The sequence below is a fragment of the Rutilus rutilus genome, assembly GCF_951802725.1.
Source record: "Rutilus rutilus genome assembly, chromosome: 23".
NCBI lineage: Eukaryota > Metazoa > Chordata > Actinopteri > Cypriniformes > Leuciscidae > Rutilus > Rutilus rutilus.
In genome coordinates this window covers 13287484-13359572 of record NC_140233.1, presented here as the reverse complement: position 1 = coordinate 13359572, position 72089 = coordinate 13287484, and the positions used below count along the sequence as shown (strand labels likewise).

The following is a 72089-nucleotide window of genomic DNA, read 5'->3' as shown; positions in this document are numbered from 1 at the left end:
TTTGGGATGTGGTGGAACGGGAGCTTCGTGCCCTGGATGTGCATCCCACAAATCTCCATCAACTGCAAGATGCTATCCTATCAATATGGGCCAACATTTCTAAAGAATGCTTTCAGCACCTTGTTGAATCAATGCCACGTAGAATTAAGGCAGTTCTGAAGGCGAAAGGGGGTCAAACACAGTATTAGTATGGTGTTCCTAATAATCCTTTAGGTGCGTGTATATATATATATAGCCTCTATCCATTCATTTACATGTGCACTGTTCAAACACTTTCATCGGTGACGTATTTGTACCTTAAAAAGTTATGAGATCCAGTAAAGATGAAATAATCCTAAATCAGTGTGGCAAAGTTGTTTCTTATGTATTCTGAGATCCAACTGTTTTTGTTGTTATTTTTGATCATTTTCTTATGATGAGACTGATTCCTGAGGCATAAATGGGCATTAGAATCTCATCACAGTCAGAGCCGAAGCAACGGAGATTAAGATGTGGTGTTTTGTATCTTATTACCTGATTTCACAGCTGCTTGTGGCCTCAGACACACGAAACACAGGGCAACGAGTCCTCAGGATGGATTAACTCAGTTCTGCCTCTCTCATTAACTCCATCCCAGACAGCAAGGCACTGCTTCAGAAAAGGGCTCCGAGCTCTATGAAGCCATAATTATCATCTCTACAAAGAGATTATGTGCTGCATGCAGAGATGGGAGGCAATGGGCTGTAAACTCAAATCATTAGGCAGGCAGAGAGAACCTGAGGAGTAATTCAGAGACCCAGGGAGAGGGTGAGCTGTCTCCAGAGCCCACACTACACGTACACACTGAACTACATGCACTTACATGCAATTCCCTCCCTCTGAGAGGTACACACACAATACATTATGCTGAGAAAAAAAGAAATTGGAAAAATAGGGTTCTTGCACATGTCGCCTCCACCCACCAAATGCTACATCACAGGAACTTGATTAATTGTTCTCACAGCCACTTTTGCTGTATTGCAGATTGATTGATTGACCACATGTGGAGAGCTTCATCTAAATCCACTCCACTTCTTCTCCATAGCAAAGACATTAACCCACTCCAATCACTACGGAGACCTACGACCGGCCACCCGCAGGTACTGGAAAGTGCTTCAACGGTGTAGAAAAATGTCTGGCCATCTCTTGATGCATAACTAACTCTATTATTACAAGCTTTCTAAAATCTTTTCAATTTGAAGTCCGAAACCCTGGAATGGATTTTTACAATGGTGGATTTCTAGCACTAATACAATGTAAGTTTACATGTTTACATTGAAGTGTTAGCATTGTTAGAATGTTAACAACTTTTATGCTGTAGAACTTAACTGGAAAGTTTCTTCTCTACAAATCAGACAGACCAGCTTGTTAGCAATTTTAAGCAATGTTTTTATGTAAAAAATGGTACAAACTGTGTGTCGTTAAAAAGGTTGTACCTACAGGCCATTGGAGTCCTTCTGTATAGCATTGTTAGCTTGTTAGCAACGTTTTTAGAGTGCAAATTGATATGTGTCCCACTGTATGGTTTTATGCTGTAGAACAAAACTGGAAAGTTTCTTTTTGACAAATAGGACAGGCCAACAGTGTTTTTAAAGTGCAAATTCACATTTGAGGTATGACTGTGCATCATTTATGCTGTAAAACAAAACTGAAAAGTATCCTCAAGTAAAACCCTTATTTTACTTATAAAACGAGAATCGCTAGTCTAAAAACACATTTGAAATCCTTGAGTCAGGTGAGTTCATAGCCTTCAGGTTGGACAAGAAATCGAGCGGCTCTTTTTGAATACAAACAATGATTGTATACTGTAACTTCACAGGTCCAATATTAAATGTTCTGAACACGTATCAGTTTGATGTGGAAGCTCATTGAAGCTCCTAATACTGAGGACATCAGTACGCTTGTTTGAAAAGCAAATGTCAGAGGAAAACATGTTTTAATGACAATACTGGCCAAATGGAAAAAGGTCACCGCAAAAGGTCAAGAGACAGGGATGTGGGATGAAAGGAAGCTTTGAAGTATTGTTTTCATGCCTAAATAAAGCATAAGAAAGCCAAATTGGCCAAAAGGCAGCTGAGGAGAAATAAAGCAGCCCCTCCTCAACAATATTTCACAAGCAAATGTTATTTAAATTCAGACTGATGATTAAGGAAATGTGTTCACTCATAACATTTGCAATGACGCTAATACATTCTCTGAGCAGTTTTAAATGGCAAGCCTGTGTCAACTCTTATAAATGACCTGAAAGCTTTAAAAAAATAAATATATTACCCCATGCATGCTCCATGAATGATATGCTTGCTTTGATCTTTAGTCATTACTTATGCCATACCATGTTTTCAGCATTGCATGGGATCATTAAAAACAAATTAAATTACTGAGGCTTTACTTTTACCTGGTACAGAGACTGTATCCGCATATAACCATGTGTGTGTGCGTGTGTAGCGTTTGAAGTTCATCCTCTGACATGATGGATAATTGCTATAGAACGAGTGTTTATAGAAAGAGGTGATACACGTCCTGAGAGAGAATGAGAGAAAGAGAAAAGGATGGCAGAGTGATAAATTAGGCTTATGTGAATGCATAAATATGTTCAGTATGCTCTTCCCATCCATTAATGACGGTCAATAAATTCAGGTAACGACGCCAAGTCAAGACTTCGGCAAAGGTCATCTTGACTTTAGAACTTTGGAGCCTTATAAAGCACAAACAGAACACATTGTGGAGGTTTTTGTGAGCTGTTTATTTTCTTTAGCAACATTTTCTTAGGTCAATGATCATTTCATCCCTTAGATTTACATGGTATGGCGACCAGATCCATATCTAGAGACCAAAATATAATGGACTTGGGACGGCATCCAATTGGACATGAGCACCTTGTAAACCAGCATCATGGCAGCAAGTTTTCTATAAGCACCATTCACATCTTAGAAGATATAAAAATAGTTTTTATTATTCAGTAATTTCCTCCATAATGTCTTTAGTAAGAACAAATGAACACATGTATTAATATTTATCATATTCAAATAAAATATGTCCTTACAGTCATTATTAAGTTCACATTACAGGCATGTGAATCACTGACTTGTTTTGCCAATTTCGGACCATGATTTAAACTGCACAGGACGGTTGCCTCACTAAGTGTCTCTTGCTGTAATGCAGATCTTCTTATGGATCTGAAGAATTGTGACAAATTGTCTGAATAATTATTCTGCATAGAAGCACCATAAAGCCATTCTGATGTATCTGTGGGCTTTGCTCGCTGCCCCCGTCATCCGTATGGCAATGCTTTCCCGGCGTAATGGTTGCAAATATATCAAATATTTATTCAAGCTCTGTTATATCAACAAGACAGCGTGGATCACTGCAGTCCTGTCGACCCTCAAGATGAATGGTTTCATATGAGCAGGTAAAACTCACACATCAACAGAACAACAACAAGAGACTAGGCCATTGTTTTTAGAAATTCGCATAACATCAAATTCTGCATGAAATAGTGATATTTCATTCTTGACATTTTTCCTGAATATTAAAGAAATTTTATATCATGATCCAATTTACAAAGAGCAAAGCTAACCAAACCCTGTCAAGCGCATTTCCTTGAAATGGAAATTGTCAGATAACTTTTTTTTTTTATCCTGCTGTGTATACAGTGAAACATCCTCCATTTCAAATGAGTGAGGAATAAATGACTGAAGTTCATTGAAAGAGTGTCTTTTTAATTTCACTTTTTTAAGTTAAGTTGATGTAATATACTGTTTGTATATATATAATGTACTTAAAGTTGTTTATTTCTTATCATGTTTAAAGGTGTACAAAAATGCTCTTTTAAAAGGCACCTGTTTAAGAGAACAATCCATTTCTTTTTTCTTCTTTTTTTGTGCTGTTGGAAGCCCAGGGCCTGATTACTTATGGTGCAGTTCAGCTGACTCATATTTATTATTCATGAGCTTTGGGCATTTCTTAATACTTCTGTTTGTGATGCTTTATATTCACACAGGAAATATGAAACAAGATATTGATTCAGACGCATTGCATGGGACAGTATGCAAATTAAACAAGCATCAGTCAGAAGACAGCAACATATTTTGTCAGTAAGGAAGGAGCCACAGTAGCATGTGAGATGCCTTAAAATGTAGCATAGTAAATATATCAGATTTGTAAATAATTGTAGTGCACCAGAATTTTAGTACGAAGTCAATGGGGTCATGTGGGTTGTGGGCAATAGACAGGTTGTTTACATTCAGTAGATATAATAGTGTTATTTAATATTTTTATTTATGTAGGGTGACCATATTCCAGGTCATGTCCGGCCGGGATTTCGAGATCGCCCAAAATATCCGCGATTCGGCTTTTGCTTTCTCGTCGCCATTCATTTTGTTTACATGTACACCTTTTGATTCAGTAGTACTGAATTAATTCCGATTGGTTAATCTGAATGTAGTGTTTACATGAACGCTAAAGTGATCGGCTGATGTGCGTGTAAGCATTGCTAAGAAAATTCCTGTGTTTTCGTCTCGATCGGGATCCGTGTGAATCAGAATGCATGACCTGCAAAGCTGGCACGTACTTGTCAGTGTCAAATAACGTAATAATGTAAACATAATGAATGGTGACTGTAGAAAGCAAAAGACGAATCCCGGGCAATTTGGGCGATCTCGAAATCCTGGCCAGATATGTCCTGGTTAAACAGGACGTATGGTCACCCTAATTTATGTATTCATTTTGTGAAGGTGACTTACAATAACACTATACAGTTTTATAGTGGAAACTATTATTAAAGAACTACCTATATAAAGCCTGCTCCCAGCGATGTTATTTATAATGAGAACAGAAAGAGTCTGAGTACCAAACCTTGAGGTACCCCAGCAACAAGTTGATGTGATTTTCACAAAGCTCTTCCTCAAGACAGCTTGAAAGATCTACGGGTAAGGTAGGACTCAAGCCAGCTTAGTGAAGTTCCTGTGATGCTAATTGTCAAGAGGATGTAGAGAAAAGACATGTTAATGCCACTGAACAATCAACTAACAATGTTTATGTCATGATATCCAGTCACCTCACCATTACCTGTCTCCTTCGCACTACATTTCTCATGATGACTCCCACCTGCACACACTCCTCAATCATCCACACCTGCCATCAATTCACCTTCATCAACTTCACTCCATTTAAGCCTGCTCCACATACTCATCAGGATCTGGTCACTGACTACTGTCAAACTGTGTATGGTCTACTTACCTGTAGTTTCCTCTGTGTTGTTTCTTCATCTCTGCTGTATTATCTCCTGTCTCCAGTTCATCCAAGGGTATCACCAAAAACTTGTAATGGAAAGTGTAAGACTGTCATTCAAACTATTCAGTGACAATCATTTCAAAGCGTGTGTGTGGTGAAACTTATCTGGACTGTTTGCAACCTCCTCCTCTGCTGCCTGCAAAACCCTTTACTCACCTTGTGCATGTTTGCTCATCAATAAACCACATTTGTACTTCACCTTATATCTATGAGTCTGTGTTTCCTGACAGTTTATAGTCACAAGAACAATAGTATACTGATATCAGGTACAAAAATGTTTTTGTTCAAAATAATTTAGAGTTGTAAGCCATAAATTGCTATTCAAAAAGCACACTCTATATAATTAAATATTCATAATACATCTGTGCATGAGTGATTTAATTGGCTCACAAAAAGAATAAACAGTTTTAATGAGGAAAAGATGGCCAGAGGCAAACTACATCCAAGAAAAAAACAACACTACTATATGCTGGACATCTATGGGCAGATATCCGTACAGATGTCCGGCTCTTGTCTGCCAGAAGAGATATTCCTGCATGTTTTTAAAACATAAGTCACAAGAAGTTCTAATAGTGAGTAAATATGGATTTGGATTTCAAGGTGAATGTATTTCAATGTTTTATCCACATTTACAGGATTGTAAACAATGTGTAATGACTTAGTTCAAGAACATTCAACTAATGTACCAAATAAAGTCTTCATACATGCAAGATTCAAATTCTACTTGCAGAACAATTGCTCTGATTTTCCAGTGTGGTGTATGTCAATACAGTGTGTGTGCCTACAACTGTCAAACTATATAACCGCCTGGTTGACACCGTATGCTTTAAATATGCCAACAGCTATTAAAAAAAAGTGTTATTGTTGCTTAGATCAAATATCTATTGCTAATTAAACCATGTTAGCCTCCACTTTCAGCAATCAATAATGTGCTGCCTGTGAATGATTTTAGTATTGTAATATACACTGTTATCTCGCTGCTCCTCTGTTCCACTCTTGTAGCTGCGCTAAAAAGCAATGAAGTGAAATGCCTGTGCACTAAATCATTTTTGACTAGTCAATTTCCTTTAATTCACCTCTTTAATGAAGATAAACAACTTTCGTGTTGTTTGGAATTCGTATAGCTTAAGTAAACCGAGCTGAAACAGATCTGCATAACATTATGCAAACTGAAAATGTCCTCTGTTCTTTTCGGAGCTAAGCTTGTCAGTGGCACTAATGTGTGGGAGTGAATGGATGAGCGATATAGAGACAGAGAAATACTCTATTTGAGGTCTGGAGGATCTAAATCCAATCTCTCATGGAAGAAGTCTTTTCACAGATCAGGGCTTTTTGACTTAGGAGCAAAAGTTCAGAGCCCATCTTTCTGAATTGTGCTGATTGCAGGCAGAGCTTTTATTTGAATGAGCTCTGTCTGTTTGCACTCAGCTGACCATGGATATGATTTCTCAAGCAAACCACTCAAAGGCAGTTTGCTGAGTCTATAGAATTTTTTATTTGAATAGAGAATGTTCTGAGAAATAGACGTATCAAACAGGCTGTGCAAATCATAATTAAGACGATTAGCCTACATTTATGCCCAACTGTTATTTAAAAATTGCAATAAATGTATTATTGTTTTGCTATACTCAATCCTACTGCTCAAAATACCTTTTTATTAAATAAATAATAAATATAATAAATTGTTAGTCAAGATACTCAAGCTCAGAGGATCATATCGCTCTCATTTCTAAGATTTCTGACAACATATGTTTTTACATTGCTTTAACTCATCAAAATAAGTTGAGTTATACAAGATTCAACTCATTTTTTTAAAGTCAGTTTAAAGTCATCGCTTGGAGCACGTCTCAGATTCTTTATCAATAAAACGTTTTTAGTTTGTATTTCCAACAATTTCAGTCTGTGCACGTCTACGTTATTTTCTCTTAACTGAGTTCTTTTGTGATTCGTTTTCATGTCAACAAGACTAAACCTTTGAGAGAACATTGCTGAGTAAGTCTCTAAAGATCAGGTGACAAAGAAGCTGAGACTGGGGAAAGCGAGCGGTTCTCTTGCACCTGGTTGATCCAGAGCCAGAGTTTTGTTCTAGGAACAGTCATCCTCTTAAACTGGAGAGGTGGCGAGACGTGTCTGTTTACAGAGAACAAATGCAGTCTTTTTCCTCAGATTTCCTCAGAAGCACCTCAGATGTGCCACGAATTCAAAATGAATGAAGCAAAGGGTTACTTAGCCACATATAGCGATATAAAGCAGAACAATTTATGTTGTGACATTATTTGACCATATTTGATTGTTGTGTTTTTGCTTCCTCTTTGCTGAATAGTTTTTAGTAAACAAGTTTCTGTGATGAAAAGTACTCTTGACCTTCTTCTTCAGTTTAAGTTGATGGCATGATTAGGTTTCTAAACCAATCAAGCCCTGAAATATATTCAGTTTCTTTGACAAATAGATATAAATGTCCTGTCCTCCAGTAATACTGAAGTGAAGCTCATGAATACACAAGGAACAAAAGTTTTTTTTCCTTTCTTTTTTTCATAATCTGTTTTCAAGAGCATTCACTCCATTTCATTACCTAGTGCATCATCACTAGGGAATCATGTCAGTATTCCTATTTGCATATCTCTGTAGGGAACACCACAATGTGGAGATTGAATGTGGTTGCAGGGGTGAATTGTGGAAATGAAACTCCTCGAAATCTATTGACTTGCCTCAGCATGGGGCTTTGAATATTTTGTAATCGCAACTTGGTGGCACAGGGGCCAGGATCCGCTCTTGTGTCTATGAGACCCAACTGATTCTGATTCACATATAAGTGAACCTCAAGGAACATAAAAAAATAAAAAATCCATGTCCCATTCCTTTAAGAGGGCATTTCACGTCGTATTTTGCAGTAGTTTCAATTGTTACCCTTGATATCTTTTTAAATTATTAATAACTTATTAACAAATGATGCCAATAGCTATGTTTCCATCCACCTATTTGTATGTACATTTTGGGATATTGCATAAAAACACGGTGAATGGAAACGCCATGATGCGCATACATTCTAAAAATGCGCATAAAAAACGAACACGCTCAATTAAGGCTTATAAATGTTTTATCCGATAACGATAAAAAGACGTGCATAACCTATGTGTTACGCAGGAGTTTCCTGCGTCACCTCCTCCGCCCTCACAGAGGGATCCGTCTCCAGAGTATTGACTGTTGCCAGTGCAAACTACATTTCCCATAATGCAGCTCTCCTGGACTGATCACACACCTGCTCTTCACTGATTACACTCACACCTGCACTTCATTCCCACATGGGTACTATACGGTTATCCGGACCACACGTGACCACAACCGCTCTTGGTTGGTCGTAACCCCAGTGACGGGTAGGTTTAGGGGCGGGGTTGGGGTAGGTCATCACATGTGGTCCGGATAACCGTATAGTACCCCCACATGTATAAAATCACGCTCTCACAATCATTCAGTGTGAAGTCTTGTTTTGCCCTGGCTAACATTCTGAGCAATTATCAACTTATTCTGTTTATACTGGCTTAGATCTTGGACTGTTTACGGATATCTTCGACCACTCTCTGGCTACCTCGACCTTGGACTGTTTCCTGGCTATCTGATCATTCTCTGGCTCCCACGACCCTGGACTGTTACCTGTGCTTTGAAACCTCTCTGCCTGCCCCGACCATCTGCGCTTGATTACCTGAGTATTCTTTGCCTTGGCCATACCATTCCTGTCTGCCGAGCTATACCCTGCCTGTCTGACTCTGAATCTCTATGACTCCGATTCATTACACTATGATGGAAACACATTTACCAAATAGAGTGGTGCAGGTATGATGTCACTTTGTAAACCAATCGGCAGTTAACATCATAGTTCCCTCGACAAAACCCAATAGGGTTAACCCTAACCCTTTTCCCATAGGCTTTTGGATTATGGCACAAAAAAAAAAAAGCTCTGCGATCAACAAAAGTTTATGATATTTACACATTTTGTCCAAGATCATTTTCACAGATGAAATGTAAGCTTAGCGTTAAGTTCTGCCAGGAAGACTCAATCAGCACGTCATGAATTAACTCACTTCTAACCAATCATGTGTTAACACTCTCAGTATAAAAGAATGGTACTTACATCCGTCTGAGTTCGCAGATACTGACGGCGCCAATTACCTCCATCCTCCCCAACCACCTCCAAGATGGTCCTTTCCCTCCATCCTCCCCACCACCACCAGGATGGTCCCTTCCTTCCATCCTCCCCACCACCACCAGGATGGTCCCTTCCTTTACCTCCAGGGGGTCGGCTGCGCGCCGCCCCTGCCTTCATCTTCAGGCGGGATTTGCAGATTCCGTTACCCTCGCATTGCTTGCTAAGGACGGGGCCTACGCCAAAGACTATGCTTGCTGAGCTATTAATACATTTACTCTTGTTATATCATTTTATCTCCCGAGTCTTTCTGGTAGAACAACTTTTATTAATTGTGAAGCCTAAATGCAGTTGCCAGAATATGTAAAAATCTATGGGCTATAAACAAACTACACCACAGTCCCTCGAATTCAGCGTCACCAAGCTTCCGACAACTCTTTCAGTTTTACATTTTCCCAGAAAGTTTGAGTTAGAATAGTTTATAAGAGCACAATTATAAAAAGACCTTATTTCAGCCATTTAACCAAAATCCCATTCAAAAAAACCCATTGACTTCAGGACGATGGAACCGGACGTGCTAAAATGCTAACTCGCTTTTTGGCCAACAAAGTGATTTCATAGCTGCACCACTATAAATCCCTCGATGCGCGGCAAAAAACTCACGTGACTTTGCCTCAACTGTGGATGTGATTGGATAACTGGACTAACCAGCGGACCAATTTCATCACACAGTTTCTCAAATGATGGTTTGATCATTCTGAAATGCCTGAAAAAAGAGCTACAGTAGCTTTCCCGATTGCAGCAACTTCCATTTTATTACAGATATTTTTCACCAATTTCCCAGGAAGTGACGATTTTGTTCTCTTGAACACATGGGGTGGAAACACTGCTTTACTCGCAAATGTTTAATGCGATATACCAATTTTAACCAAGTTAAATTTGCATCTTTGGATGGAAACATAGCTAATGTGTCCGTCCATTTACCACCCAGTAGCCAACATTCATCAAACCTTCTCGTTTTATGTTGCACAGAAGAAACTCATACAGATTTGAAACGATATGATGGTGAGTAAATAAACAGATTTTAATTTTGTCAAACTTCATTATCATTCAACACGCTACAAGAGTTCTGTTTGAATTTCACTTCTAATCTTTATTTGGCAATGTTTATCTTGTGCTAAGTGATTTTTAGACTTTAAAAACAACTTTTTTTAAATGGTGAAAAGACTACAGTAGCTGAATTAGGTCTGCAAGGCACTGCAGATTTTTACCCGGAAAACCTTGTGCGTCTAAAACGAGCTGAGACGTAACAAAATGAAGTATTGACTGCTTGTCAGAAAAAAGAACACAATCATTTGTCTCCACTGAGAGGCAGGAACCAATCTTGAGAATAGAGGCCAAACAAATGATGGTGTGTTTGTCTGAAATAACGGAGTTTCTGTCACAGCAAGGTGAATACTGCAAACAGTGAGGAGAAAAACTGTCTGCAAACCCTCTCTGGCACGAGATTCTTCTATTGGATCATCAGGAAGCAACAGAACTATACGCAGTTTGCCGTGCCACATCTCTATAAATAATTATTTATTGATCATTGAAGGAACTATGGTTTATGAAACTGCTAGCCTAGACAAAACCCTCCATCACTGAGTCATTATGATTAGTATTTCAGAGCAGGGTGAAAATGCAGTACCAGGCCTGGCAAGAAATATAATCATTTTCTGTCATTTATTCGGCACATGATTTAAGAGACTGCTGCAAGAGGATCCTTGACTGCTTAATGTAGGGACCGTATTAGGGAAGTCAAAAGTCATCCATGTTTGAAACAACATTAGGTTGAGTAAACATTTACTTACCCTCATATTTTTTTCCCTTATCAAGAAAGATGTTTTATGAGGCAGAAATTTCATATAACTTGTATTGATGTGACTCAAATGTGGTTATTTCAATTTCCAAGACTTCTCAACTGTGAAAGGAAGCAGAGATAAAGCAGTCGTGGTCATGTCGACTCTGATCTGCTATAAATAAAAGAGCAGTTTTTGATTATTTCTGCATCAGTGCACAATTATTGAACGCAATATACAAAGGTTCAGAACTATTCGTGTTACCTTTAATAGTTGATCTTCCGAATCTATTAAAATACTTCTGTGCAAATAGAGCATAAAAAACATGCTAAGTGTTTTTACAGGTTTTACCGTTTTCTGTCCTTTATTTTTGAAACCATGGTATATCAAAGGGCTCTTTCTTTATTTTTTCCTTTTTATTCTTTATTTATTTATTTATTTTAAAATAGCCTGTAGATACATTACCGGGGGTGGGGGTCGGTGGGAGCATTCTCATTTTATAGCATTTCATTGGACAAAATATTGTGTAGTGCAGGATGAGTCATCAATATTTTTGATCCAGTTTCCCAGAAGTTACAAACATTTTTAAATGTGTCTATCTCCTAGAACGTAATGTTTAGGCGTACACTAGCATATTTATGGCTTCATTTAGATTTTATTAGCTCTGTGAAAGTTCCGATTTATTTAACCTTGATTGTTTTATTGTGTAGCCTAGGCCTACTCTCAAACTATGCATGAAATAAAAAAAGACACGATACAAACCGTATTAATTAAAATTATGCACGGCACAGTATTTTCAGACAGTTTTATTCATCTGGAAATAAACAAACAATGCATAACTCTGAGCAGAAAAAAAACTAACCGTTTGCCTGAGGGCAGCAAGGAAAGTGGGAACTGGCTACAGGGTCATTTGTCATCTCTGTACAAAGCAAAAGCCCCCAGGACCTTCATACTGAGACACACTCATATATAAGGACTTGCTCACAGTGAGAGGATCCTGGAAAGCAATATACAACAATTCTCATTCAGACAAAGCAAGATATTGCCGCCTATTAATCATCTTAGGCCTGGACAGAGAACAGCAGCTTTTCTTTGAGCATGTCTCCTATTGTCAAGTCAACCTCTTTATGGGATTTGGAGGAAATGGGTAATGACTTCCTGCGCTCATTTTATAGTTGAACGATCTCACCTCCAAAGGTGAGGTTTAACAAGAACTTATGAGCCTGTGTGTGGGGAACATAAAGTTTGAAGGGAAAATTCTCCAAGAGGCTGGTATAGGGCCATTCCAACCTGATCTCACGGGAAAACGTACAAATTCTACGAGGTGGCTAATTCGTACGAATTCATACGACCTCACTCGTACGAATTAGTACGATTTTTGTAAAATCGTACATATTTTACGAATTGCCCAATTCGTATGAATTCATACGAATGACCTACCCCTGACCCCGCCCCTAAACCTACCCATCACGTGGGTTTAGACAAATCGTACAAATTCGTACGAGTGAGGTCGTACGAATTCGTACGAATTAGCCAACTTTTTATCATTCATACGAATTGGTCGTGAGATAGTGTTGGCCATTCAGGGTGCTGGGGTGGGCTACGCCTCCAAAATTTCTCAAAATTAAATTCATTTAAATTATTATTGTTAGCGAAAGTGACACAGGATTGTGTTATTCATATTCATTCAGGAGTGAGTATGCATCTTTTCTAACTACTGATTTTATGTCATGTCTAAATTCGTTTGAGTTCGGCATGAAGAGTCTTGCCATTTTTCATAGAAAATGAGAATTGTCCATTTTATTTCATGGTAACTTGATTTTAATTATAATGAACTGATGTTATTATCATCTCAGTCATAAACAAAACATTTGGCCTCATTCACTAGCAGTTTAATAGGCTATGCATATTTATGTAAGCAGAAAAAAGTTGTCACACAGATTTGAAACATACAGTATGAACATTTGTTTTTACCTTTGTTCTAATGTTGATGATTTTAAATAAATGACGCATGTCCGGAGCTAACACGTCCATATAAGGGTTTTCCGTACAACCTCACTTTTCATCTCCTGCTCGCTCGTGCTCGGCAAGCTCTTTAAGTTGGTTTAAGTCTAAATGTGCCATTCACAAAACCAGTTCAAACATGATAAACAATTTTCATCTATGTAGACTTTATCATCTATATCATCTATGTCTTGGCAATCATGTTTCGGATCACCCATTTCCCAGCCGCATTTTGTCATGTAGCCTATTTTTATACTTATATTTTATGTATTGTTATTTTGAAATAATTCATACTTTTGTAGAGCCACCTAGCTATTCCATTTTAATTAAAATATGTTTTTAAAAATTATAATTTTGTCAGAATTCAGGGCTACTTTTGAATAGAGGAATGAATTGGAGGAAGATTTGGGTTTTTGTTCCATTATCTTACCAGTAGGGTTAAGCAGATAAACCCACCTTGTTCACATCAGTCTACATCTAGATTTCATTCATCTTCAATACCAGTCTTTTTACCATAAGATCAGATTAAATGCAGTCTGAGAGTGTTGCTGAAACTCAACAAGATGCACCTGACAGCCTGAGGAGTGGGAAATGATGAATATCTGAAGTTTTCTGCTCCGCTAGAACAGCAACACTGGAGGCAGTCTGAACCGAGCAAAGGCACAGACAAAGAACAGTTGCACACGGCATATCAAAGATCATCTCCTGCAATCTATTATTAATCCAATATCACTGATGATAGGCCACTGGAGAACGGCAGTTTTCTCATGTCTTATCTCCACAGTTTCATCAAGGCACATGCACTGCCAAAATGAGTCAAAGTTTTGCTAAAAATCAGTCAAGTGAAGCTTTCGTTCACTCCAAATTTTTGCATTTCCCTTTTCCTTTTTGAAGTTTTTAATGGAGTGCATTCTACAATGTCCCTAGAGACAGTGTGTGATAAAAAGCCCTAGTGAGTCAATTAAACCTTACAGAGCAAATAACAAACATAACATAGCATGCGTAACAATCTCCACATGGAGTGCATGACTTCAGTTAACTAATAAATGTTTTATCAAACCATTTACACTGTCATTCTCTATAGAGACTTTCTCTCTGCACTAGCCTACTACTGGACTTTTCATTGTTTTTCTATTTACTATTCTGTCTGTGTAGACTGCAAATATTGCTCTGAACATCTGAGCCATGCACTAATCTTGAAGTTGATCTGTGAATGGTGATACATGGTTTCTTATCTTATATATTAAGTCTAGAATGGTGTTTTTACCTTTATCTTTCAGCAGCCTACTCTTAAGCAGAATATTAAAGAAAAAGTCAACTTGACCTTGTTTTATTCCATGCTCGTAAAGTAGAAAAACAATTCATTGACCATTGGAAGGCAGAGAATGTTACAGCCACTTGCCCTAAGTTTTAATTGTTGGTTCATAAATCAGTGGTAGCTGACGTACAGGTAGGCTAGTTAAACCTTCATTTGTGTGCTGCCTGATTGGACTAGTTTTGATAGAATTGTTGGGTGGGAGGACCATGTTTTTGTGTCCAGTTACCTATACGCTGTAACTTTTTCTGTAGTTAAAAATTAACAAAATTTAAATGATGAGATAGGCTACATCATCAGTTCTTCTTCCAACACGTGTTTTGATTCACTATGCTAAGCTTATTATTTATAAGTGTTTATATTTTGGATGGTTTTCGAAAGGAAATCGCATACAAACGTCACTCGCCCATGCATGGGGTCTCTGCGTGCCTCGTCATATCCGTAAATGGAGAAAAGTTCCGGCTACTTTGCCGCATGATTGGTGTGGGAGTGGCACAGGTTAGTTGTCACAACGAGCGAGAAGGGTTGACATGGATCAGAGGGTTGTTCCATAAAACAAGATTAGAATACAAGCCAGGCTTATTTTGGTTAGTCAGGCTTATTGTCGGTTGACTCTGTTTCATAAAGCAAACTTAAAATAGTTCCAACTCAGTTACTCTGGCAACTTATGCTGGGAAACTAGCCTGGTCCAGGGCAGGCTAACTGTCAGGCTAATGCCTCAGTTGTTACACAGATCCTCTAACACTGACCAATAGGAACACAATGACTGACACTCTCTCATACCATTATTTGACTTTATTAACCATTATCAGTCCAAAAATAAATATACAGTAAAGAAAATCAACTTAAATAAGGCTACAATGATAAATGAGACAATATAGACCTACAAACGTGTTAAATTGTATATGAAATGTTTGTTAATGTTGTTATATATATATATATACAGTGGGTATGGAAAGTATTCAGACCCCCTTACATTTTTCACTCTTTGTTATATTGCAGCCCTTTGCTAAAATCATTTAAGTTCATTTTTTTCCCCTCATTATTGTACACACAGCATGAATCTGAGCTTAGTAATTGGCTATATTAGCCTACACTTGATTTACCCCATTACAATAGTCCCTTTACAGTTATTTCTATCATAAAAATAAATGTATAGGTTTAAAATTCTAAATAAGAAACATCTAATGTCCAACAACAAATATTTTATAATATATATATATATATATATATATATATATGATGTACTTTATTATGTCTTTCAATTCAAACACATTTGACACTATTATACAAATAGTTTTTTTAGGTAATGTAGGCTAATATGTATTCCTTTATTTTATGGAATATTCTTTAATTTTAGAGTTGCACTTATCTTTTCAAAATGTATACTTTTGCTCTTAATTTCACGTTATCCTCTCCATAATGTGCTGTATAAACTAAATCCAACCAAACATTCTTGCTTTCTCCAAAAAAACAATTATTGCTTTGAAAGCTGTAATTCTCAGCATTCTAAATAAGCATAAGTCATCTTTGTTAAGTAGCTTAGGTCCTAAACCCAAAACTATATTTTGTATCTTTATTATATTTGGTTTCTTAAAAAATTCTTACCTGAATTATTTCTGTTAATTTTTTTTTTTTTTTAAGTATAAAATATATGAGTGTAATGAGCTATAAGTTCACTGCAACTTATCCTAAAGATAAATTATTATAATTAGAAAATATTTCTGGTGTTATAAAATATCGCATAGCCTATTAATTTTCCAAGCAAAATGTATTATTGGTCAGAATTATTGCGCTCCTATTTGGCGCGCATGCGCGCAGCAGCGCTCGTTCAATGTGAAGTTTAGCAGCAAAATGGAAATATTTGCACGACTTTCTAAGATTTACAGATGGAGAATATTCCTGTGAAATGTAAGTTTTGCAAACACCATGTCTCAAACGCATAAAACAGCACGAAATATACGCTGTTTGATGGGGGATCGATTTGATCTATGATCGACCTCTAGGGCGTGCACACGCAGTTATCTAGCCCTTTCATGCATGAATTATGATAACCTCAGTCAGGGTTTTTTTCCTATGTGTTTTTATTGCTCTTAGGGCATGAAAAACAAGATTTTATATTAATTTAATCTTTTTACAAATTTTTCAAAGAGATCTTCAGATGTCCACTTGAGTGGACAGCATATATGGTTTAAACTGAAGATACAATTATATCAAATCATGTGAAAACGATAAAATATATACAAAAAATATAAATGCGAAATATTGCAAAGGCTTCATACAACTTCATACAAGTTGCACTTCGCGTATCTTTGATATCAGAACATGAGGATGTGATTCCATCAGAATTTTCTACAGCCTGTCAAGGTACAACTGTGGAAACCACTCAGATGCTCCCTCCAGTGCACCAGAGTATGGAGATTTACCCTTATTAGCTCATAATTCTGATTATGTTCGAATGGACATGCACATTTCTAACATAGCCCTCTGAGAAAACCTAGCGATACGTTTTTTCAATCTCATCTGAAATGATCAGTGTTGGGGGTAATGCATTACAAGTATGCATAACCCTTTCAGATTACTTTTTTGATGTTACAAGTAAAGTTATGTGTTACAAGTAGCATGCATTACGTAATCAGATTTGTTGTAATGCGAGTAATATATTGTAACATGCATTACCTAATCAGATTACTTTTTGATCTAACAAGTAATTAACTACAAGTAATGTGCATTACCTAATCAGATTACTTTTTGATGTAACGAGTAAAGAAACGCATTACAAGTAACATGCATTACGTAATCAGATTACTTTTTGATGTTATGAGTAAAGAAACGCATTACAAGTAAAATGCATTACATAATCAGATTACTTGTTGATGTTGAGTAAAGAAACGCATTAATGCGTTTCTCTACTCAACATCAAAAAGTAATCTGATTACGTAATGCACGTTATTGTAATAACGTGCATTACGTAATCAGATTACTTTTTGATGTTATGAGTAAAGAAACGCATTACAATAACGTGCATTACGTAATCAGATTACTTTTTGATGTTATGAGTAAGGAAACGCATTACAAGTAACATGCATTACGTAATCAGATTACTTTTCTGATGTTATGAGTAAAGAAACGCATTATAAGTAACAGGCATTACGTAATCAGATTACTTTTTGATGTTATGAGTAAAAAAATGCATTACAATAACGTGCATTACGAAATCAGATTACTTTTTGATCTAACAAGTAATGCATTACAAGTGTCATACATTATGTAATCACATGACTTTTTTCGATGTCAATGAAAATTACATTCTAATAATACAAATACATTTATTTACAGTAAAAAAAGTCACTGCAGATTAAGTTTTTAAGTTTTAAATTTCAAAAACAATATTCACATTATAATTATGAATTGTAGCTGAAATATAGCCATTGATGCATGACGTCCACTACAGTGGACATGTGATTAATCAGAGTTTTCTCTCAATCTAAAATCAAAACTTGGAAAATTTAACTGTGATATGACTCATTAGATATTGCCTGATGCTGCAATATTTTTTTTACCTACAAGAGTCTCCTAGGATAGAAGGAATGGGTGGATATTCAGGAGCAACTTTGCATGTCTGACTGACCCTTGGCCATCTTGGTTTGGAGGGGGAAAAAATCGAAACACAACAGCTTGCCACTTGGTTGCAATTTATAGGACGATGCACCAGGGTCCAATGAAGAGGTTGATGTGCAACTTTGCCATAAAAACCCGTGCAAATTCAAGAAAATGCTTTTTTAATAGCTGTCCACTGTAGTGACCACTATGTGTGAAAGGGCTAGACTAGATAAACCTGGATCAAATTAGTGGGATTGCATGAACTTGAATTACCTTTTATGAAACCGCTTTAGCCCCAACTTATTTGTTAGGTTTATTCAAGTCGGGTTTTGGAGTTTAATCCCCGCTTTTCTTAGCATCTTTTATGGAACAACCCTCAGCTATCGCTCACCTCCGTGGAATCGCACATTTAAAAAACAACAACACACCAAACAAAGGAAAGTCTGCAGGCAAAAAGAGAACGCGACAGAGTAATAAGAGGAGAATCAACATAGAGAGCCTAAGTCCCTCCCCTCCGCTTCCGGCTCATGGGACCTTATTTCGGAAAAAATATGTATGGTAGTCTAGAGAGCCTAAGTCCCTCCCCTCTGCTTCTGGCTAATGGGACCTTATTTTGGAAAAAATATGTATGGTAGTCAATGGCGAGAGACAATTTATCTTTTTATTCCGTCTGAACTGTGCCCTGAATTACACATATGATGTTTGTCAATTTAAAAGATAATTATGAAAGTCAAGAAAGTCGCAGTTTGTCATAAAACAGAAGAGTAACATTTAGTTTTATGTGAAAATCGATCAATGAACTACATCTCTCGTCTCGCACTATATACGTCACCATCCGTTGCTCGTATGTGTGCAGTCTGGTACAAAACACTCAGGCATGACGGCGTAACGTTACGATTATAACGTAAGACTATAGAAAAAATGACAGACGTTAGCTTCAGTAAAGTTAGCTTCATTCATTGAGAGAAAAGGTATGACGTCACATGTGCGCCTTTTGGGTTTGTAGTCTTTGTAATTACGTATTTTCACAGTCTTATACCTCAACAGTTTTACATCAAACTGCGACTTTCTTGACTTTAAAATGTATCTTTTAAATTGACAAACATCATATGTGTAATCAGGGCACAATTCAAACGAGATCAAAATATTTGTTGTCTCTCGCCATTGACTACCATACAATATTTTTTCCAAATTAAGGTCCCATGGTGTTCCACTGGAAGGGGAGGGACTTAGGCTCTCTATTGGCTTGGCTTTTCGGAGATGGCGGGAACTGAGGGATTTGAAATGTGGTAAAAGCGACACGGTGAGTATAAAGTATTTTATTGAACAGCTATATGTACTGTTGCTGTTTCTAACAGAGTTATAAAGCATTATCTACTGTGAAGAAACACTTCATTATGGGTTGTTATAGCGCTGTGCTTGAATTTATTTTCAAGGACGTAACTGTCTATTAATGTGCTAGTAGTCATCTTGAGATCCTTTCCATTTAAACTCCTTATATCTCTTAAACCTATAGTAGTGAATGTTATATGAGCATGTAGGATAATCTCTCTTTCTTTTTGTTGTTATGAAAAAAAAAACATATTCATCTGTACAGTCATGCAGAGCTTAACCACAACCAAAACAATGTTCTTCCGCAAAATGCATGCAGTTTTGTTTTTTAACCGTCAGAGGGCCAAAAGTTCCTCAAAAGCAAACATAAGAAACCCTACTGTAGCAAAAAAATTATACTTTGAATGTCCTTGTAAGTTATAGATACACTCACCTAAAGGATTATTAGGAACACCATACTAATACTGTGTTTGACCCCCTTTCGCCTTCAGAACTGCCTTAATTCTACGTGGCATTGATTCAACAAGGTGCTGAAAGCATTCTTTAGAAATGTTGGCCCATATTGATAGGATAGCATCTTGCAGTTGATGGAGATTTGTGGGATGCACATCCAGGGCACGAAGCTCCCGTTCCACCACATCCCAAAGATGCTCTATTGGGTTGAGATCTGGTGACTGTGGGGGCCATTTTAGTACAGTGAACTCATTGTCATGTTCAAGAAACCAATTTGAAATGATTCGAGCTTTGTGACATGGTGCATTATCCTGCTGGAAGTAGCCATCAGAGGATGGGTACATGGTGGTCATAAAGGGATGGACATGGTCAGAAACAATGCTCAGGTAGGCCGTGGCATTTAAACGATGCCCAATTGGCACTAAGGGGCCTAAAGTGTGCCGAGAAAACATCCCCCACACCATTACACCACCACCACCAGCCTGCACAGTGGTAACAAGGCATGATGGATCCATGTTCTCATTCTGTTTACGCCAAATTCTGACTCTACCATCTGAACGTCTCAACAGAAATCGAGACTCATCAGACCAGGCAACATTTTTCCAGTCTTCAACTGTCCAATTTTGGTGAGCTTGTGCAAATTGTAGCCTCTTTTTCCTATTTGTAGTGGAGATGAGTGGTACCCGGTGGGGTCTTCTGCTGTTGTAGCCCATCCGCCTCAAGGTTGTGCGTGTTGTGGCTTCACAAATGCTTTGCTGCACACCTCGGTTGTAACGAGTGGTTATTTCAGTCAAAGTTGCTCTTCTATCAGCTTGAATCAGTCGGCCCATTCTCCTCTGACCTCTAGCATCAACAAGGCATTTTCGCCCACAGGACTGCCGCATACTGGATGTTTTTCCATTTTCACACCATTCTTTGTAAACCCTAGAAATGGTTGTGCGTGAAAATCCCAGTAACTGAGCAGATTGTGAAATACTCAGACCGGCCCGTCTGGCACCAACAACCATGCCACGCTCAAAATTGCTTAAATCACCTTTCTTTCCCATTCTGACATTCAGTTTGGAGTTCAGGAGATTGTCTTGACCAGGACCACACCCCTAAATGCATTGAAGCAACTGCCATGTGATTGGTTGATTAGATAATTGCATTAATGAGAAATTGAACCGGTGTTCCTAATAATCCTTTAGGTGAGTGTAATTCAAAGACTCTCAGTGTGATCACATTGCTCATTCCACCCATATTTAATGTTCATGTGGAGAGTGAATCACCAGAAATCACACTGAACTTCTCTCCGGTATGCCCATAGGGCTACACTGTGAGGGGATATTTTGGTTAAAAATATTGAAATTCATTTGATCATGGAGCATAGAAGCATATAGGGTGAAAAAACTCAAATAACTATTCTGGGCCAAATTGTTGTTCAGTGGGTGGATGAATCTGCAATAAGAGGACTTGAGAGAAGTGTTATGTTTAATGTGAAGTTAGATTTTTTTGTGCGGAATGGAGAATGTTCAAAAGAATCCATGATCAAAGGGCAAGAGGAAAAAGAGAAGTTTCAAAAGCAGATCTTGTCTACTTCAGACAAACAGGGCAGTTTCGTGTTCTTGTGTTAATATAGTGCAAGCATGTAGGCCTATTCGTTTTAAAAGCTAAAAAAAAGATTGTAAATAGCCTACTAGCTACTAAATAGACTAAATGCATTTATAACATTAGCCTTAGGCTTAGTCTACCTTATAAAATTACAATGGTATTAAAAAAAACCGAATTAATGCATTTTAAATAAAATCACCCCGAAACCCTTTTTTTACAGTGTGAAAGAGGTAAGGAGTTGAATTATTAGGAAAAAAATCCGCTTCGCGTCGTGACCGCATTACCACCTCGGGTATGCATTATTTTTCTAATAATTCAACGGCCCGGAGTCAATTATTCCGCTTATACTACAGTTACCACACCTCGAAACATTGTTCAGATGATGTATTTCTATACGTTTGTCAAGTTTTTGTCATTAAAACGCTTTTGTATGTAGGACTAATTTCTTACGCATCTAATCCCATGCCTCCGTTGCTAATTCCAAAACGTAATTTTAGAGTTAGTAACAGAGGTTAATTGAGCCACTGATAGCAGACTAATGCTGGGGACACACTTAACGACTAGCTTCAGACTGACTCCATCGACTGAAGCCGATTTTAAACACCGACTGTGAACACAGACTGAACGCGCTGAACACGCGTTTGGCCATGATCAGTCATCATAAGTATCAAATTACATTCATAACCGGCCTTACAGTAAAGTGTGTCCCCGACTTTATGCAGTTATTAATGCAGTTATTAGAGAGAGAGAGAGAGAGAGAGAGAGAGAGAGAGAGCGAGAGAGAGAGAGAGAGAGAGAGAGAGAAGCATGTGCGTCAGTATTATTTCTTTATTTATGAATTCAATTCGTTTTAATTCATTTATTCATTTTTTTTCTATTAATGGCAGTAGACTAGCCTAATAAATGAAACAAAAAGAAAGCCCTTTTAACAAGTAGGCCTATCAATAATTATTTGTTATTATCTGCAATAATTACAAAAACCCGTGCAGCAGGACTATCAATTTTTATATATTCAGTTCAATTTTCTTTTGATTATAGATAGGACTATATACTTTATTTATTAAAATTAAACTGCATGTTTCCATTGATTGTGAAGTTAGACATCGAAAATTGCAGATCAAGTTTCTGTGAAACTATTATATAGATCAGTGATTGTATCCTATTTTCCGTTATTACAGTTAACTACGCGAAGTGATATGGAACTTTATTACACATGGCTTGGTTGAATTCCAATGTAGAATGCGGTCTGTTATTTCTTGATAACAGACCGCTGCGAAGTATAACACACCGTTGCCATGAAAAACAGAGTGTTGCTATGGACGCGGAACGGACTGTTTTCTTTAGCGGAAGCAATATAATCGTTTTTAAATCAATAAACTCCTTTTTAGATCAATATTTTGTACCAAATTAACCTATTGTGATCTGCAGTAAGTATTTTGGTGGAATCTAGTAACCATGGTAACTCTTTGTATATTCTTGTGTAAAATTTAAATATACTATGAAACAGTGAGACACTTTTAGTAATTTTAAACATCACAGTTCTGAATACTATGCTTAACAAATTCTATTCTTTTAAATGTTCTCCGTCTGGGAGTCGAACCTCGGTCTGGGATTTGAAAACAGATTCTTTTAAATGCTTATCTTCCCTAAACGTATCCCATTCATTCCCTATGGTAGTGCTAATCACTACCGATGCGATATATTTTTGGCCACAAGTGATTTTCATGGCGCTGTTGGTTGGTTTTCCTGCGTCCTGTTTTACTGCAGCGCATAAATCATCTTCCGCCCTGCACACTGAAAGAGCTGTTCTCGTTTTAATAAAATAATAAATAATAAAATTACTATGTATGTGTTTTATTTCAAAATTAAAAAAAGTGTTTAAACTATAAACAAGCTTAGTCATACCCATTGATTTCCATAGTAGGAAAAAAAAATTCTATGGAAGTCAATGGGTGCCGGTAACTGTCTGGTTACCAACATTCTTTGAAATATCTTTTGTTTTCAACAGAAGAGAGAAACTCAAGAGGTTTGGAACAACTTGGGGGTGAGTAAATGGCTAAATAATTTTTTTTGGGTGAACCATCCCTTAAAAAAACAAAAACAAAAAAACAATCTCTCTCCCCGTCGGGGAATCGAACCCCGGTCTCCCGCGTGACAGGCGGGGATACTTACCACTATACTAACGAGGAGCGAGTGTCGGATATTTATGGGCATTTAAAAAAATGTTGGAACAACGTTTGGAAATGTTAAATTATTAAATTCCTCGTAAAATAAACTCATAACTTCGAACTATAATTAAATTTTATCAATCAAGAAGCGTCGTCGACGGATTTTCGGTGAGAAATTATGTCAATCTTACAGGCGGATGTTAAAAGGTTTTTCTTAGAAAAAGTAAAACAAAAGCGCCACCTGCTGGATTGCAAAAATTGGAGCTTTTCTGGGGTTCTTTTGATGAATAAGAGTCAGATTAAAGACAACAAAAACGAAATAATGATCATGTTCCACTTTATTGTAACTTTGTCTTCACATTACAGAGAAAAGGCTTGCATGTACATAAGGCCAAGAGTGAATGTGTTAATGTGGAAAGAACGATGAAATGAACAAACAGACTCCAATGGGAATGCTAAGAAAACAGAGAGAAAATTATTGGATGTGGACTGTGTGGGATAAAATCACAATACAAAAAAAGACATTATCCATTCAAGACACATTTACAGTACATGTAATGTTTGAGATTAAAAGTTCTGAATAATAATCACTCAGGGGGACGTGCAAGGTGATCTGTACAAATGTTACATTAAACCAGAGATTTGGGAATGCTATAACCATCGGCCCTTAATCTGTAACAGATTACCAAGTCAAATTATGTCCAAGTGTGTATGTGGTACATAAAGCAACTACTCCAGCACCTGAACGTAAAGCATTTCACGTATCTTAAAAATAAAGCACATCAAAGTCCCTCATGCCTATAGTAGCTCAAATACATACAAATCTGAACAAGGTGATACATGAATGCCCACTACAGGTCCTACTGAGGCTTATGTACCATAGTTTTTGGACAAAGGCTACGTATCCTCATCCTATCTGTGACCCTTTACAACATCAGCTTCCTGTCTGGGTGCTCAGAGCGACCCGCCCTCTGATGCCTCACTTCCAGATGTTTGCTCTGGACTCGGTCGAAGTGCTGGAGCAGTTCACTGTAGTCGATGTGCGGCTGGGCCAATCCTTTGTCCTTGACGGGTGCCTTTGGGTGATCTCTGGAAAATTAAAACACGTGAAAACAGGCCGACTATTCAATCTAGAAGATATCAAGTACTATGAGAACAGACCGACTGTGATTGTTCAGTGTGGTTCTGGTACTTACACGGTCCTCATGAGCTCAGGGTTTGGCACACAGCTGAGCCGATGCGAGAGCAGCTGGAACGCCTGACTCTGAGGAAGCAACATCAACAGGCCGTACAGAGCCTTGATGAGATATGGGTTATGCTCTACATCCAGTAGCTGAAGACGAAGGTCTGCAAAGAGAGTGAGTGTTAATGTGGAGAGACAGTTTGAGAATATATGAGAAACAGTTTGAGAAACACTCACAGGTGAAGATGGGGCTCTCGATTAGCTGCACAAGTTTATCCACCTCCATGAGGAAGTCCACAGTTACCTCCAGATCTCCGCTGATCAGCTGAAGTAAAGGTGTGTTTTGTAATTAAAAGTAGGACGGATTAAATTGAGTGACAGTAAAGATGCTAATAACAGATTTCTGTTACAAAATATTTCAAATAGATGCAGTTCTTGTGAACTTTCTTTTCATCAAAGAATCCTGTATGTAAAAAAACTATTTTGAACATTGATAATAATAAGAAATGTTTGTTGAGCAGCGAATCAGCATTTTAGAATTATTTCTGAAGGATCATGTGACACTGAAGACTGGAGTAATGATGCTGAAAATTCAGCTTTGTCATCACAAGAATATATTACATTTTAAAATATATTAACACAGAAAACAATTATTTTAAATTGTAATAATATTTCACAATATTACCTTTTTTACTGTATTTTTAATCAAATAAAATGCAGCCTTGGTGAGAATAAAAAAAAATCTGAAACTTTAAACTAGAACCTAGCAAACAAAATATGGAGTCAGTCTGGAATAGAAAGATATATTATAGACTGTTTACAGCAAGGATACAATTTCTGGATGAGGTCGTAGGCATGCCGATAGTTCTGGGTCAGGAAGCAGAGGGACACAGTGGCCACTGGATTGTGACACCAAGAGCGATAGAGGCAGCAGAAAAGAGCACAGCTTTCCTGAAGGGTAAAAAGAACAATAATTATTAGCTCAATTTGACTGGATTTGGATCTGTTTTAAAGATTCTAGACCTCAAAGCAAATGTGACCTGTGTGTGCAAGTCCTTGAGCTGGTTCCGCAGCTGGAACAGTTCGGCTGAGGTAAGCAGAATGGTGTTAAGTGTCTGAACCATGGTGGAGGCAAACTTCAGATCTTCCTCTTTGAGTAAGATGTCCGCCATAGAGTGAAATATGTTCTCCGCGTGCAGGAGGAGACATAGCTGCCTGTTAGGAAGTAGAGGAAACTTAATAATCTGTGACATTGAAAGATTAGTGGTGTCCTCAGATATACAGATATACTACAATTCATACAGGTTTAAATCTTTGAGGAACTAGTCTTTGTTAAAAGGAACAAGGACGTTTTACCTGATAATGAAGGCCCCTCTCACTTCTAGAAGTTTCCGCTCTAAACTGAAGCGCTTGAGCAAATTAATCATGAACTTGTAGAAGTATGAGTTCATGCTGGGAGTTGAGGGAGACAAGTCTGTCATCTTAGATCCTGTCAAAAAAACAAAAACAAAAATGTATTTCACAAATCACAATTTTGGTATTACTTGGCTTTTCTGGTTTATAGCCAGATATAAATAGTACCAGGAATTGGTTACCCACCAACCACCATTGGCTGTCCATCCTGGACCCCACCTGGAATATGAAGCTCTGTTTTGCTATCAGTGTTGTCGCACGACCCAGAAGTGTCCGTCTGCCCAGCAGGTGATGATGCAATTTCTGCTAAAACCTCCAAGTCTTTTAAAATCACCTGTGAGACATATTTGTTCTTTAAAATGGCTTTCGCCTTGGTAGATCGGCATTGAGATGATTGGAAGTTATGATGACTTACTTCATCAGACTCGTCTGATAGTGTCTTCAGTAACATGGGGAACAAACTATCTGTGTGCTTGAACATCTGCCATGGACATACAGTGGAATTAATCACTTTTAGCATTGCATGTTTTAGTATTACCTGAAACTGCATATTTAAAGGGATAGTTCACCCAAAAATTTAAATTCTGTCATCATTTACTCCTCATGTTATTTCAAACCTCTATGAGTTTCTTTCTTCTGCTGAACACAATAAGATGTTTTGAAGAATGTTGGTAACCAGACTGTTGTCGGCACCCATTGACTTCCATGGTATTTTTTTCCTGCTATGGAAGTCAATGGGTTCTGTTTACCAACATTCTTCAAAATATCTTCTTTTGAGTTCAATAGAAGAAAGAAACTCATACAGGTTTGAAACAACATGAGGCTGAGTAAATGATGACAGAATTTTCCTTTTTGAGTGAACTATCCCTTTAAAAGGACATTTAAAGAAACCTTGCGAGGGGTCTTGATGTACAAATGGTACAGCCACTTCAACACAGCGATGCGAGTCATCATTCCGGTGGATGAATCGTGTAAATGTCTGTCCAGTACTTGCACTATGCCATCCAGATCCAGATTTACCACAGACCTGTCAGAACTACACAGCATAGAGTAAACAATTGTAAACAATTTTATGTTGCATTTATTCCAAGAAGTAAACTACTCAGGTTTAAAGCTACTGGTCGACTCTTCTATTACAATTAGTATTAATTAATAAATTATTTCCCATGTTTAATGCGTTACATCATAAAACAGAAAGACATACAGTGTTTTCTAGTCAGTGAATGTCAAAAAGTACCTTGCTGGAGTGAAGAAAGAGATGTTGCTGAAGCCTACAGAGTCCTGAGACTCATTTAGGGAATCTAAAATCAAAAACAGACATTTCAAATCAAAGCAGGCAATGTTGCTAAAAGTATTGCAATATACTTAACATTATGCATTATGCGTTATTTTATTAATTACACTACCATAGGTTCTCATAATCCTCTAAAAATCATTCTAATATCCTGATTTGAATTTCTTATAATGATCAATGATGAAAACATTGCGAACTATGATACATTTTTTCAGGATTCTTTGATGAATAGGAAGTTCAAAAGCACAGCATTTGAAACTATCATTTTAGAATTTTAATCAATTTAATGCAACTGACCCGAACAGTGTTAATAAAATACCTATTTAGAAAATATGAAGGAGCATGTGCAAAAAGAAAAAGTTTGGATGCATTGGCCGGGAATCGAACCCGGGCCTCCCGCGTGGCAGGCGAGAATTCTACCACTGAACCACCAATGCGTTCCTGAAATCCTACTGTCGCCCTCTGGCTTCCAAAGTGAGGCCCCTCTCAAAGACAATTACCATATTTGACCACTAGGTGGCATGTTTCCATCCCTCCATTCCTTTGATTGATAGCCAGGGGGCGACATTGCCTTCTCAGATATGCATTGGTGGTTCAGTGGTAGAATTCTCGCCTGCCACGCGGGAGGCCCGGGTTCGATTCCCGGCCAATGCAGTCAATTTTTTTTTCTTACCCCATCTCAAGCTTCTTCCACAAATATAAATAAAATAGTACAAATAAATAGTACCAAAAAAATATATAATAAAAAAACATGCCATTCAGATCTCCCTCTTTCTTTGGAGTCTCATCACTTGGAGGAGAAGTTTTGGTCTGTGATTCTTCATCATCTTCATCGTCTTCAGGGGTCACAAGCTTCATCAGGCTATGATTACATGCACTGGCAGCCTCTTTAGTACCTGGAGAGAGTTTATTGAGGAAATAGATCTGAGCGGTGACAACCTAATATTAACAAAAACATCTAACAGAAAATGCAGTGCTGAGACTGAGAGTATATGCAAACGCAGTGTAGGATACTCTTTTTGCGGTCATCATATGAAAGGCAAGGCAGCACTGCAGTCAGTATGCCAGAGGAATACGGCAGTACAACTCTCCCAGCAAGCTGGATGAATTCTCTCATCCATGTCATAGACGTCAACTGGATGAGATCATTAGCTGCAGAAAGACGAAATAGATAATTACACTACTAACCTACACTCCTTGTACATATTTTAATATCTGACTCACTGGACTTTGATTCATCGGACACTTGACAGTGGATGACTAAGATGTTGGCCATTTCTGCAAATTTGACACTGGAAGGATTCTTCTTAATTTCTTTCAGGAATTCCCCCAAAACCACCTCACACCTATTGAACAGCAACGGTTAATGCTCTTTAAAACCGAGAAAAGGAAGCAGAAAAGAGGAAGAGGAAGAGACAATCTCAGGTAATGGTGGAGATGGTGAGACGTACATCCGCCTGATCTCTTTGCTGCTGTCTCCAAGAATCTGGAAGAGTCCGTCTAGAAATTCTGGCAGATAATCCAGGAGGTTGATATCAGGAACTGACTCCAACACGTGGATCTGGAGCAGAGTCAAACCATCACAGGAAGTCCCAAAAGCATAATGCAACTATTATAAATTCTGTTATCGTGAACTAAAACTAAAACTATTAGAGTGCTCAACTCACCCAGGAGATAATGAATTGGCGGGCATACTGGTTGTTCGAGTAAATTCTCTCACGCAACAGAGGGACAAAAGCCACTAGGTCAAATTTGTTGCTCTCGGTTACTATGTCCTTAAAAATAAAAGACGAATGCAAGTCAGATTATGTCACTATTTCAACTGATAACTGCTGAATCCACTCATCAAACTCACCTTAAGAAGCCGATCCAGGAGTTCAGATCCACTCTTTACGTTCGGATCAGGATCTGCAGCAAGCTATAAAGAGCAGATCACATGCGACACTCAACAAAAAACGGACTTTACAGCAGGAAAAAGTTAATAATAATGTTAATAATGTTCAAAATGTCAGTAACGCAATTAGCGTGTTTTCCCTATCATTCAGTTATACTGTCTTTTAGAAAAGATTACAGTATTATTTATATGCTATTGTACTATTTATTAATAATTTCATTTTTAATGTTTAAATTTTTTTTATTTTGTTTTAAACATTTGTCATTTTATTAGTTTAAGTTTGTTTTTAAATATTTCTATTTAGCTTTAATTTATTTATTTTAGTTCTGATAACTTTAGTACTTAAGTTAATGCAGCATTTCTAATTGTCGTTTAAAGGGTTAGTTCAGCCAAAAATGAAAATTGTGTCATAATTTACTCGCCCTCATGTCGTTCCAAACCCGTAAGACTTTCGTTCATCTTCGGAACACAAATGAAGATCTTTTTAATGAAATCTGAGTTTATTTCCCTCCATTGACAACTAAGCGTCTACCACTTTGAGGCTTCAAAAAGTTCATAAAGAGATCATAAAAGTAATCCATATGAATTGAGCGGTTTAATCCAAATTTTCCGAAGAGACACGATCACTTTATATGATGAACACAGATTGAATTTAGGCTCTATGTTTCGGAGATGAACGAAAGTATTACAGGTTTGGAACGACATGAAGATGAGTGAATTATGACCGAATTTTCATTTTTGGGTGATATAACCCTTTAAGTTCTTTAAGTTTTTGACCTAATATTTATATTTCATTTCATTTCAGCTTTATTTTAATGACCAAAAACAAGTTTCATTGAGTCTATACAGTTTTATTTTTAGTTACATCAGATACACTAAATTAATACATCACGGTAAACAAAAAGAAAATAAGCAATGTTGTCGTTTAAGTTTTTTATATCTTATATTAGTTAAGTTTTTTAATTCAAATAACAAACAATGTGTTTTATAGTTTTAGTTAACTAAAATAACCCTTTATTTCGTGACGACAACACTGCGTTTTACCCCTACTAAGAAACATTACTTTCTATTTAAATACTTAAATGGTACTGATTATTAAACTATTCAAAACTAGCATGAAATACCATACGTTTCATTTTCTACCTTGCACGCATGCATCTAGAAATGAAGAGGCATCCGTTTACCTTGCTAAGCCCATCAAACAGCACATTGAAGTGTGGCAGCACTGCTCCTCTGGCAACCTTCACTATATTGTAAAGGGCCTCACAGGCGTAGTAGCGCAGACGGCTGTCAGAGTCATTGAAACAGGTAAGAACCGGATCAATGAGTTCCTTCAGGTACAATCCAGAATCCTGAGAAGCACAAAAGATAAGATAAACAAGCAAAATGCTTTAGATTTTCATGCACACTGAACAGCAGTCAATTTCAATAAGCACCAATGAATGCACAATTAGTTCACATACTTTTCCCAGGGCAATGGAGCACGCCGCCAGCCCAATGAGGCCTCCTTTTCGGCTGTGAGGGTGCTGGGACAGCGCAAACTCTGTGGCCAATACCTGGATGACATGTCTGATCTGTGCAGAGTTGTTCTGGGCAACAAATTCCCGTACAAGCCTGGCAGAAGATTGGGGGAAAGCATTCTAATTCATTTGAAAATACTGGCTGGGCTTCAAGAGTACTTGTAATTATGTAATAGACGCTGTTTGGACTATGGGCTATTGATCATAAGCATGACTAATGAGTTCATGTGACATGTCAGATGACCAGCTCTCCATTGGGCAAAATTAACAAATACCAACGACTTATTACAGAGAGAAACTAACTGTAGATGTTAAACTACTGCATGCAGTAGAATGTGTATCAGTGCAATAGGGAAGAATACACTAAGTCTAACAGGAACTGAATGCAAATAAATATGATATTTATATCTATTGAAAAGCATATCCTCTTATTTATGAGTATTTCGACCTACCAAACAATAGGTTATGACTCACTTTTCAATCTCAAGGGCTGCAACCTTCCTCTTCTCGTACAGTTTGTCGTTGAGAGCTCTCACAATGTTTGGTGTCAGTGGAGAAAAATCCTTTTCTGTGTTCATTTTTTCAAAGTATTTCAGAAAAAAAAACTTAACTTACGCATAGGACACAACTATGAATGATAAAACTGATCTTTGAATACAGCTCAGTGAATTAATAAAGAGAAAGTATCATTAGATGACAGTTCGGTCAGTGTATGACGGAATACATGTGTTAATATTTCATCTAAGAGGTTTTCGTCATCACGCGCTTGTACTGTTACAAACAAAAACGGCGCCCTAAAATCTGTTTCCGAGGCAGAATCTCATCACAAGCATCACTTATAAAATAACAGGACCTGCAGTCTGCGACACTGAACTGAAAGCGGAGAGCAGATGATGAGCAGTTACAGCCAAAGCAGAATAAAAGCCTTAACACCTCTATAACTTAAATAATTTAGAGCCGATGATCCGGGGGAAAACGCGGTTGTTTCTGTACAGAACATAAACCAGATAATTATTTCCTCGCCAGTGATGACAGAAGCAGATCGCAGTGTTTTTCAATGTAAGAAATTGACCATAGCCGCCATATATCCCGGCTCACATGACTTCCTACAAACATCACCGCCTGGTAAATCGAGCTCCGACGAATGGATTTGTTTTGATTACGTCAAAAGAGTCACATGTTCTTTGAAATCACATGGCTGGTGCTGAATTCGGAACAGCATACTAGCTAGCATACTACTTTTACTAATATTGCCACAGAAATATATGGTAAAAATAGTAATATAAATGGCTGCGGTTTTATTTCTTAAAAAAATGCTGTTGTGTGTGTATGTATACGACCTATAGGCTATCTATTATTTATAATGTTGTCTTTTTAAGTATATCTGTTTAATAATCGCCAGTTTTTAATTTATTTATTTGTTTGTTTGTTTAGCTGGACCTACCTCAAAAGAGTGTGATTGGTGGTTTAACGTCTTAGACAGCCACTGTGTTTACTAGTTAGGTGTGTTCGACTTGAAATGGTGTCTGACATCAAAGTACCGCGAGAGCGATTCAAAAGCATACGGAACCGTCTGCTCTCGAATCGCTCTCGCGGTACTTTGATGTAATACACCGATCAGCAGGTGTCACTCATCAAATTAATTTAGTGTTTCGTCTTTGAAGTATTTAATCCATGTTTACTTCAGTAAGATCCCTTTGACAAATAGACTAAATATTAGGCTACTTATATTAACATTGCTGTTTTACTAAACAATTTTCCAAACGCTTATCAAAAAAAGAACGAACTCTAAATAAAGAAGGATTCTGCAACACAAATGGCACGCTATCAGAAATCAAAGGTGTGAACTCCTACGTTTATTTTATTTGGGGTGAAATGTAATATCAGTGTTTTAGTGTAAGATTTAACATGTCATTTTCCCTCACGCAGGTGTTTCTGCATCTTGCAGCATTACTTTGTGCTGTTGGGAGTGTTTCTGGTAAGGTAACGTGATGGAAATGGTGTCATTTCAGTGAAGTCTAGTTATTAAAGGCATTTTTCATCCAGGTGAATGTGAGATATCACAATGTTCTGACCCGACCACCTGCATTTTGTCGCAGAGGCAAACTTGTAAATGTGCAGTTGGCTACTTCGGAGATCTCTGTGACCAGGGTAAAGGACAGTCAGCCTTGCTGAAAGAGACTGCTTAAACCAGTTGATTTGCTTAGCTGGTTTAAACTTATCTCCCAGCCTAGCGTTTAGCTGGTTGGATTCACGAAAAGCTTAAGAGAAATTTGAAAAATCATAAAAAGGTTCATTTAAATAATCCTAAGAGCAGGTATTGAACACCTCTTACGTTTTGAAATATGTCCTTTATTATTATTAAAAATATATTAAATATAAAATGACCGGCTCTAGGTTGGAGGTAATCATCTTATAAGTTATTTACAATGCATTAAGTATTTGTGTGAATGAAAAAAAAAAATCATCTCATAAATTAGAAAATAAAGAAAATGGCAGTTTATAAGATTTTCATTCTTAAGAATGTTTTGTGAATCTGACCCTGTGGCCAGTTGAATAAACTGCTTGGTCTAGTCTTAGAAGTTAGTCATCTGCTCATAACCTTTTTTAAAGTTACATAAAAAGGTAGATTGGGACTGATTAGCCCTCACTAATTGCTGGTTGGTCAGACTAGTTTAAGACAGTCTTAACTTAGTGGCTGTTTAAGCAACTGGCCCCAATCTCTTTGCCAAGTACTAGCTAAGACTAAACCAGCGGTTTTCTTTGTCATGATGTTTTAACTGGACAATTTTCTTTTCAAGTCGCAACAATGAATGTGACGTGTGGAAAAGACTTCATTTCCATCCTGGTGGACGAAGAGTACTTCAAATACTACAATGTGGGAGTTGAAGCGGTTCATTTGACTAACGCCAGCTGCCATGCACATAGAGAGGAGATCTCTGGATCACCTTATTTCACAGTGCACACACCAATGGACCAGTACACTGCCTGTGGAGGTAAACCTCTGGAGGTAAAGTACTGTTTTTCTCATTTAAAAAAAGCATTTACATATTACATATTCCTAAATGGCATCTACTCTTCTTAACAGAAGAACATGACGCACATTGTTTACTCTTTAACACTGATGTCTGACCCACCTGTCTACGGAAACATTGTGAGAGATCCGGTTGTGCAGATTGAGTACAAGTGCATCTATCCATACATCCGCAGAGTTAGCCTGGCGTTTCCAATCATCTCTTTCTCTAGGTAATGCTCTGATGTTAAATTACATTGATAAAGGAAGTGCATTCAACCGATTTGATTTGTTTTTAAAGTGAAAGAATGTTCAAGGTGGATGAAGTGGATGCCAAGGTGGAGATGAGTTTGTTCAAAGATCACACATACAGTGAGGCTTTCACCAGCCCACCTACTATTAAGCTCGGGGATCAAATCTACGTGCAGATTCAAGTGACGGAGCCAGAAGACTTCTTCAATCTGAAAGTCAATGAGTGTTGGGCTTCGCAGACTCCTCAAGCTAATGATAAGTCAGGCTTTAGCCACACACTGCTGGCAAACGGGTGAGCTAGTATTGGAAATCGTTTTATCTTTGTTAAATCCAAGACCAAGTGTCTCTAATTAGCATCAATAACCAACACACTCTCATGGCAGTTCGTAACTTTTTTGATTCGTTACTAGGTTTGGCGAATTGGCAAGGTGTGGACTCATTAGGAAAAGTATTGTCAATATTGTAGCGATGCATGAAGCTCAGCTCGCTCAGAAGTCACTTTCAAACCAAGCAGCTTTCTGTTGTTCAACATGGCAAATTTGTGTGACCAACTTGAACACACGCAAGATCACAATTTTTTTTTGCACTCTCACAAAACTCCAGATCATGCAAATTTCGATTGAAATGACTGGATGAATGCGAAATTTCGCCGAAAAGTGTGATTGGACCTTTACTCGGAGGTCACTTCCAAATTATATTGGTAAACACGGCGAATTTGCTTAAAGTTCAATGAACTTGAATCCAATGGGAGATATGCAAAGGAAAATGTTTCGGCAAACATTACGAAAATTCGCCAAACGGTGGTAAATGTGACAGCACTCTCATATGAATTCACACAATCTAATTTGTATGTTTTTTTGTATAATCTGCTTGCGTCCCAGTGACGGTTAGGTGTAATGGTGGAGCTAGAAGGTCCAACTACACCCTATCCTTAACTCTATCCCTCCACCCAGTAGAAAGATAGATTAGCTGGACTTGGTCAGCCCAACCCATAACATCCAGAGAGGGGGAGCTAGATGTCATTTGGCTCTGCAGGGAGCACCACTTGCCTTCATGCTTACTTTCCTAATATTTGTACGTTTCCTTACGAACCGTGTTGTATAATTTTGTACGAAATCACCACCTTGTAAAATAGTTACGTTTTCTGACGAGATTGAGTTGCAATAATTTCCAAATAAATATTTCACAATGCCTTGACGTTTTCCTATTTGTCTTTAAGGTGCGCAAATGACAAAACGACTTCATTTGGTAACGGTACGCCGCACCCTGCAGGAAGAAACGGTGAGGGGTCGACCGTCCGTTACTCGTTTGATATGTTTCGGTTTATACACGAGCCCCACAGTTTCTACCTGCACTGCACTGTGCATCTCTGCACACCTGAGGATGGACAGTCTTGTATTCCTGTAAGCTTTTTTTTTTTTTTTTACCTGTTAGGATTTGGACAATCATGTTTTCAGTTTTTAACCTGACCTGATTTATTTTTAGGAATGTAAAACTATATCCAAAAGAGAGGTTGTTGTTGTGGAGGAGCAGGCTCAAGGCCTACTGTCTTATGGACCAATCAGACAAGAGCTACCAGTTACACCCAAGATAAGTATGTTTATATATGGCGTTTAACATATACCATATATGTAGCAATGCTTTATATCATGTTTGAACTGTATTGATTCTCATTTTAGATCTCCTCACATTGGTGCTTCCATTGGGAGTGATTTGGACTCTGGGCATCTTCTTTCTCGTCCTCATCAGCATCGCTAAAGCTGGAATAAGACGACACATGACAAACGCCTAAATAAAACAAATTTTCACCCAACACAGTGGTTTGTGTAGGGTACAAAAGCTACCCCAAGAACACAAGCTAACTATTGGAATGATAGTCGTGAACTCTTCATGATGGGCCCTTACACATTCTCTGTCAAGACAATTCAGTTTTTGACTTAAAATATGAATATGATTTCCAGAGAGAGGCATATTGATCAATCAGAGCTACTATTAGTTGTTGTTGTTTTTTGCGTATAAATCGAACTTTATTTTTACAGTACTGAATATGACCAACAGGTGGCAGTGAAAACTAAAATTGAACCAAATTTGCTTAATTTTTTCGTTCTGTAAATAAACCGATTTCTGTACTGTTCCCTTCATCTAGATTTTCTTTTAAAATATGTGGTTTGTGTATTATAAAAGCAAAAACATCACAGGGGTAAACCGGGAAAGTGGGCAGGGAATCGGGTGCGGCTGCGTGCTGCAGATCACCATGAGATCCTGGTGAGATTTCATGCTCATATTTGGTGTCCTGCAAAAAAAAAAAATATTGAGGATCACTCCGAGGACGCGCCGCCTGGTCCTCGACATTTCTAGATGGGTTTCCAGGCGGCACTTACATCAACATAGACAATGCAAATATCAACAAGTAGTCTTTTATTCAATATTTAATGCCTTGGGTATAGCTGCTGCTCATGCTAATGTAGTTTACAAGCGTGCGCACGCCACTGGAGACCTTTACTAACTGTTTGCACGAGGGAAAACTTGTCTGGAGAAGAGAAACGTGCGCTAAATTGGTGGGTTTATAGGCAGAGAAGAACAATGACCTTGTTTTGGTGGTAAAAGACTGTACAATCTCTGGGGTTTCCATTTAAGCGGGGAGAAGATTGTGTGTTCATTTCTCATTGCTGTCCCGGGAGTGGAGAGATGTCAGCCCGCAGGAGTAGATCGCATCGCTCGCTGAGATCCATTAGTATGATTTTCATCCTGTTGTTTGTCAACATTGCTGAAACGGCTGCAGAAGAAGAAGCTTTCAACGCAGAGGTTTGTAGACTACCTCGTTTTGAGTGTTGTACAAAAATACACGAAAAAAAACTGTGGCTTTATTATCTTTTCATGCTGAGATGTGAAATTCTGTTTGGCTGTATTTTTCGGTGCTCGGGATTGGAAAATGTGCTGTCAAATCGATTAATCGCATCTAACAAGTTTTGCTGCATAATATATTTGTGTGTATGTGTATATAGGCTACACACATTTATACATTCATATGTATACACAGACGCGCACACACATAATATAAAAAATATATATAAATATACACATTATGTAAACAAAAACTAATGTTAGATGCGTTTAATCGCGATTAATCGATTTGACAGCATTAGAAGATGAGTTTTAGGTTCAGTTTAGGAGGAAAAGGATCACATTTAAGAACACTTTACAATTAGAGATGGGTGTTTTTTTAATGGCATTCCTAATTTTCACTTCTCAATCGGTTCTTTAATATCAGGTTTAAATAGCCATCACTGAAAAGTGAGAAATGCAGACAATTTACAATTAGACATCTCAAAACAAAGATGAAAATATATGTATGGTCATATAGATAAGAATAACTTAGAATAAAAAGTATACTGTATAAATAACAACAATAGTAATTATTATAAAAATATTAATAATGGATATAGCTTTTTCTGTCATAGTTTATTGATCATTCTATAATTGCATCAGAAAGCATCAATAAAATGGTTTCAAATACTGGTTATTGGACACATAACCAATACATAAAAATAACCAATCTGTAAAATAAAAAAGCAATCTCAGTCTGTCTCTCTTTATGCTTAGAACTTTAATTCATAAGCTTTTTTTTTTTTTAGTTTTTAAAATGAAACCACATTTTAAAGTGTTTTTTCGCTCCTCATAGGATCATATTGGTTTTTATTGGTTTACATGTAAATCTAGGGCTGTATTACAGAAACAACTGTTTACTAACCATTCAATATAACCCCTGGTGAACATCTGTGTGTAAGGATGTGCCTAAGGATGTTTACATCTGTCCTCACTCATAGCCTGACCATGTGGCAGAAGTCTTAACTGTGAACATATTCAGATTATTAATATCCAGTGCTTAACCAAACATTCAAAACATGTCTCTGGTGCATTTTTTTTAAATATGGTTTTAGTTTAGACAGTGTTTATGTAGTTTAACATTTCCCTTTGGATTCTAATGGATAGTTGCTGTGTAATCCCATCCTCACCACACTACTTGGTAGTAGTTGTTTCAATACATTGTTCACTCTCCAACTTTATCTGTGTCTGTTGTTCCCTAAAGTCTTGGCTGAGGACATATGGCTACCTGTCCCAGGCTAGCAGACAGATGTCCACCATGCAGTCAGCCCAGATCCTTTCTAGCGCCATCAAGGATATGCAGCGCTTCTATGGCCTGGAGGTTACCGGACACATGGACTTGGCCACTCTGAAGTATGATTTCCTCTTATTCAACTGCCCATGGAACAACAACAAGAGCTCAGTCTGTTTTAATTGTGTGGAGTTAACTGAGAAAATTGAAAGTCTCATGAGTTACTGTCCTACAGTGTAACTAGGTCATGTAGATTATCCATAATACTTAATAATTATCAGTAAAATGAATATTTTTAATAACAACAGTAATAATAATTGTATTATTATTAAAATGATTTTATTTAAAAAATGCATTTATATTTATTGTTGTTGTTTTTAGAAAATAATATTTTATACCAGTGTTGTTATTGTTAACTCAAACTTATTTAAGTTTTTTTTTTTTTTTTTTTTAATCTAACTCATATTTTATTGGATTTAATTTCAGCTTTCCATTTTTTCTTAGTTTTTAGTTAAAGTTGAAATACTAAAATTACTAAAACTAAAACTGGACAAGATATAAATTAAATCTAAATAGAAATATAAAAAAACTAAAGCACAAAATGACAAATGACATACATAATTACTAAAACTTAAACTAAAATTAAATTGAAAACTCAAAATATTTTTGGTAAAAAAAGCATATAGTACATGATAGTATATAATTAATACTAAAATAACACTATAACACTGCTTATATTTATTTTAAAATAATAGAGATAATAATTTAAATAAGTTTTTATTTTTTTAATTATATGTAACTTATGTAAAAATATGTGTGTGTGTGTGTATGTATGTGTGTGTGTATGTATGTATGTGTATATATATGTGTGTGTGTATATATATATATATATATATATATATATATGTAATATATATATTATTTACTTTTATTTCTTTTTTCTTTTTTTCAGAGCCATGAAAAGACCTCGCTGTGGAGTGCCTGATCGTTTTGAGGAGTCAACGGAGCGAGGTGCTCGGCGTAAGCGGTACGCGCTTACTGGCCACAAGTGGGATCAGGACAAGCTGACTTACAGGTGAATGAAACATCAACACAAAAACAAATTCAACTTACATTGATCAAGTCAATAATGACCAGAAAAAAACGTCTTTATTTCCTGCTCAAGTATTCAGAACCACTCCCCCAAAGTTGGCCAGGAGCAGACCCATGAGGCTATTCGCAAAGCCTTTCAGGTATGGGAGAAAGTAACGCCTCTGCGGTTCGAGGAGGTCCCATATCATGAGATAAAGAATGGCAGTGAGGGGCCTGACATAATACTACTGTTTGCCTCTGGGTATCATGGCGATATGTCTCTCTTCGATGGGGAAGGAGGATCTCTGGCACATGCTTTTTTCCCAGGTCCCGGAATGGGAGGAGACACACATTTTGACATAGACGAGCCATGGACCTTGAACCAACGGGAGGGCTCAGGTGTGAACAATTTTCTGCAGTCATTTTCCTACTTCAAAGAAAATGTACTTTATATTAGCTAAGCATTAACTTTCTCACAGAACCTTTAGATGTTAGAAGCATTTAAATGTCTTAAAATGTTCACCAACAAATTTAACCCTTTGTTTTTTCTTAGCATATGGTGTAGTAATTTGGTTCACTGTTTTTGTTTGTGGTTGTAGGTGTCGACTTGTTTCTGGTCGCTGTTCATGAGTTGGGTCACGCACTGGGGTTGGAGCACTCCAACGACCTTTCCGCCATCATGTCGCCTTTCTACCAGTGGATGGACACAGAAAGCTTCTCATTAGCTGAAGATGATATAAATGGCATTCACCAGATCTATGGTAAGCTAGTCTAAGATACTTCCTGTTTCAGTTCATTTATCTTAACACACAGTAGTGGTGCGTTGTTCATAAATAAGTGAATGATTCAATCATTTACTCAAAAAGACAGTTTCGTACCTGAATGAATCAATGTTTTTTTTAAATAATTGGTTTACTGAGATTTGCAGGGATTTGTTCCCTCTACAGACACTCTGAAGCTTGAGTCGCCATTGTTTTCTTGAGTCACCCAAAAGTTGTTAAGTCAAGAGCACTAGAGCAGCGAGTGATTAATTTTTTTGCAGTGAGTCTAATGTTGTTTGATTAACATTAAAAACACAGACAGCAGCAGGAATATTAGGCTGCTGTCACTTTAAGACAATGCACGGAATATACTGAAACTGTTACACATGCGTGGTCTATCTCCACTGTTTTCGTTCGCTTAAGACATAACTATGTTTACTAGGATACTAGCCAAGACAGGCATGTTGACATAATTTTGTATGAAATTGTCCTTTCAAACGCAAGAAGATGTGAAAGACGGGAAAATAAATGTAGTATTCGTGTGCTGTCAGACGCGGCTTTCTGGTGTACGTACACAAAACTTCTCACACATTGCACGAGTGCATGAATTGAGCTCTTTCGCATCTTCTTGCGCTTGAATGTTTACTTTTGCATGTGTTTTTAAGCCTTGCCAATGATAAACTTTCATGACAATGCGGCACTGGTCCGATCGGAACATTAGGCGATGGAAATTTATCTGCGCTAAATACATTTTTTTGCCTCTAAATGAATCACATGCGAGTGAAATCGTACAATTTACTAGCCATTGGCTAATTAAATAAAAATGTTTTGTTGTCTAGCATGAAATTTGGTCGCAAATGTGAGTGATTTACTTGAATTGTAAAAGGTTGAATGAAATAGTTAACTGAATGATTCAATGTTTTACTCATGATGAAAGTCACTTGTTTTGTTCATTAATTCTGAATGAATCATTTGAGTGAAGATTTAGTGTCGTTTGTCTGGTGTAACAGTGAAACCTGCAAAAACAGCCACTGAAAAATCCCCAGCACTAACACAGACAAGCGACCCGGAGTGATACATGTGGAACGCCACATTAATGAAAGTAAAGAAAGATAAAGAAAAGTAAAAGATTTAATTGCTGTCAGTGTGAATGCCCCTTTTATGCAAAAGTCCAAATGACACTTTTGCAGTCAAATTGTATCTGATGCAACTGTGAGTTCTCACAGTGTGGATCATAATTTAGTTATCCACATTTTTCATTTTCTTGAATGCAGTTGCATTGGGTTCTGCACCAACGAATTTCTCAGTGTATGTGTCTTTGTTTGAGTCTGTTTTCTCCATTTGAAAGCCTTCCACTGCAGGCTGAATGAGCCTCATGGGCCTTCTGGTGCTGGATGGAAAAGTGTGACGCGTTCTGAGTCTATTCAGTGTGGAAAAGAGTATGATTAGCTAAGTGTGAAAATGCATTATGGTTTGGTATTTACAGGCCCTCCAGAGATTGTCATCACTCAAGCAACTCCCACCACAACCCTGTTTACAACCACTGCCGAGCCAGAGCCAACCACTACAGTGGCCCAACCAAAAACCACCAGACCCTCGCTGCAGCCCACCAAGCCCTGGGTGCCTCCGGTCAACCCCACCCATAGACCCCGGCCCACGGCACGCTCGGATCAGGATGCACCTGACATCTGCGAGGGGAACTTTGACACGGTCACCATGCTGAGAGGGGAGATGTTTGTGTTCAAGGTTAGAAAGAGTGATCTTCAGTAAAGTGGTTTTTGATAAAAAAACATATTAGCAACTACATAGTAAAGTGCTAAAAACCACTTTGAACACCTTAGCAACTGCATAAGAACATTTGTAAACACTAGCGATGTCTTTTGTTTGGTTTTGATAACAATTTGGATCGGGTGTCTGCAAGAAGATGGTTGAACTTTTCCAATAAAGCATACAAATCCACACATCTTTCTGTTTGGTGTTGTGATTAAATTAATGTTGTTTTGCTTTTTCAGGGTCGCTGGTTCTGGAGGGTTAGAAGGAACCGGGTTTTGGATAATTACCCAATGCCGATCTCCTTCTTCTGGATGGGGCTTCCAGAGAACATAGACGCTGCCTATGAACGGCATGATGGGAAATTTGTATTCTTTAAAGGTCTGAGTCATGAATTAAATATTTAAGAACTTAATTTTTGTGAGGTTTATTCTTTAAAAAAAAAAAGTCCTACTCTCTTATGTAGTTTTGCTTCTCAAGTATTTATATTTTTCAAGGAGATTTACAGATTTACAGTTTTTTTTTCTCCCAGTGAAGCTGCAGATTATGATCCAAATCCATCTTGTTTGAATGAGAATTATAGACTGACATCTTCAAAAATTTCCTAGATATCAATCCTCTTCTCCTTTAAACATCTGTTCCTGCTGTAACAGCATCTTGAAGTCAAATTATGTCACTTGTAAAACACTCCGAGAGAAGAGAAGGAAAGTCTGGCAGCATCACAAGACTTCGTCTGCATTGCGTCAGCTTCAGCTCCAGATGCTGATTGCTCTGTTGTCATTCTGAGAGAAGAAACCTTGAGAAGTTGCAGTAGGGAATGTGTAGTGGAAAGAGCCACAGTTATTGTCTTGGTTTTAATGCAGATTGTGAGACTTCATGTTTCATTTGTGCAAAGGAAATTTGCTTTCATGCAACACAAAACATCTTTTGTGCAATCTCACTAGTTGAATAGAGCGCACTGTGATATCATCTCTCAGCCATGCAACCCCTCCCTTTCCCTCTAATGTGGCTCTTTGTGTTTTGTATCAATCCTGCAGGAAGTAAATACTGGCTTTTCAGAGAAGCAGACGTGGAACCTGGATACCCTCAGGACTTGTTTCGTTATGGTCAAGGCATGCCTGACAAAGTGGACACGGCAGTGTGGTGGGAACCATCTGGCTATACTTACTTCTTCAGAGGGGACAGGTAAACATGACAGATGTGTCAAGAGGTTCGGAGTTAGATATCAACAGAGCCGTCAATAAAACAACATTAAATTTCATTTAAACTTGCTTCAGAGTTCAGTTTGATCTGGGATTATCATTACTGCAATGCGAAAAAAAGGTTTAATAATGTATTATTTTAATATGAATTAGCATAGCTTAAAGACTAGTTTAATACTGTATATAAAATAAAAACTAAAACAAATAAAACTGACTATGAAATATACATAATCTGTATATATTTATTTATATCCCAGTGATTAATGAATTGCATCTAACATAAAAGTTTGTGTTAATATAATATACGGGTGTATATATACACGCACACACATATATACTGTATGCACACACACACATATTATATAAACACAAACTTTTATGCTAGATGCGGTTAATCGATTTGACAGCACTAATATGCCAAAAGTGGTGTCCGGCCTAGGAAAATTTATATCTTCACCCTTTATTCAAATTATTAATAATGTGTTCAAGATTTTTTTTTTAAGCATATTGCGTAGTTGGGCTTCGAGTCAATTGTTTTATTTGGGATAACGCAATGAAACATGCGAAATTGTGCGGACATATATTTTTTTGGCCAGACTCTCATACAAAGAAATTATGAACACATGTTTTTGTTTTATATGCTTTTTTTTTTTTTTCATAGTAAAACTAATCCTGTAGCTGTTGTTTACCCCGTTTTGCCAAATAATTTTGTCAGATAAATAGCTCAACCAAATTGAGTGTTTTGTTCTTCCCTCATATTTAAAATATTTAAAAATATAAAATTATTTCCTCAGATTTTAATCGTTTAATAATCAAACTGGTTGGGTCATTAAAAACAAATCCCCAAACCAATCCCCTCTGTTCATTACTTTTGGCCACTGCTGTATAATATATAATTATATATGTATAAAATGTATTTAATACATTTGAGTTTTTCCTTTACGATGATGAAAATTAAGATTGTCAAAACAATAATACCACAATGCAAAACTTATTAATGCTCCTAAAAGCAAGCTTGATTTTCTGTAAGCAAATAGTTTCTTTCTTTTGATTACGGAATGAGATATGATCTGGACAGACAAAGTACCATAAAAGTTGTCTTTATGACTTGAGTGCTGTATTTAAATTATTTTATTTTTTTTGGGTGAACTAACGCTTTATGCATTAGCATAGAGAGAGAATTCAAAATGAGAAGTTGTAAATGTTTTCCATTATTGCTTTCTCTTGAAGATATTGGCGGTTTAGTGAAGAATCCCGTGTCATGGATAAAGATTACCCTAAACCAGTGAGTGTGTGGGGTTCCATTCCCGGCTCCCCAAAAGGGGCCTTCCTCAGCGATGATGGAGGTGAGTCAGGCTGGGGGGACGGCTGCCCGAGAAAATGTCACAGCTGAATGCAAGAAAAAAGAGAAACGAGTCCATTAATCCAAAGCTGAGAGGGAAAATGTGACCTCATTGCTGAAAAACTGGGGCGCAATAAGACCTTTGACTTGGAAATTTTCTGCTCTCACTTCTAATTTCACGCCATTGTTCATGATTGTCTTTGGCACATCTTTTTATAGCTTTGGAATTCGGAGCCTGCCTACGATTGGCAAGCATCTCGTTTGATCAAACATTTGGTGATCATGACATGGAATTTTATGTCATCATTAGTCACTAGTGTATTTATTTACACTAATTCCCATTTTAACTCTTTTCCATACAGCGTACACTTACTTCTACAAAGACACCAAGTACTGGAGGTTCGATAACAAGCGAATGAAGGTTGACGCTGGATACCCGAGATCAATTTTAAATGATTTCATGGGCTGCCGGGTGCACTTTGATGTGGAAACGAATGTAAATCCAGACAGCCGATCGCCAGAGACAACCAACGACAGTGAAGACCCTGACGACAACAGAAACGGCGATGAAGAAGATACAGAGGACAGAAATGATAACAAAGAGGACGAGAAAAAGGAAGTAGATGTTATTCTAAGAGTGAATGAGACTGATGAACACATCATGACCCTCATCTTGGTGACTGTGCCTCTGGTTCTGGTGCTGTGCATTCTGGGAGTGATATACATCATAATCACCACACTCCAGAGGAAACAGACGCCCAAAGTGTTAGTTCACTGCAAAAGGTCCCTGCAGCAGTGGGTCTGACAAAGTTCGCACACTTTCGCTGCCCAATAGCCAAGTATTTCTGCACACACACACACCTTGTCATTCGATTGTTTATGGTGCTCATCCAATCAAAAACCCTCTTCCCAACATAGAATTTGCACTTTTGATAGTATTTTGATTGTTTTGTGGTCATTTTACGGTTGTGTGTGATGTCGCAAGCGAGTCGTCCGTCTGCGAGGTTTCTGTTTTCCTGTTGAGCCCGAACTGTTCGGTTGTACACTGTGGGAAACATTGGATGTATGAAAACAAGCTTAGATCAGCACATTTCTTTCACATCCTCTGCTAACCAGCCTCAATAATGGAGGAAACCGCAAACTCAGTGTCGAGGTCTTGCTGAAAGTGCAGGGCTAAAAGAAAAGCCAGGCTTAATAAATTGTCTCACGCACATTTAGCAGGGTTTATAGTCTCTTCCCTGTGTGGAGCCTGGCTTGCATTACACAGATGTTGCTGATTTTTGACTTTATGGAGAGTAAAGGGGGGGATGGGGGCTTGTAGCCTGCCAGCATTTCCTCTGCCTGAGTTCCACTGAGCGTGCCAAAGACAAGGAGGAGGGGGAATTGAGGAGATTGGAGGCGTGGCTGTACTGTCATCATGACCTACATTAGCGCGCCCCTACTTCGTTTCCCCCCCTCAAAGTTTGTCTTCCTGTGGGACTTTCCTTTGTTTTCCTTCCACACTTACAGTCTCCCCAGTTGTGAGGTTTTTTGTTTTTGAGAGGCAATTCTGGCCTCGGATTGTGTCCATCAGTGCCTTTCAAGGCTGAATCTGTGCCTTAATAGTGCAGACCATCACCACTGTGTTGGAAATATAATTTTTTTACTGACCGCCACAGGCTTTTCATAGTAGCCGCACAGTTTGAGCGAAAAGCGCAAATGCTTTTCTTTGTCCACACGGCCTTCTGTGTTTTAAACCTGTGTCATTTTTGTAGTTTGTGTCGATATGAATGTCTTCGTGCTTTTTGTAGTGCCAAATGAAAAACTCCCTTGACTATTAATTTGATGTTTTATTTGATTTGTTTTTGATTTTTGCATTGTTTTATATTAACAGTTGAGTAAATCATGCAGGGCATGTATTGCTTTTGTTCACAGATATTATCTGGTATATAGCTTGCTTACAATAAAATGGAGTATATGGCTGTAAGTATGCCTTTTTTAACTTCCTCTACTGATTTTGTACTTCCTTTTTTTTGGTTTGTAGTGGATTTTTTCCCCTAAAACCCGACTATCTAGCGTCTACAAATCGACACTTAATAAATAAATCTGTTGCGTCTACTCATCGACACAGAGCGTCTACAAATCGACACTTAATAACCTTTATACTCCAGCTCTTTGCGTCTTCAGTCGACAACTGGCCGAGTCTCTTACCCTAACTTACTTGCTTCCCTAAACTGACCTGCTGCGCAGCAGAAATTAACAGACAGACATCAGCAAATGTCCTCCAAATGCTTTAATAACGGCCGGGAGAGTCTTCGAGCAGTTCTCAGAGAAACTCTCCCAAGAAGAATCAAGGCCGGAGGATCTCAGACAAATTCCATTGAGACATCCCACCGTAAAACACATATACAACAGTTTTTATAGTATAGAGCAGGCGTTCTCAACCCTGGTCCTCGAGGGCCACTTTCCTGCAGAGTTTAGCTCCAACCCTAATCAAACACACCTGAACCAGCTAATTAAGCTCTTCAGGATTACGAGAGAGCTACATACAGGTGAGTTTGATCAAGGTTGGAGCTAAACTCTGCAGGAAAGTGGCCCTCGAGGAGTCAGGCTGCATTACATAATTTCCCCACTATTTGATTGGTTCTTCATATGCAAACCCCTCTGTTACTAGGTAAAGCAAACTCTGATCTTGTGATGACTTCATCTGTTAATCACAAGATTCTAACAGACTGTCTAGTTTCATTTCCCAAATCTATGTTATTTTTACATACAAACGTACAGTCAAAGACACAAGTTTTCCATTGGTTTCGTACAGTACATCCTGTTCCATTGTTAGATGTTAAATAAGGTTAGATGTTAGAAACATGGTTAGTTTAATATACAGTTTAAAATTTCCACGACAGGTGTTAGTACAATAACACTTTTAAACTTTTAAAACTGTCATATAAGTGTCATATAAACTGTTATTTTGACCATTATGGTCTGGTTTCACAGGTCTGGTTAAATTAGGACATTTAAGTAGCTTTTATTAACGTGCCTTCGAAAAAAATATTACTAGTGTATTTTGAGACAACACAATGGCACTGACTTATAAGATATATCAGTACAAGTTGCTTTCAGTTAAAACAGCTCAAACATGCATTTTAGTCTGGGACTAGTCTTAAGCCTCGTCTGTGAACCTGGGCAAAAGTCTTTTAAATTACATTTACATAGAATATTCTGTAATATACTATATAACCAAAACTATATATTGTGTAATCAAACATTTCTTGTTATTATTAGCTTAAATTTTGCTAGCTAACTATTCAGGATGGCAGTTTAGCATTCTGATAGCTAATTAGCCTGCTAGCTTAACAGTTACCCTTCCCAAAAGTTCAATTATACATTTTTGTTTGATCGGACATTAAAACGGCTTCCAAAGCAACCCCTTAATTGAACAATCTTAGCATGCCGTTAACCAATTAGTCCGCTAGCTTAACAGTTACCCTTCACAAATGTTACATTTGTATAAATTCTACTATTTTGTTTGATTAGGTGTTAAAAAACGCTATCCTAGCAACTTTTCCGTGAACTAGCATACCGCAAGCCAAATAGTCTGCTAGCTTAGCCTATATATCCTTTGCAAATGTTCAATTATACATTTGTATATGTATTACTTTTACTTTTTTGTTTGATCAGGCGTCATAAACAGCTACTCTAGCTACCCTTTCAGTGAACTAGCTTAGCGTACCGCTTGCCAATTAGTCCGCTAGCTTTTTTATACGTATTATACATTTTTGTATAATCTACCAGCAGAGGCTAACGGGATCAGCGGTTGAGGCTGCAGCCATTTTGGTTCTTTTTTTCTTGACGTCAAACCTGTCAAATGAGGCAAATGCATAATCACCACATTAAGTTCAGACATTCTGTATTTTCCTCTATCTATGGTTATCTTAATCTTACTCATAATTTACTTTAAATAAATACCACAATTAGTTATAACAACCAGACCAAACAAGCTACACCCTTCATTTCTCTTTGTAATTATCAAAACAAACTCACAGGACCCCTCGCTTCACTCTCTCCACCAGTATCCTGTTAAAGGATTAGATGTCTCTTCAACTATCTTCTACATTTCTTCCAATCACATTCGAGGACACGGTGGTGACACTGGCCTGTGGGTGCTGATAAGAGATATGCTTTAGGGATTTACCTGAGATCAGTTTATGGTTTGCCTGAAAACGGCTGTGGTTTGTGTTTGCAAGGCAATAGCCTGCCCTTGATCAGTTGCATTGGCCCTTCACTGGTTCAGAGCTTATCCTGCCTTTATCTCATTATTGGATCTGCTGCTCAGCTGCTCAGACCTGGCATAGCAATGGCATTGGCTTCAAAAAGCAACACGTTAGATGCGCTCACCCTCAAAAGTCAAAGAATCACAGTAAACTGTGTTACTTGTGTAGCACTTAATTGGACCAGGAACAACTAGTTCAGGTGCAGGATAAAGAGAGGCATCTTAAGCTAACAAAATTAGCATGTAGCATGAAATAGCTTTTTTGGATGCTACTTTCTGCTAATTTCTTTTGCTGTCAGCTCTGATTAGTTAATTACATGAAACCCAAATCTTACCAGTTGGGTGTGAGAAGAACGTGTGCTCTGTATGTTGCATACTTTTATTAGTAGCTTAGCTACAGGCTTAATCTCAGAGAGGAGAACTGATGACGCAGGCTATGCTTAAGTGTGTATACCATCTAAAACTGTGTTAGCCCTTATACTGACACAGAGCTAATTAACTATGATACTCAAAGCTCCTTCTAAATCATGTAGTTTACTTGTATCCACTCAATAAACTCTTGATATTGGCTGATGATATTATATTTTAGCAGTGTGTGCTAATAAAAACTTATGGTTTAATGTTTTGCCATTTTTTAACTGGGAAAGTAAGCACAATCACAGAACACCTTCACATCAAGTTTTACAAATAATAAAAAAATTAGAAATTCTGTCATAGTCAAAACTATGTGCAAAACAAAAGTTTTAGATCTATTGTCATTTCAAAGGGAAAGATTGTGGTTTGCACACTTACATGATAAAAAAACAACAAGATAAGATAGCAAGATAAAACAAATTCTTAACCGAAACCTTACAACTTCAGCATTGTCTTCTCATTGACTGTACCTGGTTAACAGCTACCATTGTTTTTAAGTATAATCTTATGTGGGGTATAGCACCGTCCTTCAAGATTTAATCCCGTTTGCCCAGTCCTGCCTCAATCCTAATCCTCACAGACTGCTGAAGTCCGCTCTGGATGGTGTCAATCCCTACGGAATGCCCAATCACTGCTGAGCATTCAGGTAAGAAAACTGATTTTTGATAATACCTGTTTCCCCCCCCAGAATCACTCAAATTATGTATGCTGATGTTGCTCTAGATCTAGAAGGGAGCAGTAATTTAGATCTGATTATGACAAGTAATTGTATATATTAATCCTTTTTATCATAGGAAAAAATTTATTTCTAAACGTTTTAGCTAGTGGACTTACTTTATATATCCGATAAGGTTTTAGCCTATATCCAGAAAAAAAAACAAAAAAAACAGGCAAGTCCAAAATGGCTAAACGCTAAGCTTTTAATGTTTGAAGCCATTAACACTGAGTGGAAGAACACTGACTCTTCTTCCTGTAAAAAGCTGCCTGCAAGTAGGCAAGGATATTCCATGCTAAGTTACTTTATCTTCAGAAATTATGCAACTCTTGCTAATTTCCTGACCAGTGATTTATGATTAAAATTGTTATCTTTAAAAAAATACTAAATATTTTGCCATTTTGGCTTGTACTTTAGCACAATAGTAACACGAACTAACAAAACAATAGGTTTTCAACATTTATTCATTTTTGCTCAATGTTAATTTCTAGACTACCATTCCAATGTTTGGGTCTGTAAGATTTTTCTGTGTTTTGGAAGTTTCAAGTTATGCGCACCAATGCAAGGCACGCTCACCAAGGCTGCATGTATTTGATCAAAGATACAGTAAAAGCAATAATATTGTGAAATATTTGTACAATTAAAAAATATATATATATGTTTTCTATTTTAATATATTTTTAAATGTAATTTATTCCTGATGGCAAATCATGAATTTTTATGAATTTTCACTCAGCATCATTACTCCAGTCTTCAGTGTCACATGATCCTTAAGAAATCATTCTAATATGCTGATTTGCTGTTTTAAGAAGCATTTCTTATTGTTGTTCATTTTTCGAACAGTAGGTTATACAAATACATTCTTAACATTGCATTAGCAAAGTTAACGTGTATATCTTTTATTATAAGTCGTGCAAGCTTAATGTACATTCAAATAAGATAATGGTAAAACATCAGCTATGCTATGCTATGCTATGCTATGCTAAGCTCACCGATAGTTAGCATCTTGGTCTTCTAGGCTAAACCTGATTGGACTGTTCATTTTGCTTTGTGCAGAATATTTGTGTAGATAAAAGACAGATCGAGTCCATTTAGTTGGACAGAGTGAAGATAAAGGAAGTGATTAACTACATTTTCTTGACTTCCTGGTCACCCCTTGCAGTGCAACTGCTGACTGCTAATCGTTTTAATGGCTGCCATAATGGGCCTGAACAATCTTACAAAATATCTTGGTTGCGGTACAACTGTGTCCAAATCTGTCTGAGAATTTTAGAGCGAGTCTGTAGACACATGAAAAACTACTTTCATTGTTCATTAACAAGCTTATCAAACCTCTTATGTTTGCTAATGGATGTGACAAACATGACATCATTCTATTCCTAAAATGGCTGTGGGGTTTCCCTGTAAAGATGCTCTGTAGGTTTGAATAAATAGGAACTTCATTGGGCTTTCCCCAAAGATGAATCCTTGTCCTAGAAATAAATCTCTTTGAACATTATGGACTGAAGCATATGAAGCAAGCATTAGCTCTCAGCAAGGTTCCTGGGTTTTAAGTTAAGCTTGATGAGGATGAAACATAATTAACTGTAACTTGTTTCAGGTTAAGATCTATACTTACTCCATGTTGATTCAAAGAATGGAAGTTTATGCCATTAATCCATAGTCTATTCCATTATTACAGACACTGTATATGTGTTTAAGAGATATTTATTGATTTAATAGTTTTATCCCCCTCTCTCAGGATGTTTAACTGGGTGGTGAAGGTCGTGCCACATCCTCCTGATACACAGGACGACCTGAGGGACGAGCCAATCACAACGGTAAACCCAAGCCCATTAACCTGCACTCATAATACACACCTCACTAATATTTGTGACTGAATTTCACAGTAACAGTGCGGTTAGCGCATACGTTCTGACATATTGTATTGACCATGTCGGTAATGCAGGTTCAAATCTGGCACTCTACATTTTATGATCCCATTGCCTCTTCTTTACCCTATCATTTTTTGTCTTCCCTTTCTCTTAAAAAATGTCAAAAAGGGCAATTCTAACCTCACAAACCCCTTCACGTAAAAAAAAAAACCCATGAAATAAGCCATGTCCTCTCATATATTAAATCTCTGATTCTCTTATATCTTATCTTATTTTCTCTGAAGAATGGGAAAACATCAAATCAAGGTACATTTACAGCACCCTTACCGCTTTAAATGTATTAAAATGTGTTTTTTGGGTTTAATGTAAAATATGATACTACAGTACTATACAATCAATCAAAATAGTGTACTAATGCACAATGAGCCTCTTTCTGTCTTCTTCTCATGCAGATAAGTTCAATTCACACAAAACAGGCAGGGAGGAAGACCAATCATCCCAAACTTCACAGGGAAGGTGAGTCTTGACTGATCTTATCCATAAAATAAGACACTCTGTGAATGTATGAACCTGAAACCTGCTTCTGTTTCAGTGTTCAGAATGGCATGTTGAACTGGCTTTCCAATGGTTTTGCGAGTGCGCTGCCACAACCTGCAGGGAGTCCTCATCTTACGAGAGCCAACGCTGATGCTAAAGTATTGATTTCATTTCAAATAATTGATATTTAACACCATTTGGTATTGCGCATTGGTGTGCATTCAAAGCAAATCTTTTCTTTGGAAATGAACTGTTCTTTGAACCATCTTTCAGTCACTGCAGGAGGAAGGTTCTGCTGACAGGTAAGGCAATGAACAATATTCTTATCAGCAACATCAGTACAGCATCAGTGAAGAATCCAACTGTGCATGAAGTGTCTATACAGTGTGTGCTCTCTGTCTGCCAGGGCTAGAGGTATTGCCTGGATCTCGCAGGGAATTGGAAAGGTGGTCCCACAGCCTGATGAGAAATACATACATGGAGAGACTCCAGAATCTGAAGAAGTCACAGAGGTGCAAGACGTTTCATTTTCTTTTTCCATTTACTTCAGATCGATGATGTACAACTTATATTTAACTTATATTACATTAAAATGTCTTTAACTTTTGTATAACTTAAAGCAATGTAAAAATATGTTGTCATAACTTATTGATCATATAAATGTTTACAGTGTAGACACATAATTAAAAGCTTAGATAAAATGTATCAAAAATAATGATTCATTTATGTTTCTCAATTTAATGTTATTGAGAACATATTTAAAATGTAAATAGAAAATCCTAATCCAATTGTATATTATTCATTTGTATACAAAATCTATTTAATAATATATCTCTAGAAATGGAAAGCTCAAATGAAACTTTGATTATTCACTTGTCTGAAGCATATTTTATTAGATATATATAGTTATTAATTAGAGTTATGAATAGTAACTTTATATGATACATTTGAAAAAAATAAAAAAATAAAAATGAATAATGTTTTAATTTTTTTTTCTATTTACTTTAGGTTTATGAAGCCAAGGACCTCCCAGGTGTGTATCAGACAGTTTGCATTATGGAAAACAGCGAAAGCATGAGTTAAATGAATAAGCTCTATGGTTGAATTAGTATCAGTGAGTTCATGCTTGTGTATCTCTTCCACCAGATCAAGAGCCTTTGCCACATATACCAGTAGTAGAGCTGGTGTCAGAAGACGAGGTGTCCGAGGCGGAAATCCCTGCTCAGTTCCCTCCCAAGTGAGTGTCATTCTGTAAAGCACACAGGGGAAAATGGTGACATTGGTGTATTAGGTGCCTTAAGGTTTGTTTAGTTTTTTGCTAAGGCAAGCATCATTATTACATTCAAAATCACATGTAGGGTATCAACGGTAGCTCTGATGCTCTTTTCTTCCCTATTATGACGTATATGCGAGTGAAACTGCTTGTCGAATAAGAAGAAATGTAGGACGGGATTTGATTTTGACCATCGTCAATTGATTGGATGGTTGAGGTTTGCTATTGGTCGATCTCATGTGAGTGACAGGTTGTGCTCCGCCCTCGTGCCAGTAAACACATCATCAGAGAAGAGAAGGGATGTTGTTGCAAGAGGGAGGGGAAGTTATTTTGATTAAAGATTATGAGGGAACATCAATTAAAAAAAATAAAAAATTAAAAAAACATTATAATGATGGGCACACAAAAAATAAGAATTGTCCATTTTGATTTCACAGTGACTTTAAGCCCCTTGCAAAAGTTCTTTTAAGAAACATTATTGCTTATTTCAATGTGTGTACAGAGTAATGACCTGGATAAAGAGCAGCTTCCAGAATGCTATACCGCACCATGTGACCAGACCCCCAAATTCCAATTCTTCAACGCCGAGGTCATCACAATGCTCAAACAAAGGTATCGTTCAAACTGTATGATCTGGAAAAAGCTAGATTTTTAAAGGCCGTAACTATTTAGCTTCATGTTTGGTAAAAAAACAAAACACTATTTCTCAACAGTCTATTCACCTCCTCCAGAGTCAATAACCAGCATGACGGAAATTGATCTAAAAACTCCCAGGTGAGTCATGTCAAATTTGATTCGTTCTTTTGCAAGTGATTACAGGCATAGATGTCCACTTGATGTCCCATGCGTTCTCTTGTTTTCAGTATGGTGGGCTGGATTGTTCAGGGCCTGGGACTTTCAATGCCACAGCCGGTGCTTAAAAACAAAGAATGTTTGGTAAGTAAGGGTCAATGCTTTGACGTTATTACCTTGGTTTTAATAGGTCTTTCTCCACACTGACTCTCTTTCTTTTCACCAGGAGGACGGGATGATTGTGCAAAATGGTGAGTAAGACGTTCCTCCAACACTGTTTACGCTGTTTTTCATAACACACTCAGTTTGTTTCCTGGAAACTCTAGTGTGGTTTCAGTAGAATATGAAAACACGTAAAGATCATTGCATGCGTAACAACATGACCCAATCTGTGAGACATCAGAATACAAGTAGAAAGACTTCAGGGTGAGCGATTCTGTTGAAGTGTAGGACAAACTCATAACTCAGTCCATCTTCTCCTTCTGTTACAGGGGGGAGGACACTGAGAACCCCTTAAACAAAAGGAGAGAGAGCACGCAACAGCATTACGCAAAGTCACAGACAAATGGACAGTGGAGACAGATGCGTTTAAATAGTGGCTTTGTAGCTCTTTTGAATGACCAGGCAGCTATGAAAATCTACTGAATGTAATGCTTGACATTCTCTGTACTGTATAACTAGCCAAGACTGATGTTTTTAGACTCTAAGTACTGTATGAATGGCTGGCATCTCTCAGATGGGTGTGTGTTGTTGCTGCAGTGATCTTTTTGAATTGACGTTTAGATTGACTGTACATGTCTTAAAACAATTGTAATCATCATGAGATGTAATTATTATTCATTTTACTGTATGTTTCATTAGTTGACTAGTATATGTTTTTTTTTATTATTATTACTTAAATCGTGAGAGTCGTGAGAAACCAATATTTAAAAAAATATTTAATTGCCTTGACTTGTATATGTAGCTATTTGTGGCTGATTTTAAGTCATAAACTAAAGTTTAGGGTTGGTAAGTCTCTTCTGCTCATAAACAAATACTGTAAAAACAGTAATATTGTGAAATACTGTTACAATTTAAAAAAATAAATGTTTTCTATTTTAATATATTTACATTTTTAATTGATTTCTTTGATGGAAAAAAAATCCTTTTCAACAGCCATTCAGTCTTTAGTGTCACATGATCCTTCAGAAATCATTCTAATATATTTCTTATTATTGTCAATGTTGAAAACATTCTGCTGATTAATATTTTTGTGGAAACCATGATATAGTTTTTCAGAATTCATTGAATATAAAGTTATGAATACAAAGGAACTGCATGTATTTGAATGTGAAATCTTTTGTAACATAAATATTTTCACTTTTGATCACTTTAATGCATCATTGCTAAATAAAAGTTTTTTAATCTTACTGACCCCAAACTTTTGAGCAGTATTGCACACTTTGTTTTTATTCATTGTAATTTAATCTTTATGTATTTAATGTATATTCATATTTGATATACTTCATGTCAATAATTATTAATATTGTATTAATACATTGCATTAATAAAGGAAAATGCATGACTGCACACATGTGTAAAGGGTTCAGTCTCTATTGGCTAAAGTGAAATGAAATTCCATGGAAAACGCATGCAAAATAACTTTGCTCTCAACCAAAGTAATTAACCATAAGTAATAAAATAAATAAATAAAAATTTGAGGGGAACATTTTAACTCCTTTTATAGGGGGCCTTATTTAATCTTACAGATGTTTCCTATTTTCTAAGCACTCAAATGCCAATGTATCCTGATGTTTGAAATGTTAAAACTAAAGGAAAAACAAACCAGGCTGTTCTGTTAAAAAATGCCTTATCACACTAAATTTAAAGGAACAAAACCCAGCACAGTAATGAAAAGCATCCCCCACAGAATCATGTGATGACCTTTTAAGTTGTAAAACCAGTCCTCAAGCATGGTTGTGTCCTCAGCAGGCAGTGCTCGATCAGTTCCTGCAGATCTCATTCTTGAGGAGGTTGACTCTGAAGATGAGGCTCAAGCAAAGGAAACATGTCCAGCAGCGAACTCACCTCCATATTCACAACATCCACAGACGCCTTGGTCACCGGAACAATCTCTCCCACTCTCGCAAGCAAACATAGAGCTGGAGGACGCAGAGACCCAAACTGCACGATGGACGCCCATGATCGAGAGCATCAGGAGAGAGGCGGAGGACACCGCCATGTTGATCATGGAGGAACGGTAATGACTAAAAGCACAGTGGCAGCATGATGATCGAATAATTGAAGTAACTTTAGAAACAGGCTTTACTCGTGGTGCTGTTCTCTGGTGCAGGTTGATTCAGGAGCGTCTAACAATGGCCCGCATGGCAGAAGAAGTGGCACGGCACACAGCAGAGATGGCTGTCAGGGAGTTCACACAGGCCCGGCACGGCATTCAGACCATTGCGGAAGAGCCAGAAGATGATGATCAAGAGTAATTCATGCAAACTCATCCACAATAACAAGAAATCGATCAGACCTATACTCTTTTTGAGTATGACAAACAGTTTGTTAATATATATATATATATATATATATATATATATATACACACACACACACATACACACACACACATAGATAAAATATCAAGCCAAGTGGCATCTGCAATGAAATTCAAGCACTTTTAAGTGTGACTTTTTAGGGCTATTGTATGTCAGGGACACGTCCCAATATTAAGTATGTTCTTTAAATGACCGATTCTTAAAATTCTACATTTTGTCAACATAGGCCTCGTCTAATACCTTGAATGTTTCTGTGTCACAGACTACAAGTGCTGCAGGAAGAGGAGAGTGATATAGAAGTCCTACGGAGTCAAATTGAAGAGTAAGACTTCTGAAAATAGTATAATAAACATCATGGTGAACAAGCTGGGATTTCTCTTTCAGCTGGGAAGAATAATTTGTTATCATAGTTTTTATCAACTGTTGTCATGCTTTCATTGTTGTTTGACCCATAACTGCTTTTCACATTAGTGTTTGCAATACAAAATTGAACTGAAAGTAGCTTCTGCGTATTTGTAGATCTGTGTTTTATATTAATATGGCCACACACATAATTACAATACACATAATTACAATACACGCATTTCCTAGCAACTGCATTGCATCCCATATTAGAGGCGCGCGGTGGCCTCTCTTCGGTTGTTATAGTTACTAATCCCGCCTCTGATGCTTGTTTTCTGCCTCGTCGCAGTGATGGATGGCGCAGGTTCTTTACTTCCAGAATGAACGTTTATCTCGTTCTAATTAATCGCGTCAACATATAGAATTTGTATCACGTTCATTTATAAACAAACGACACAAAAATGGATGGATATGAACACTGCATCACCTGAAGCGCTCAGAGACCGGGTCTGATTTCAAAGTAAGTTAATTATAATAAAACGACGATGACGCTCGAAGCTAGCTTACAGCTTTCGTTTATAATATTTTGTGAATGTTTCAAATAAATGACCATACTATTTAAAGGAGGCTTTTTGGAAAACAAAACAGATCTCGCCTCGTGTTGTTCCATCATGCGAAAATTGTGCTTATGCGAATTTGTTTATAGCTGACACAGATGTGTTAGTTGCTTACATATGTGATTAGCCTGTTGTTTATGTAACGTTAATAGCTGATAATTGCGTCATGCTGTTTGTATCCACAGGTGTCAAGTACCTTTAGTTAAGGAGTTTGTTCCAGAAGGACAGGAGGAAGAAGCTGTAGACACTGCGTTTACAGTTGAAACCCCTGTGGAGGAGTTTAAGTCCTCTTCACCTCTTCAGGAGGAACCAGAGCCTGAACCTGAACCTGAACCTGAAGAGCTTCATGAGGAGGAGGAGGAGGAGCCCAGAGACTCCAGTGAAGCCGAAGAAGAACCTGACCCGATCACTCAGCAACCTCAGTCCATTACCAGCTCCTCCGTTTCACGAACTGATTCACCGGTAATATATTTTTACTGTCCATCTAACTTTAAACTTTAAAAGTATCATCACGTTGGTCATCCGGCTTTATATCTGACTGTTACATAACAGATGTCATTTTAAATAGATTGTAAATGGCTTTTCACAGGTATTATTATCCATTGTTTACACCAAGTACATAAAACTCTCTCTGAAGTTACACTGAATAAAGTACGCTGTGCTCATACTGCAGTGATCATATTTTCCCTTTGTACTAGTGCTGCTTTTTTCTTCTCTGTGTTACAGTGTTTGAAATAAATGTCTCAAAATTCTGTAATTTTGCTTTATGTAGGTGGAGAGTACATTTACTGAAGAGGAAAGTAGTGGTGAGTGTTTATCTCAGTCATTCGGAAATAGATCACGCAAACACCTTGATGCTAACATGGTAAAAAGCCACAGAATGGCATCCCAAATGACATATATTTCCTTTACATTTTTATTACTCAGATGTAGTAATTTACATACAGTGGCTCTAAAAAAAAGTATTTTGACACTTAAAGTGATTCACCCAAAAATTAAAATTCTGTCATTAATTACTCACTCTCATGTCGTTTCAAACATTCGTTCATCTTCTGAACACAAATGAAGATCTTTTTGATGAAATCTAAGAGGTTTCTTTCCCTCCATTGACAGCTTACGCAGCTACCACTTTCAAGCACCAGAAAGATAGTAAAGACATCATAAAAGTAATCCATGTGACTCCAGTGGTTTAACCTCAATTTTATGAAGTGCAAAAATCATAATTTACCGTGAGAAAATTATTTGACACTTACAAATTGAAAGTGGTAGTTGCAAAGGCTGTCAATGGAGGGACAGAAAGCTCTCAGATTACATTAAAAAGATCTTCAAGATCAACAAATAAATTGTAGGTTTGGAACAACTTGAGGGTGAGTAATTTATGACAGAATTTTCTTTTTTGGATGAACTAACCCTTTAAGCCAAATGGATTAATATCATTGCATTGTAGTTTACATTAATGAATACTTACGTTTGACAACCAGAAAGTGTAATGTAAACTAGTATGTTTTCCAGCAAAAGTGATTATTAATTAATTGCCGTCTCTGAGTTTCCTTTATAGGCCTAATTATAATAACAGTATAATTTTCAGCTAATTTAATGCAAAATTTCCTTGTAAAGTAATCTTAAAACTTGTTAAACAAAATGGTGTATAGTAATAATAGTATTTTTTTAAGAATTAAATAATACATATTAAATAATTCATGTTAAATTAAAATAACAATTGTTTAAAAATTTTATTTATAAATGTAAATAAAAGAAGTTACAGTTCCATAATTCTGAGTTTTTTGGGCCAGTGAAAAAATCCTTACTCTTGAGTTCTAGTATATATCTAGATTTATTTATTTTGTTAATTAACAGATTTATTTTTGTGAATTTATTATGATTAAAAAGTGTGCTTTTGCTATTTTTTAAATAATAATGTGCTTGTGATATTTGTGATATTGTGACAAACGCCATTTGGTTTGATCATTTATCTAATGCAATACTTTTCGGGGCCAATGTAATTGGCATTTCCCGACGTTATTCTCAGAATATTCTGTACGACTGAGCATCAAAAATTGTAAACAAATCATGCAACATACAATATAATTGAATATGTGCTGCTCTCCCCACAGTCCCTTCCAGATGTGATGCCCTGAAGAGCTGTTTCATGCGTATACCATATGCATCACAAGCCCTCAACAACTTCAACCAGTTCCTGATAGACATTGAGGTCACCCTGCCCAAAGTGCCTTCCATGCCCGATCTGCCCCCTGCTCTGTCTCAGATCACCCAGCAGCTGCCGTCGCTCCCTCCTCAACTGGCACAGCTTCCGCAACAAATCTCTCAGCTACCCCAACAAATTTCCCAGCGATTCTCCAAAATCACCCCACAATTCCCCAACCAGACGCTTTTTAGTGCTCCTCAGTTTCCCAGCTTCCCCGTGCAGTTATCCAGCCTCCCACAACAGCTGTCCAACATTCCGCAACAAATATCAAACCTCCCGCAAAAGTTGTCCAACTTTCCACAAAGGTTCACCAGCATTCCACGGTTTTCCATCCTTCCTCAACAGATCTCCAACATTCCACAACAACTCTCCAGCATTCCACAAAAAATATCCAGCATTCCACAAAAGATAAGCAACATTCCACAGTGTGCCCAGCAGTGCTACACTAACATTCAGAGCCGTCTCAACAAACTTAAGCCGGAACAGGATGCCCAAGGAGCAACCGCTGAAGAGTAGGGATCTGGAGTTGGACCGCCTTGTCCGCCAGTCCCCGCTTCATTCCCCCCGTACCCCTTCGCCCTCTTCCCCATGCTCCATCCTAGACCTGCCCAATGTGCCCTCTTACCCCCGTCTTCCACCCATCACCCCTTCCAGGCAGTTGTCAGGCGTCTCCAACCCTGCCTTCCACATTGAGGATGACCCCACCTCTGCTAGACCCTCAGGTGATCCACATTGTCGCCTTTTTCTGTTAGATTAGTCTGTGCTATGCTTTGCTGTACTATGCCTTGCTGCCAAGTGTGACTTAGAGAACATTAGATTTTGAGTGCCTGTAGTGACCAAAGTGACCTCTTCATGTACCAATCATTGACCTCAAACTCTAAGGCCCGGTTACCTCTAGGTAAGTCTTGAAGAGGACGCTACTGAAAGTGTCAATGTCAAGGTTTCTTTTATGTATAATCTTTTATGTCTTCAGCGAGCTCCAGACTGAGTGTGCACCCAGCCGTGAATGTGGAAGATGTTGATTCTGACCGAGGGAGATCTCGCCCTATACCCCCTATAATAAACCCACAGGATCCCAACCTCAAGACCCTTACTGTGCCTGGCATCCGTAAAGCCAATCGAACCAGGTAAATCTGCCTTGTTTTCATTAATCACATTGAATGTAGAAAAGATGCGATTTTATGCAAAATTTTGCCTAGCAATGTATGAAGCAAAGCTCACACAGAAGTCACTTTGAAATCAAGTCAGCGAATTCATGTGACCAACTTGAACTTGAAATCTTTTGCCTTCACGCAAAATTCACGATCGCGCGGATTCTTATAGAGTGGACTGGATTTGCCTGTGAAAATTCGCTGAACAATGGTAAATGTGACTGCACCTAAAGAGTAAATGTTTTTTTGCACTGCACTTGACCTGAGCTAGCATAAAGCCCAAAGTATACTTCAGTTTTGACTCGAACGCTAGTGTATATGAATTAGGGCTGAACGATATTCTGTTTTAACATCGACATCGCGATGTGCGAATGAGCGATAGTCACATCGCCGGAACATGCGATGTGAAGGGTAACGTTAGTAGCCTAGCACACAGTAAACACGAGCTTGTTGCATGGCTTTTTGCTGGGGTGACATACGCGTTCCGCGTGCCTGCACAGTGATTGGTTCGCTGTGCCGCAGCTCACCGCTCACAGCCAACATTCACTGGCAATCCTATAGCTAAAAATGCGCTACGAAGAGGGTCCGCCGCAAAAAAGTCAAAATCAGCTATTTGGGACTAGCCTATTTCGTCTACAAAAAGGAGGATGTTGACCAAAAAGAGGTAGGCTACTTTGCTGGAGTGTTATAAAGTTGTGGATGTTTTTTTTTTTTTAAGTCGTTTATTTTTCGTGTTCGCATTTATGAGGAAAAAACAGTTATTAAGGACGCGACCGTTATGAAAGCGGCAGTAAAAGACTGCTTTAAAACTTTCACAGATACCTCAAACAGAAAGCACAAAGCCTTTCTTTAAAACGAATTTCGTTTCGTATTAATTGTATCTTAATTTTAATCAGTATTTCATTATCCAATTTCCTGGATTTAATAAATACATATTAAATAGCCTATAGCAGCCTGAACTGGAGATTATAAGCTATCATCCATGAACCGCAACTCAGCATAAAAGGTAGCCTACTCGCCTCACACACCTAATAATAATAATAATAATAATAATAAAATAGAAATATTACTATTATCTACAGAAATCTCTACTTTTAAACAGAACCATTAAAAAAAAAAAAATAATAGCCTAATCTGTATGAAAAGTGCATTTCTCCCGATCACTGCTGCGAAGATCGCGAGTCAGTATTGTCAACTTAATCTTTACAGAAAACACTTGTTTATTAATAAACAATTAAAATGTCACATCGCAATATTTTACATATTATTAATCATTACTTTTGCTGGTTATAGGTGCCGTTTACATGAACGCGTCACTGAATCAGCACAGAAAACAAAAATTTTCGGGTCCTAGAACCTGAAGAACGTTAGGTCCTGTGAAGAACGTTCACCGAATTCTGAGAGAAATATGTTTCTGGAATAAAATATTTAGTGGCCTTTTTTTTACTTGTAATGAAGCTTGCTTATTAGTGAAATTATTAATAACATGGGATGGTAATTATTGACTTTAGCCTGGATTGATGGCTTGCAATATCGCGATATATATCGTTGGGAAAAAAAATATCGCAATGTAATTTTTTTCCAATATCGTGCAGCCCTAATATGAATACAGCGGAACATATATCCTTTCAAAGTATACTTCATTTGATAGCGCGTGCGAGCGAACACAGGTGCTCAACCCATGGACAGTAGAAAGTTTCATCATTGTCCCGTGTCTGCGCTATATCTCTCCAGAAGTTTTGGCAGATAAAAATGTCTTTGGACTCGAGACACAAGCGCTTGCCAATGTGTGCATCTATTGTTGTTATGTCTCCAGGAGTTTGTTGTTCCGTCTCATCAGTTTCTTTTTCGACTGTGAAACAATGTCCCTGGGTAGTGTTATGATCTTGTGGACAAACAAAGTAAAAAAAAATTGAAGGTGCATGTGCCAGCTGAGCGTACAGACACTGCGTAGTTAGAAAAATCTGGCTTCGATCATCACTATGCTGATGAAATTTGTCACATGCATTGTATGCATACCCTAGAGTTCTTGTACCCTATGTAGAACTGTGCCGAACCAAGCTGAAGTGGAAATATAACTGGAACCGTTCCTTACCATTCTTAGCACCATTCAGCCTGATGGTGGAAAAGCAGCTAATGCTATTGATCTCATAAATATGCAAATTAGAATGTTAATTCAGGGTTTAAAATGTACAATGTGAAAATCTATAAACCCTCAGCATAAAATGTGAAACATGGTTGACAATATCATTGAGTTCACAAGTTCAACTGTGAAAAGCCCTATTGATATCCAAATATACATTTCATGTTTTGTTTCTTTTCTGTTTTGTTGTCTGCACACACACACACTTACTTACGTACATACACACACTTATTTCTCTGGATGCAAACGGTGTATGCAGAGACAGAAAACCACAGACAATTTGGACCAAGATGTAAGATTCTTTAAATAAGTCTATTTCAGGACTCATCTCAATCTACTCCATATTCCCCACTTCATTCTGTACATTTGTGTGCGTATTTGAGTTTGTGAAGACTACTCATCATTTCCTTACTTATCATATGCAAATGTCATTTGTTTAAAACTTTTGCCCTTTATTTTATAATTCCAGTCCTGTAAAGGTCTATCATAACTTGTTCTTAACTTTCTCTTACAGCAAGAGACTTTACTCACAAGATGATGAGGAAGAGGAGGAGTTAGAAACCTCAGTCCGGGCCTGGCCAAGCCAGACTAGCATCTCGAGTGCAGATGACGGGTAACAAATAAACTAAATTAAAATGAATGCACAAAAATTAAATATTGATATATTGATATAATAAAAAAACACATCATGGATATAGTTTGGTTGCAAATTATGCATGTTCTATAATGTGCTTTGGGAAACCTAGCCACAATGTATACAAATACGTGATTGCTTTGGTGGGTTTTTTGTTGTTTGTTGTTGCAGTAATTATCGAATTATTTAAATTGACTAATTATGTTCTGTCTTAAGGCTTAATCAACGGCCATCCTCTTCTGCCAGCCAGACTAGTACCGTAGTAAACGACAGATTACAGGAGCTGGTCAAGCTGTTCAAAGAGAGAACAGAGCGGGTCAAAGAGAAACTGATTGATCCAGACAATTCAGACGATGAGACACCACCTGGCTGTGAGTTAAGTCCAAAATAACACGCCAATGGCATTTATTTTAAAGAACAGCAGCAGAAGCACACTTTTCATTCAGAGGAATGTGTTGACAAGACAATAGATATACTAGGGCTGCACAATCAATCGTATTTTAATTGTGATTACGATTTCTGCTTCTTTTAATGAAATCTGCGATATTGGCTCGCTGGTTATTTATCCTCACAAAAAAAGTTTCAATTGACGTTTTTAAGGTTTTAAAAGTTATTGATGTAGAGAGTGTGTGAATGTAAGTGAGAAAAATAACAAATGCAGAGTTGATTTTCTGTTTTGTGCTTATGTGAAAGTGCGATAATTCTGCTGACAGAAATATCTCAAATGAGAACTAACAATCGGGATTATTAGTTTAACCATTATCGTGCAGCCCTAATATATACTGATCTTTATCAAGACAAAAAGTACAGAATTTGAACACTGGTCGTCAAAGGTTAGTTAATAAACTAAGTTCCTAGTTAATGCGGGGGTTAAAAGTAATTGGATGCTGTAGCATCATTTGTTTGCAGATGTTACTTAATTCGATTTTTAATGTAATAAATGAAATTAAATTCATACTTTTTAAGTGACTTCAGTGGCCAAATATCTAAGTCTACGTAGCAAATAATATGGTCTTTTATGAACAGCCCCTGCTAAGCAAGCTCCAGCTCCTCCTCCTGAACCTCCGGCAGAGCAGAAAACAGAGCAGGAGGTGCCCGAGGCCCCCGCCGAGAAAGAAGAGGAGAAAACGAAGCTCCTGTGCTGTAAAATGAAACCTCAGTCCAGGATTGCTCGGCTTCTGCAGTACCGTTTTCCAACCAGCATCGACCCCTTCACTAGTGAGCACTCCTTCTCTCCTCTCTTCATTGTAATCCTGTGGACTCATTTAGACTTGCCTACAGCTGTCTACATTTTAGCTGTCTTGACATTCCATACTTGCACATAAATCCGATCAGTTACTGATTTTCCTTCATTCTTTGTTCTGTTCTCACACCCTTTTCCTAAGCTTCACATTCCTCCCTCTTTTTAAAACTTTAATAGCATTTGGCAACTAGGCATCGGGTTTATAAATTACATTTTTTTGCATGATTTAAATTTTGGTGCACATTGATGGTTTAATTAATTGAATTGAACTTAATGAGTCATACTATTTAGTTTACTTTAAGTTAATACATTCAGTATTCAGCATTTGAAACGATGAAATCTCACATTGCTCTATGTTCTCTGTAGATCTGATCTACGTACTTTGGCTGTTTTGCGTGTCTTTGGCGTTTAACTGGAGCGCGTGGATGATTCCTGTGCGTTGGGCGTTTCCTTATCAAACACCGGATAACATCCATGTGTGGCTGTTGATTGACTACTTATGTGATGCCGTCTATATTCTGGACGTCCTGGCCTTTCAACCCCGACTTCAGTTTGTGCAGCATGGGGACATCGTGGTAAATATAGTCAGGCAAAATATTAGAATATGTAAAGTAAAGTAAATGCTTTTTTTCACCCGGTGTTTTGCAAACTATTTGTTTTTAGAGCGGGAAGAAAGAAATGAGAGATAATTACATCAAAGCTGTACGATTCAAGGTAATGAGACATTTATGCCACTTATCGTTTCATGTTTATGCCCTGAGGTACTGGACACATTCTGTATTCTAAGGGGTGGTTCACGCTGAATGCGCTTTTGCTGTTACGTTTTTTTAAAAGTTGTACTTTTAACTTGAACACCGTGTTTTAAGAATGTCGTGTGATGCACGAGATGCTGCAAAAGACACGAGACGTGAGCGCAACGGTTGAAGACGTCTGTCTAGCACATTAACAATGCGTTCTGTGTGAACGGCTCCTAAGGGTCTCATTTCCTGTGTTGCAGCTGGATGTTTTCAGTCTACTTCCTCTAGAGCTTCTCTACTTCAAAACAGGGATTAATCCACTTCTCCGCTTACCCAGGATCCTGAAGGCAAGCTGCTACTCTCACCGTTTAACTGGGCTTTAGGAAGATCAGTCCATGATGAACTGTTCATTCTTTAATGTGTCTTTCCTTTGTGCAGTTCATGTCTTTCTTTGAGTTCAACAAGCGTCTGGAAGCTATCCTGACCAACGCTTATGTTTACAGGTTAGCTGTTAGTTTCTAAAAACCTTTGTATTGGGCATGTGTTTGACATTTTATTTGGAGTGTTTATCTTGGTTTATATCTCTTATTTCGTTTATTAGAGTCATTCGAACCACCACCTACCTGCTTTATGCGGTCCACTGCAATGCCTGTTTATACTACTGGGGCTCTTCATATGAAGGTCTGGGTTTCTCAGATTGGGCCTATGATGGGACGGGTAATAGGTATGTGAATCAATTTTGTTATCAGTTTTAATTTACATCAACTTACTATTGATTTTTCACATTATAGTCAAAGTCCCACTTTCTTAGCTTCAAAAAGGTTTCTATTTTTTTTACATTCATTAAAATGTGTGCATGTGTTAATATATTCTTCCATTCCACTTACAATATTAGTCCAGGTTGCTGCACCAAAAACAGTTTTACATGGTCATTTTCCACATTCTCTATGATGAACCGTATTAATATGATTGTTTTTGCTCCTGTACCTTTAAGAAATGAATATGTAAATTACCTCTGTTATGACTGAATAGGATTGATGCATCAACATAATATTGTTGTTTATCATAGTAGGCCAACCTGCTGGATAGGCGTTAATATGTGAATGTGGGCAGGAACATGTTCATAATATTCACGTTTATGAATGTGATGTCATAATCACAACATTTCTGAAAGGAAACTCAATGATATTATTTTTTTCATGAAATGACACCTTTATTTATTTTTTCATAATATTTTCAAAGTTAAATAATTACTATTTACGTTTGCTTCGTGACCTTTTCAGTTACATTCGCTGCTACTACTTTGCTGTGAAGACTCTGCTGACTATTGGCGGCCTGCCAGGACCCACAACACTTTTTGAGATTGTGTTTCAGCTCATCAATTACTTTATTGGAGTGTTTGTGTTCTCCATCATGATTGGTCAGGTAAGGCCATTATCACGGTGTGAAAGGGATCAAAAGACTGGTTTTCTTTAGTGTTTAATATCATTGATTGAGGCTTGTCTTGTGTCAGATGAGGGATGTTGTGGGCGCAGCCACGGCGGCTCAGACAAACTATCGTGCCTGTGTGGATAACACAGTTAAATACATGGCCTCCTACCGCATACCTAAAGACGTGCAGAACAGAGTGAAAACCTGGTACAGCTACACGTGGCAGTCCCAAGGCATGCTGGGTAAGACAGACATCAACGTCAAAATACATTACAGACATTCATCCATAATCCCTCTGGCCATCCATTATCATATGATAAAAATTAAACTTTTGTGGTTTCACACAGATGAACAAGAGCTACTAGATCAACTTCCTGATAAGATGAGGCTGGATATAGCAGTGGATGTCAGCTACTCCATTATCAGCAAAGTGCCACTCTTTCAGGCAAGTGCTATGGCTGGAATACACAACACAACTTTTGTTTACATTTTTGCCCTGATTTGCAATCTCCAGAAGACAATGCTAGTTACCAAAAGTCAGAGCCAGTCTGCAGATTTCGATTTTTTTATATATATATTTTTAAAACTGGAGGGAGCCCAGAACAGATCTTTAACCTGCCTTGACTTTTTTCATTGTGTCTTTCTCAGGGCTGCGATAGACAGATGATCTTTGACATGTTGAAGAGGCTCAGATCAGTGGTGTATCTTCCAGGAGACTATGTCTGCAAGAAGGCAAGAAACACAAAGAAGATGTTTAGCCTACATAACAGACTTTTATACGTACTTGTGTTTGTGAAGGCAAGTCATTGTACCAAAGGAGTGTAAATCTGAAATGTGTTTATAATGTCAACCTCTCATGTTACAGGATGAAGTGGGCCGTGAGATGTACATCATAAAGGCAGGGGAAGTCCAGGTAGTTGGTGGTCCCGATGGAAAGACTGTGTTTGTGACCCTAAAAGCAGGAGCGGTGTTTGGAGAGGTCAGGTGAGGGCGGCTGCATCTAATTTAGTTGGTATACTGTACATAGTCTTAAATCCCTTATTGTCAAATTTGATCTTAGTTTCTGTCCGTTTCCCCAAATAAAGCTTGCTTGCTGTAGGCGGAGTAAACCGACGGACAGCTAACGTTGTAGCGCGTGGTTTTGCTAACCTACTCATCCTGACCAAAAAGGACCTCAATGATATCATTGTGCACTATCCGGAATCCCAGAAACTGCTCCGTAAGAAAGCAAAGTGAGTGCAACTGCTGAAAGGAAAATCATCAATGATAAATATTTCCCCTTTTTACTTTCATTTTCCACTATGATGATTCAACGATATTTCACTAGGTCACTAAGCTTTTGTTTAAATAAGGTGTAACCTGCTATCTGCCCTTTAGGAAAATGTTGATGAAGGATAAAAAGCCTGCTGAGAAGAAAGAGGAAGAGAAGGAGCCCATCCCGATTATTCCTCCTCGTGCAGAGACGCCCAAACTGTTAAAAGCAGCACTGGAGATGACGGTGAAATCAGGAATGAAAGGAACATGGTCTAAACTGAAGGACAGGACCAACAGATCAAGTGTCTCCTTGCAGGTACGTACCTTGAATTGAATTAGTTTAATGTAAGTCTATGCTGATCGATCTTTAAAAAGATATATATACACTCACCTAAAGGATTATTAGGAACACCTGTTCAATTTCTCATTAATGCAATTATCTAATCAACCAATCACATGGCAGTTGCTTCAATGCATTTAGGGGTGTGGTCCTGGTCAAGACAATCTCCTGAACTCCAAACTGAATGTCAGAATGGGAAAGAAAGGTGATTTAAGCAATTTTGAGCGTGGCATGGTTGTTGGTGCCAGACGGGCCGGTCTGAGTATTTCACAATCTGCTCAGTTACTGGGATTTTCACACACAACCATTTCTAGGGTTTACAAAGAATGGTGTGAAAAGGGAAAAACATCCAGTATGCGGCAGTCCTGTGGGCGAAAATGCCTTGTTGATGCTAGAGGTCAGAGGAGAATGGGCCGACTGATTCAAGCTGATAGAAGAGCAACTTTGACTGAAATAACCACTCGTTACAACCGAGGTATGCAGCAAAGCATTTGTGAAGCCACAACACGCACAACCTTGAGGCGGATGGGCTACAACAGCAGAAGACCCCACCGGGTACCACTCATCTCCACTACAAATAGGAAAAAGAGGCTACAATTTGCACGAGCTCACCAAAATTGGACAGTTGAAGACTGGAAAAATGTTGCCTGGTCTGATGAGTCTCGATTTCTGTTGAGACAGAATTTGGCGTAAACAGAATGAGAACATGGATCCATCATGCCTTGTTACCACTGTGCAGGCTGGTGGTGGTGGTGTAATGGTGTGGGGGATGTTTTCTTGGCACACTTTAGGCCCCTTAGTGCCAATTGGGCATCGTTTAAATGCCACGGCCTACCTGAGCATTGTTTCTGACCATGTCCATCCCTTTATGACCACCATGTACCCATCCTCTGATGGCTACTTCCAGCAGGATAATGCACCATGTCACAAAGCTCGAATCATTTCAAATTGGTTTCTTGAACATGACAATGAGTTCACTGTACTAAAATGGCCCCCACAGTCACCAGATCTTAACCCAATAGAGCATCTTTGGGATGTGGTGGAACGGGAGCTTCGTGCCCTGGATGTGCATCCCACAAATCTCCATCAACTGCAAGATGCTATCCTATCAATATGGGCCAACATTTCTAAAGAATGCTTTCAGCACCTTGTTGAATCAATGCCACGTAGAATTAAGGCAGTTCTGAAGGCGAAAGGGGGTCAAACACAGTATTAGTATGGTGTTCCTAATAATCCTTTAGGTGAGTGTATATTAAATATGTATTTATCAAACATATTTCACACTTTTCCCATGTAGCGCTCCATCTCTTCTTCTGCGACGCCCAACTCACCAGTTCATGAACCGCAGTCGGAGCAAGACGCAGACACACTGTCTCAGATGTCAGACAGCTCAATTCAAATCCCCGCGACCCCCACCGGCACTGGAGAAGGGAATGAATTTGCTGAAGAGGGCCCAGCAGAGGAGGAAACAAAATTGCACAGAGGTAATCCAGCGGCAAATAAATAAGCCATCATTTGCAGGACACCGTTGTGCTCAGTGTTTCACCTCTGGAACGGGTCGTGAGGTCAGGTACGGTCACGCAAGTGAACATCTGGAATGCACAAAACTGTCTTCTCATCAGGAAGTTTTCTCTTTCAGAATATATACTAATGGATATAATAATAAGCAGAATATAAATTATTTTATATATCTACCTGGGGCATCCGGATGCTTACAGCTTTTGTTGGATGTCATTTCTAAAATACTGTACAGAAAGGTTGTCTAATACAATTATTTTCATCATAATAAATAACATACATTAGTTACATTTAATAAAATAGAACGGAAATATTCAGGTTTACCATCGTTTGCTCCTGCTATCCAATACTTAAGTGCCTTAATAAACCCTGATCACTGTCAAGCACTGTACATACCTTTTAAAACAGTATAATCAGCAGTGCTCATTGCTATACGAGTTCATATTCATATTTATTTATTTTTTGCATTTTGTAGCATTTCTGTAAGGTGACCAGACGTCCCGGTGTATATATAAAGTATATCCCGGTGTCCTGACAGTTCACTTATAAATGTACTGGTTTTAGCAGTGTGGACTGTTTGAAACACTCGAAGTCTAAACTAAAGATGATTAATATATGCACAATTACACTGTAAGACATTTTCTCTGAATGTAATAAAATGCATCTTTTGGAACTGTTGTTATTCTTATCAGGTTGGTTAGTTTCTCTGTGCAACATCTGTCTGCTGTGCTGAAGATAATAGATGTGATCATTTCAAAGTGTGAAGTACAAGCATTTTTTATGATATCTAGATGTAGGCCTAAAAGTTTTTTTTTTTTTTATGCATTTACAATGTTGAAAGATTTTGCTGCCATTAACAAAATCAAATCAAACGGTTAACAGCTTTTCAGAACCAAGAGCAGATAGGCAGAAGGTTTGAAAATGAAAACTGCCTTTTTTATATAAACCTTCTCTGATGACTTGTTTTCATTGATGTATAAGTATACAGCAAACGCTGGGAAGTTAGTGATGCTTGTTGGACAGTCACATGTAAAATAGAATAAAATACTTTAGAGCTATTTATTTTTAGTATTTATTTAATTTTACTTGTGCAAATTGTGTTAAATGCTGAATCTGTTTATTTTATTGTATTATATTGCTGTTGCAGAATGTTTAATATGTTTAGTACGTTCTAAGCAGCTAAAAGTTTTATGGCCTGAGTAACTACTACTCTGTAAATAATTCAATAACTGTAAATAATAGTACTGTAGGTCAACAGTGTGTGATTTGGAATGGCATGGCTATTGTAAAATTGACACATAATTAAAGTTAAATTGTATGTCTGTCAATGTATCTGCCTTTGATGCTCTGCTGTCCAAATCTTTTCTGTTCTTTTGAATTATTTTCTCCTTTTCCCTTTTTTATTACAGAACAAGAACACTTACAAAATAACATAATTATATTACAGTATACTACTGTTAAAATAATAGTAGCATCAAAGTAAA

At 37.6% G+C, this 72089-nt stretch overlaps 4 protein-coding genes across 7 annotated transcripts; 3 read left to right on the top strand and 1 right to left on the bottom strand.

Moving 5' to 3' along the window:
- Window positions 1-24077: 24077 nt before the first annotated feature.
- On the bottom strand, window positions 24078-32193 carry vac14 (vac14 homolog). 2 transcript variants are annotated; one of them, XM_084396440.1, is made up of 20 exons: window positions 31536-32193; window positions 31005-31155; window positions 30726-30893; window positions 29503-29565; window positions 29315-29422; window positions 29099-29208; window positions 28872-28993; window positions 28662-28799; window positions 28403-28543; window positions 27591-27654; window positions 27245-27389; window positions 26769-26834; window positions 26540-26687; window positions 26297-26429; window positions 25981-26155; window positions 25773-25891; window positions 25178-25257; window positions 24954-25104; window positions 24636-24846; window positions 24078-24212 (listed from the first exon to the last, which is right to left on the bottom strand). In XM_084396440.1, the coding sequence occupies exons 1-19, from the start codon at window positions 31637-31639 to the stop codon at window positions 24684-24686; spliced, it is 2349 nt and encodes a 782-aa protein (XP_084252566.1). In that variant the 5' UTR covers window positions 31640-32193; the 3' UTR covers window positions 24078-24212; window positions 24636-24683. The 2 variants fall into 2 exon arrangements, with proteins under 2 accessions (XP_084252566.1, XP_084252565.1); XM_084396439.1 differs by having other exon boundaries at window positions 24078-24846.
- A 449-nt stretch (window positions 32194-32642) lies between these two features.
- zpd (zona pellucida glycoprotein d) lies at window positions 32643-36526 on the top strand. 3 transcript variants are annotated; one of them, XM_084397854.1, is made up of 9 exons: window positions 32749-32901; window positions 32991-33039; window positions 33108-33212; window positions 33863-34071; window positions 34150-34307; window positions 34376-34618; window positions 35546-35729; window positions 35812-35920; window positions 36006-36524. In XM_084397854.1, the coding sequence occupies exons 1-9, from the start codon at window positions 32878-32880 to the stop codon at window positions 36116-36118; spliced, it is 1194 nt and encodes a 397-aa protein (XP_084253980.1). In that variant the 5' UTR covers window positions 32749-32877; the 3' UTR covers window positions 36119-36524. The 3 variants fall into 3 exon arrangements, with proteins under 3 accessions (XP_084253981.1, XP_084253980.1, XP_084253982.1); XM_084397855.1 differs by lacking the exon at window positions 33108-33212 and having other exon boundaries at window positions 32643-32901; window positions 36006-36526; XM_084397856.1 differs by lacking the exons at window positions 32749-32901; window positions 33108-33212 and having other exon boundaries at window positions 32991-33044.
- Window positions 36527-36747: 221 nt separating this feature from the next.
- mmp15a (matrix metallopeptidase 15a) lies at window positions 36748-46570 on the top strand. The gene is made up of 10 exons (XM_084397853.1): window positions 36748-37131; window positions 38417-38565; window positions 39396-39518; window positions 39609-39913; window positions 40114-40275; window positions 41762-42021; window positions 42288-42426; window positions 43083-43230; window positions 44478-44593; window positions 44952-46570. Exons 1-10 carry the CDS (start codon window positions 37015-37017, stop codon window positions 45392-45394), a joined length of 1962 nt encoding a protein of 653 aa, XP_084253979.1. The 5' UTR covers window positions 36748-37014; the 3' UTR covers window positions 45395-46570.
- Window positions 46571-47202: 632 nt separating this feature from the next.
- On the top strand, window positions 47203-71872 carry LOC311283373 (uncharacterized protein). The gene is given in 37 exon segments (XM_084397726.1): window positions 47203-49901; window positions 51712-51790; window positions 52129-52150; window positions 52297-52360; window positions 52437-52539; window positions 52655-52683; window positions 52788-52893; window positions 53390-53414; window positions 53528-53618; window positions 54157-54266; window positions 54368-54428; window positions 54518-54590; window positions 54673-54697; window positions 56418-56685; window positions 56779-56919; window positions 57252-57311; window positions 58134-58410; window positions 58721-58754; window positions 60063-60643; window positions 60645-60876; window positions 61128-61281; window positions 63963-64061; window positions 64299-64453; window positions 65109-65300; window positions 65692-65900; window positions 65989-66039; window positions 66323-66409; window positions 66501-66565; window positions 66664-66786; window positions 67346-67487; window positions 67576-67735; window positions 67841-67938; window positions 68142-68225; window positions 68359-68477; window positions 68579-68725; window positions 68871-69063; window positions 70385-71872. Coding segments are annotated over 36 exon segments (4668 nt in total). The 5' UTR covers window positions 47203-49901; window position 51712; the 3' UTR covers window positions 70595-71872.
- The last annotated feature ends 217 nt before the right edge of the window (window positions 71873-72089 follow it).

Excerpts from the sequence above, each read along its gene's own strand:
- mmp15a (XM_084397853.1), top strand. The coding sequence starts at position 37,015 with ATGTCAGCCCGCAGGAGTAGATCGCATCGCTCGCTGAGATCCATTAGT. Across the intron at positions 40,276-41,761 it reads TGGCATTCACCAGATCTATG|GCCCTCCAGAGATTGTCATC; the intron begins GTAAGCTAGTCT and ends TGGTATTTACAG. Across the intron at positions 43,231-44,477 it reads TACTTCTTCAGAGGGGACAG|ATATTGGCGGTTTAGTGAAG; the intron begins GTAAACATGACA and ends TTTCTCTTGAAG.
- zpd (XM_084397854.1), top strand. The coding sequence starts at position 32,878 with ATGGCACGCTATCAGAAATCAAAG. Across the intron at positions 32,902-32,990 it reads CACGCTATCAGAAATCAAAG|GTGTTTCTGCATCTTGCAGC; the intron begins GTGTGAACTCCT and ends TCCCTCACGCAG. Across the intron at positions 35,730-35,811 it reads ATGGACAGTCTTGTATTCCT|GAATGTAAAACTATATCCAA; the intron begins GTAAGCTTTTTT and ends ATTTATTTTTAG.
- vac14 (XM_084396439.1), bottom strand. The coding sequence starts at position 31,639 with ATGAACACAGAAAAGGATTTTTCTCCACTGACACCAAACATTGTGAGA. Across the intron at positions 29,566-30,725 it reads TGTTTGATGGGCTTAGCAAG|CTTGCTGCAGATCCTGATCC; the intron begins GTAAACGGATGC and ends TGCTCTTTATAG. Across the intron at positions 27,655-28,402 it reads GAAAGAGGGAGATCTGAATG|ATTCCCTAAATGAGTCTCAG; the intron begins GCATGTTTTTTT and ends TTTTGATTTTAG.